The 71373-nt window shown below is 40.8% G+C and overlaps 1 protein-coding gene and 1 pseudogene across 1 annotated transcript; both read right to left on the bottom strand.

Annotated features, from left to right (window-relative positions):
* Positions 1 to 17188: 17188 nt before the first annotated feature.
* Positions 17189 to 42381, bottom strand: LOC122477073 (annotated as a pseudogene).
* Positions 42382 to 51712: 9331 nt separating this feature from the next.
* On the bottom strand, positions 51713 to 51981 carry LOC122477383 (60S ribosomal protein L37a-like). The gene is given in 2 exon segments (XM_043570328.1): positions 51713 to 51819; positions 51822 to 51981. Coding segments are annotated over 2 exon segments (267 nt in total).
* Positions 51982 to 71373: the final 19392 nt, after the last annotated feature.

The following is a 71373-nucleotide window of genomic DNA, read 5'->3' as shown; positions in this document are numbered from 1 at the left end:
TTGTGACTCCTTTCGGCTATTGGGCATGCTGTTCCCATTATCTAAAATACCTTTCCCCTTCTGCTTCCTCCTTCCCCCACTGCCCCTGTTTACCCGAAAAACTAGTAATTTTCTTTTAGTCTCAGTTCACCTTATCTGAGATGTCCTCCATGACTATAGCCACTTCTCCAGACTGGATTTTGTTCCCCTGTCCTAAGCTCCCACAGCTCCTTGAGCTTCTTTTTCTCTTTGAACTCAGACAGTGTTTGTAGGAGAAATTAAATATGATGCCTTCCAAAAGGACATATGGGCTTATGGGAGTCAAGAATATTGTTTGACAATGTTTTGTGACTCTGGAATGAAGGAGCTGGGCACCAAGGTGTGCTGAGTTTGAGTTTTAGCTCTGCCACTAGTGAGCTGCATTATCTTGTTATCTGTATTATCAGTTATTTTACCTCTCTAGGCTTCCATCACTCCATTTGATTGTGGTATAGGACTGAAAGATGTCAGTGGTCAATTCCAGCTCTGATATCCTAGAATTTTTTAAATGTAGAGAAAGAGATAAATTAACTCATGGAAGAGAAGAAAAGGATAAATGAGAGCCATTCTATCATCACAAGGCACATTACAGATTTAACTGTCAATAGTCCTGTGACCTTTCCAGCCTGGCAGGTACTGCTTATTATTTATAACATTCTGCCCAGTATTGTATGCATTGTTTTACAGATCACTGAGTTCTTTCACTTGCATTGTTTCATTTTATAGCAGCCAGTGAGAGAGGCATAACAAGCATTTAAAAGCTGTTGGTGTTCTTTAGAAGAGAAAACTAAGAGAGAGAAAGAAGTGGTTGTGCCAATCAGTGCTCAAATGACTTAAGGTTTAAATACTTGCAGTCACCCTTTGTAGAGTCACCAACCTTTCCAGTTTGCTAGGGATGTGAGACTTTCCGTTTTAAAATGAGAAAAGTCCAGGCAAACCAGAAAGTTTGGTTATCTATACAACTGACTAGCCCTCCTGCTCCTAATCACTCTTGAGGTAAGCAGATGTAGTTGGGGAGCAGTGGAGTAGTATCATCTCTCCCCTATGATCCTGCCCTACTGAGGACCAGGAGGCTAATCTAGCCGTGTTTGTTCTCCCCTAATCTGGATTACATCTGACTGGGCTTCTCACAGCTTAGTGGTTCACAGCATTGGTTGAATGTTAGAAAAACCTGGGGAGATTTGCAAAAAATTACTATGCCTGGACCCCAAGCCAGATCAATTAGAATCCTCTGGCTTGAATAAAGTCTGTTCACCAGTATTTTTATAAGCTCTCTGAGTGATTCTAATGTGAAGTCAAACCTAGGAAATACTGTGTCTAGCTGTTCTAAGTTTTAACCACAAAATAGATTAGGTCCTTGGATGGAAAAATTTCTCCCCAAAGGCCTTCTCCCCTCTTCTCCTTTCCTAGCCTTCCAACATACAAAATTTCCTCTAGACACTCACAAGAGGCCTTCTGCAGAATACAGAAGCCCTTCCCCATCCCTCTACTTTTCCTAGCAGTTTACGGTGGTCTCCTTCCTGAAATTATTGGCATTTTTGCAAAAGAATTTTGGAAAGCATTCAAGACTCAAAGAACAAAGCACTAATGGTGAAAAATTAGACACTGGGGAGGTCTCTTAAAACAGGGATTGATCTAGTAGCCTTGGAATCACACTACCTAGGTAACCTCTTGCCTATCAGCCTAATAATGGAGCTAATTTAAATTAGGACTCAGTAGGAGAAAGAGCTGTGGAAGTTCCAGTCTCCTTACTGGAAGCTCTGCAGTTCTCACAGGTCAGATGTTGTAGGAAAAGGAAGGGGCTGGTGGGGCAGGGAAGCCAGGCAAGGAAAAAAAAAGGATCTCTGCAAGGGTCTGGCTGGAAAGCCAGGGTGATTGTGTTTTTTGTTCTAACTCTGCAGGTCCCACTGCTAGGCCCCTGCCCTTGTCTTCCCCATCAGCCCCAGGCAGTGTAGGCCCACAGCATTTGTCAAGTCTGAGACTCACAAAAACTAGAAGAAAAGTGACTTGGAGGCCACCTGACTCTGTGACCCTCTCTTTACATACCTTCATTGGTGATAAACTCACTCCAATCCTTAGTTGGACAGTCTACTTGATCACAAGAGAGTTAGGACATTCAAAGAGCTTCTTTTATTTAAGCCAAAATTGGTTTCCCTGGAATTTTTAACCTCTGGCTCCAATTCCTTCAACTATTTCTCTGAGTTAGGTCCACTCCTTCTTAGCCCACTTACTTCATTCTTGGACCAGATCCAATTTGTCATTTGTCTGTGTGCCTGCTAACATGCCATGTCCAAAGCTGGACCTGGACTCTGCCTAATAAAGAGATGAACTTCTTCTAGAAATGATATTTCTATTAATATAGTCCACGGTATCACATACACACACAGACACACACACACACACACCATAATTTACATTCTACATATTGATATATAATCTGCTTTTTACACTCAACAGTATTTCATGGGCATCTGTGTATGTCAACTAAAATGAGTTTATTTTAACATTTTAAGTGGTGTCATTGAATGGATATACCATGGCCTATTTAACCATTCTGCTATCAAAGGACACTTGGACTGTTTCCTATTGTGTACTATCAAACAACATTATGCATGTATTTCTGCACACTGGTCCACATTTATTCCTCAGTTGGTCAAAGGGTAAGCAAATTTTAAATTTCAATAAAATAAATAAAATAAATTTCAATGTCACCAAACAATCCTTAGAGAAATTGTTCTGACTCTCATTTCCACAAACAGTGCATGCAAGTACTTTTACCTTGACATGCCAACAATACTGGGTATTAGTCATTTTAATATTTGCCAATATGCTAGAAGAAAAACAATCTCTTTCATCTTGATTTTCATTTATTTAATTACTAATGAAGTTGAACATCTTTTCATGTTAAGTTAGTGATTTATATTTCTTTTTTATAATTTATTCATATTATTTGTTCAACTTTTCCTGAGGTTTTATCTTTTAGTTATTGATTTATAAAATTTCTTTATATTTTAAGGATGTCAGCCCCTTTTATGTCAAATATCTTGCTGATTTGTCCCTAGTTTGTCCTTTGTGTTTTGATTTTAATTTTTGCAACACAATTTTCTTAATTTTTAGCTCACCAGCCTTTATCAATATTCATTTTGTTATTTATGTATTATACTACCAAGGTTATAAAAATATCAATCCATATTTACTTTTAATACATTCAGACCCTCATTCCAGCTACTATACTTTTCCTCCTCCCACCTCTGCCTTCCATCAGAACTCACCACCTGGAATCTACTCTCCTCTGCTTTCTGCTAGGTGACTGCTAGGTTAAAACTCATAGACTGAGATATGCTAATAGCTGCATATATGTTCTCAGGCTTGCAGGTATGTTTTCCGGACAGGTTGATAGGAAATTCTTGGAAGTAATTCTTGGAGGTATTCCCATAGGAATACCTCTCTAATGGTGTCATTCTAAGTACTAAGACAGATGGGTGAAGGAAATGATTTGGAGACAGCAGGTTCAGGGATGTAGGTGGTATAGTGGAAATAGTACCAGGTTTAAAGTTAGACAATTATGCATTTTGGATCCCAGCACTAGCTGTGTGTTGTGGCCAATTTATATTCCCTCTCTGAGACCGAATTTCTTCATCCATAAAATGATAAGGCTACTATGTGTTCTTTATAGTTATTACCTGTTTGTCATCTGTATCCTCCCCTTCCAGTCTCATTACCACTAAACTCCCAGCATCCAGTGCAGCACCTGACAGATAATAGGTGCACAGCAAATGTTCATTACTTGAATGAATGGATCCATGGAAAAGTGGCTGGCAAATAGTAGGTAATGTGTAGGTTTCTGTGTAGGTACTGTGTAGGTTCCTGTGGTTTCCTTCCCTCTCAGAATCCTCCCAGAGCAGGCCCAGGCTTTAGCTGCCCCTCATGGGAAAAAAACTCTCATAGTTCTACCCCCCTCCTATTTCAGACAGTAAAAAATGGCCTCCTTTTCCCTGATTAAGAAGATAGCCAAGAACACCTAAGCTAAGACAAACCTGGGGGCAAAAGGGGACCACTCTCTATTTGCCTCAGTGGGGAAAAGCATGCTGCCAAGGATGTGCCAGTCTTTTCTGAGGGCAGCACACCATATTTACATGCTTCCTTAGGATCCAGGAACCCTGGAGCCCATAACCTTCTTACTTCCCACACAGAGAGCAAGCTTCCAACCTGGGAGATTCATATGGAGGTCTTGGCTCTGCCACTTATTTATTCTTGGAAAATTCACTTCCACTTCTCAGGGTCTCTGGAAAATGGAGCTCATAATATTTTCCCTACTTCCCTCATAAAGAGCAAGTGAGTTAATGAGAGGTACACATATTTGTTACAGCACTTTATACATGCAGAGTTATTTCATTCCATCCTCACCACGACCCCATGTGGTATTAAGATGCCTATATTACAGGACATGAAACTGGGACTCAGCAGGGTTAAGTAAGTTCCCCAAGATCACACAGCAATAAATTGTCACAGTTGGATTTAAATTCAGATCTGATTACAGCTGCTCCTACTGAATGCCAGGCACTGTGCTAGGCACTAAAGATATCATTATCAAGCCGTAGTTCCTCAGGGAGCTTATAGTTTAGTAGGTGAGGCAGATATGTAAATAGATGACCAAGGTACAGCGTGACAAATAAAATGACAGAGAGATTATGGGATAATGGAGGAGGGGCATCTAATTCAGCCTTGCAGAAGCAGAAAAGTTTCACAAAAATGTGGAGCTTCAGCTGAGACTTGAAGAGTAAGCAGCAGTTCTCCACATAGACCAGGGAGAGGGAAGCTCATGCCAGGCAGAAGGAACAGCAAGTACACAAGTGAGAAGTGTGAAAGCATATATCAACCATAAAAACTGCAGTAATTAAAACACTTTGGTACCAAAGAAAGAACAAAAATTCAGTTGGTCAGCATAGAATTTATTCATAGTCTCAAATGCATAAGAGAATTTATGTTTATCACCTGTTGAATTTCATTCAATGAATATTTATTGAAAACCTATGATTTGGTACGTGCTCTATTAGGTACTGAGGATACAGCTGTGTAGAAAAATCATTGCCATCATGCCATTACATTCTAGTGGGAGAGACAGACAAATAAATAAATCAGTCTAATAGGTAGTAAATTAGATGGCAATAAGTACTAAATAATAAAGCAGGGGAGGAAATAAAGGATGTGAGGGCAGTACTAAATTTAGATAAAGAGGTCAGAGAAGGCCTCACTGAGATGGCCACAGTTAAGTAGCAACATGAAGGAACTGAAGGGACAAGCAAAATATCTGGGGAAAGAGCATTCCAGGCAGAGGCATTAGCAAGGGCAAAGGTCCTGAGGTGGTAGCTCATGTGTTTTAGAACAACAAGGAGGCCCTTATCACTGGATCAGAGAGGGATAGAATAACAAGGATTAGGTTGGAGAGATGGTTGCCTTTGGATGGCATTAGGGCATGGAAAGTTTGAGGGGTTTTACTTTTCATTTTACTATGCTGTTTGAATTTCTACATGTAGGCATGTGTTAACTATTGTGGATTGTTTTTTGCTTGTTTGTTTTTTGTTTGAGAGAGAAAGAGAGAGAATGTCAGGTCAGGAGAATGTGGAGAATGTCAGTTTTGAAGGTTGCAAAGGGAAACATTGCAAGTAAGGGAAGAATTTGGAAAGATAAGAGGGAACTAAATCACAATGAGGTTTAGACTTTTGTGTCAAGCTAAGAAGTTTGGGATTTTATCCAATATGTACTGGAGAGCTAGTGAACTCTTTAAGCAGAAGTGACACAGTCAGAGCTGGATTTCCACTCCTACCCCCACCCCTAAATATGAAAGTTTTCTCTGGCCAGTAGAGAAACTAGTAGAGACTAGATTTCCCAGGGAGAGTCCAGAATCCATGCCAGAAATACAAAACTAGGGTAGAGGTGAAGGAGATGGATCTAAGATATTCTTTCTTTCTCCCTTCCTTTTGAGAGATATTAATAGCACCCTCTTCAGCATTCCCCACATACACATATTGAGGGAGAAAGACCAACTGACCTCTAGGATCCCGCCCAACTGGGACACTTTGAGGTCTTGGAATGTGAGGTGCTTTATTCACCTCCTTCCTGCTTTCTGGCTGGCTCATCATCGGTTGCCACTTCTCCCCTCTCCCTCCATGTCCCACTCTGGGGAAGTATTACTATTGTTTTATCAGGGCTGGTAGGACCTGAGGAAGAATAGAAAGTAGACCTCAGTTCTTTTATCATGAATGAATCCTTTGGCATCTCAGGCTGAAGGGAGGGGTAGAAGCCTTCTGGGATATTTTGAAAGCATCTAAAAATAGCCTCAAGGCCTTAGTCAGAGAAGGCAGGACTAGGACACTAACTGAACATTGGAACTCACAGTCTTTGCCAAGTTCCCACCCTAGGCTCCATCCTCTTACTAAGTAAGTCAGTTTTCCCTCCTTCCTTAGCTGTCTCTTTGGAGGCTCCACCCAAGCCTAAAAAGTTCAAATTTAGCCCTAAGTCTCCATCCCTAACTGTCCTGGAAAGAAAGTTCAAAATACAGCAGCTTATGCTCTCTAGAAGTCCCTGTGGGTTCTGGGATAGGAAAGAAAATAAGACAGGGAAAAGACCAAACCAAGACACGTGCTCACAGAGGTCAGGAAACAAAGGAAGAGACACTGGGATATGAAAAAATAGAGAAGGAACGAGAATAAGGAGAGAAACAGAACGGATAGGATTAAAAAAGAAACAGAGTCTGAGATTGGGGTAGAGAAGGAGAAAGACTCAGAGATAGAAATAAATACAGAGGGCAAGAAAAAAGCAAAAAGAAAAAGTAAAACATATATAGAATCAGAAACAGGCAGAGAAAATGGGAGAGTAGGACCCAGACAAAAGAGAGGGATCCTCAGTTCCTTGTTTTGTCCTGAACCTTTGTATCAAGCCAACAGCCTGTGAATGAGGCCTGAATTGAGCCCTGGAGGTAGCCCCTATTGAAACCAATTCCTCAGGGGTGGGAGCTGGCAGGGCCCCCTGGAGGCCTGACTGACCGAGGACCAAGGTCAGTATGGCATTGAGCCCAAGCAACCCTCATATTTGCATGGTGCTGTCACCAGACACACACCCACCATGTACTGAAGATAGGCCAACAAATATTCACCCTCAAAGCAAGTGCTTAATGTTTATTTATTCTTAAACAGAGAGAGAGAGAGAGAGAGAGCGAGCAGGGGAGGGGCAGAGAGAGGGAGAGAGATAAAGAATCCCAAGCAGGTTCAGCACAGAGCCCAGTGCAGGGCTCCAACTGAAATCAAGAGTTGGATGCTTGAGTGAGCCATCTGGGCACCCTTATATTTGATATTTAAAAAGACTTCAGGGGCTCCTGGGTGGCTCAGTCAGTTAAGCATCCGACTTTTGATTTCCACTCAGGTTGTGATCTCATGGTTCAGTTTGTGGGTTCGAGCCCCCCCATGGGGCTCTGTGCTGGCAGCAAAAGGCCTCCTTGGAATTCTCTCTCTCCCTTTCTCTCTGCCCTCCCCCACTCATGCTCTCTCTCTCAAAAATAAACATAAAAATAAATAAATAACTTTAAATAAAAAGTTATATTAAGAGATACCAGAATATTAATGAACTTCTTTACACTGATTTCAATGGCTTATTATTTTTATTTTTAATTTCATAGGAGCAGGGACACTAGAACATGTTCATCATTTACAGCCTTGAAGGTCTTCACCTAACCTGCTACCATGGTTCTGGGTATTAGGGTAAGGTGGGATATGCTGCCCTTCTGGGCCTGTTTGAATGCCTCTCTGCCACTTCTCAGTCATCTTTGTCAGGGTCCCTGGACAAGAAGTAGAAACTTTTTTTAGCAAAACTTCTTTTGGGGTTTGTGAGGACCAGCTGGGAAGAAAGCAAATAGATTAGTCCAAGAAGGTGAATAAAGGGTGTCTGGTCTGGTGGTAATGCATTGGACCACATAGATTTAAGGCCCAATTCTGCCCCTGAAATGCCATGTGACCTTGGGTTCTGACTTCAACTTTCTGGAACTCAGCTTCCTTCTTAATAAAATGGAACTATTACCCATTGTACTGGAGTTCTCATGAGGTTTGCAGAAGAATAAGCTATTAGAAACTAAAAATGTGAGAATATTTCCTATTACTACAAATCGCTTTAAGAAATGTTGGGCCATTAAGGGGAACACGACTCCTGGTAGAAATGAGGCTCTATGAATTTCACTAGGGCAGGAATAAGAGGAGAGAGCAAGAAAGCCTCAGAGAAGCCTGGAGGAAAATGGGAAACTGAAGCAGAGAGTTAAAAATTGGAAATATGACTTTATTGTCTTAATAAGAACTGAGATGTAATTAATTTTTATGGCCTTATTGGGCTTTGTTTGGTGATGGGTTAGAGAGGAATTATAAATATATCTATATGTAAAAAGCTCTTTATAAAAGAAACCCTTAAAAAGGGAGCATGGCCAGCCTACCAGGGACCCAGGAAGTAGCCAGTCTTTGCTAGAAGCCTGAGCAGGAATCCCTGAGAGGTGGAGCACCATGAAATTCTCCAACCTGGCCAAATGTCACTCTTGGCGCTTACATGGCTCTCAGTGCCTATGAAGTTAATGCTAAACTCCTTTTTGTAGTATATAAGTCCTTGTTTCATCCCTTATCACACTCTCCCCAGACTCTGGCTTCTCTCCACCTCTATATCCCTGACCTACAGCCATATTAAAATTCTGGCCACCATAATCTGTATTTACTCTCTGCCTGAAATGCATCCATGTCACCCCTCTCTTTGCTTTGATTAGCTAAGCTAAGGGCTTTGCTAAAGAACACCTTTACTGGGAAATCTTCCTGACCATCTTCTGTCCCCAGTCTGGGATATCGTTCATGCCTCCTCCACTCAGCAATATAGATTGACATTAATTATTTGTTTTCATGATTATGTTCCCCATAGGATAATTAATATTTTGAGTGTGGGGACAATATCATCCCCATCTTTGTAATAATAATGGGAAGTGACTGATAAGATACACAGGGTTTATTTTTATGGTGATGAAAATGTTTTATTTTTTAAGTTTTTATTAAATTCAAGTTAACATACAGGTTAGTTTCAGGTATATAATTAGTGCAATATTAGGTTCAGGGGAACAATTTAGTGATTCAACACTTCCATCTATCACACAGTGCTCATCACAAGTGCCCTCCTTAATCCCCATCACCTATTTAACCTATCACCCCACTCGCCTCCCCTCTGATAACCATCATTTTGTTCTCTAAAGTTATGAGTTTGTTTCTTGGTTTGCTTCTCTCTCGCTCTTTTTTCCCTCTTTTGTCTGTTTAGTTTCTTAAATCCCACATATGAGTGAAACTATAAGGTACTTGTCTTTCTCTGACTGACTCATTTCATTTCACATAATACTGTCCAGCTCCATCCATGTTGTTGCAAATGGGAAAATTTGATTCTTTTTTATGCATGAGTATTATTCAATTTGGTATATATACCATATCTTCTTTATCCACTAATCAGTCAATAGACACATGGGCTGTTATATTATTTGGCTACAATAATGCCATAAACATCGGGATGCATATATCCTTTTGAATAAGTACTTTTGAATTCTTTCCGTAAATACCTACTAGTACAATTGCTGGATTGTAGGGTAGCTTTATTTTTAACTATTTGAGGAACATCCATATTGTTTTCCAGAGTGGCTTCACCAGTTTGCATTCCCACCAACAGTGCAAGAAGGTTCCCCTTTCTCCACCTCCTCACCAACACCTGTTGTTTCTTGTGTTGTTAATTTTAGCCATTCTGACTAGTGTGATATACTGTCTCATTGTAGTTTTGATTTGTATTTCCTTATTGATGAGTGATGTTGAGCATCTTTTCATGTGTCTGTTGGCCATCTGTATGTCATCTTTGGAAAAAAATGTCTATTCATGTCTTCTGCCCATTTTTTAACTGGATTATTTGCTTTTTTGAGTGTTGTGTTTTATAAATTACTTATTTTTTTGAATACTAACCCTTTATCAGATATACCATTTGCAAATATTCTTCTCTCATTCTGTCGGTATATTTTTTACTAAAGATTCAGTTTATTTGCTGGTTATTGGTATGTTCATTTTTTCTATTTCTTCCTGTTTCTTTTTGGTAGTTAATATGTTTCTAGTAATTCATCCATTTCTTCTAGGTTGTCCAATTTATTGACATATAGTTTTTTATAATATTCTCTTAAAACTGTTTGTATTTCTGAGTGTTGGTTGTTATTTCTCCTCTGTCATTTGTGATTCTACTTATTTGGGTCCTTTCTCTTTTCTTTTTGATAAGTTTGGCTAGAGGTTTACCAATTTTATTAATTTTTTTTCAAAGAAACAGCTCCTGCTTTCACTGATATGTTTTATTTGGGGTTTCTATTTGTTTCTATATAACTTACTTCTGTTGTGATTTTTATTATTTCCTTCCTTCTGCTAGCTTTAGGTTTTGTTTGTTGTTCTTTTTCTAGCTCCCTTAGGTATACCATCAGGTTGTTTATTTGAAATTTTTCTTGCTTTTTGGTATAGGCCTATATTGCTATATACTTCCCTCTTAGGACTGCATTCACTGCATTCCAAATGTTTCAGACCGTTTGGTTTTAATTTACATTTGCTTCCATATATTTTTTATTTCTTTTTTTAATATATATATTTTTAATTTTTATTTATTTTTGAGACAGAGAGAGACAGAGCATGAGTGGGGGAGGGGCAGAGAGAGTGGGAGACGCAGAATCCGAAGGAGGCTCCAGGCTCTGAGCTGTCAGCATAGAGCCTGATGCGGGGCTCAAACTCACAGACCGTGAGATCACAACCTGAGCTGAAGTCAGATGCTCAACTGACTGAGCCACCCAGGAGCCCTATATTTCTTATTTGATTTCCTGATTGACCTATTAATTGTTCAGTAGCATGTTGTTTTCCCTTCAAATATTTGTGGTCTTTCCAGAGTTTTTCTGTGGTTGACTTCTAGCTTCATAGTGTTTTAGTCAGAAAAGGTGCCTGGTATGATTTCAATCTTGTATTTGTTGAGTCCCGTTTTGTGACCATGTGCACTTGAAAATAATGTTTATTTTGCTGTTTAAGGATGGAATGTTCTTAATGTATTTGTTAAGTAAATTTGGTCCAGTGTGTCATTCAAAGCTATTATTTCCTTGATTATTTCTGTTTAAATGATCTATTGATGTAAGTGGGGATTTAAAGTTCTAACATTATTAATTAGTTCTTTTATATTTATTATTAATTGCTTTATGTATTTGGGTGCTACCATGTTGAGTGATTAAATAGTTACAATTGTTAATCTTTTGTTGGATTGTTCTTTTTATGATTATATAGTGTCCTTCTTTGTCTTCTGTTAGTCTTCGTTTTAAAGTCTATTTTGTCAGATATAAGTATTGCTACTCTGGCTTTCTTATGACATCCATTTGCATGATAAATGTTACACCATCCCATCACTTTAGGATTTAGGTCTCAAATGAGTCTCTTATAGACAGCATATACATGGGTCTTTTTTTTTTTTAATCCATTCTGACACTCTATGTCTTTTGATTGGAGCATTTTGCCCATTTACATTCAAAGTAATTATTGATAGATATGTGTTTATTGCTATTTTATTACCTGTTTTGCCATTGCTTCTGGAGATTTTCTCTGATCTTTTCTTGTTTTTGTCACTTTGGGTGTCTCCTTTGCATTCAAAGAGTCCCCTTTATATTAAAGGGGGACATATTTTATGTCTTGATGGGCTGGTTTGGTGGTTACAAGATCCTTTACTTTTTGCTTGCCTGGGAAACTCTTTATCTCTCCTTCTATTCTGAATGATGGCCATGCTGTATAGAATATCCTTGGTTGCAGATTTTTCTCATTCAGCACTTTGTATATATTATGATACTCCCTTCTGGTTTGCCAATTTTCTCCTTTGAGTCTTCCCTCATAAGTTAGGGACCTCTTTTTCTTGCTGCCTTTAAGGTTTTTTCTTTGTCACTGTATCTTGGAAATTTAATTAGAATATGACTTGGCCTGACTTTGTTGATTTTGATGGGAGTTCTCTGTGCCTCCTGGATCTGGATGTCTGTTTCCTTCCCCAGATTTGGGAAGTTTCCAGCTATTATTTCCTCAAGTAAATTTTCTTCCCCCTTTTCTCTGTTCTTCTTGAGACTCCTATAATCCAAATGTTACTACAATTGATGGTCACTGAGTTCCCTAAGTATATTCTCCTGTGCATAATTCTTTTTTCTCTCTTTTATTCAGCTGCATTTTTTCCCATTACTTTGTCTTCTGAGCCACTAATTTTTCCCTCTGCTTCTTCCAGCCTGATGTTCATTGCATTAAGCCTGTTTCTAATCTTGATTATTGCACTCTTCATGTGTAATTGATTCTTTTTTTAATTCTTTTAATCTATGTGGTAAGGGTTTCACTGATGTCTTCTATTCTTTTCTCAATCCCATTGAGTATCCTTAGGATTGTTCCTTTATATTCTCCATCAAGTGTGTTACTTATATTTGTTTCACTTAGATCTTTGGCCTAGACTTTATCTTGTTCTTTCATTTCAGATAAATTCCTCCATCTTCACATTTTGTCTAAGTCTCAACCTTTTTTCTCTGTATTAGAAAAGCCAGTTATGTCTCTTGCTTCTAAAACTAATGGCCTTATGCTAAGAGACACATGAAAAGATGCTCAATATCACTCATCATCAGGGAAATACAGATCAAAACCACAATGAGAAATCACCACACACCTGTCAGAATAGCTAAAATTAACAACTCAGGAAACAACAGACGTTAGTGAGGATACAGAGAAAGGGGAACCCTTTTGCACTGTCGGTCAGAATGCAAACTAGTGTGAACACTCTTGAAAACAATATGGAGGGTCCTCAAAAAGTAAAAAATAGAAATACCCTACAATCCAGGAATTGCACCGCTAGGTATTTATCCAAAGGATACAAAAGTGCTGATTCGAAGGAGCACATGCACTTCAATGTTTATAGCAGTGCCATCAACAATTGCCAAATAATGGAAAGAGCCCAAATGTCCATTGACTGAGAAATGGATAAAGAAGATGTGGTGCATATATACAGTGGAATATTACTCAGCCATATAAAGGAATATAATCTAGCCATTTGCTACAATGTGGATGGAACTAGAGGGTATTATCCTAAGCGAAATAAGTCAGAGAAAGGTAAATATCATGTTTTCATATGTAGAATTTAAGAAACAAAACAGATGAACATAGGGGAAGGGAAGAAAAAATAAGATAAAAGAGAGAGAGGCAAACCATATCAGACTCTTAAATACAAAGAATAAACTAAGGGTTGTTGGAGGAGGTGTGGGGGGGGTGGTTTAAATATTTGAAGGGATTTAAAGAGGACATTTTTGGGGGATGAGCACTGGGTGTCATATGTAAGAAATGATCACTGGTTTCTACTCCAGAAGCCAAGACTACACTTTATGTTAACTAACTTGAATTTAAATTAAAAAAAAAGCAATGGCATTATAAAGAAGAGATCATGTGGTATCCAGGGCCTGACATTTCATGGTGTGTCTCTGGTATGTGCTGTGTATGATCTGCTATTGTGTTTTGGCTTCTCTATCCTTCAGACCACTCACCCGCAGAGGCTCTCCTTGGTTTTTGTGGGCAGTGTGTGGTCCCAGGCCTGAATGTGTTGTTTTTTGTTTTTAATTTTTAATGTCTATTTATTTTTGAGAGAGATACAAAGACAGAGCACGAGTGGGGGAGGAGCAGTGAGAGAGGGAGACACAGAATCCAAAGCAGGATCCAGGCTCTGAGCTGTCAGCACAGAGCCCAATGCGGGGCTCGATCTCATGAACAGTGAGATCATGACCCAAGCTGAAGTCAGATGCTTAACTGACTGAGCCACCTAGGTGCCCCCTGAATGTGGTGAGTTTTAACTAGGTGTGCTCTGGTCAGCTTGTGAAATGAGACCTGACACCAACTCCAGCATAACTACCAAACTCTCTGTTTCAGAGATGTGATGTGTCCATGGGTTTGTGTTGATCTCCTAGGGGATAGGCTTTCTGCACTGGGACTGAGGCAAGCTTAACTGAGAAGCAGTCCTGCCAGAGCACTGGGGAATGGGGTATTGTGTAAGGAAGTTAGGCAGTGTCAGTGCTGCAATCCTTCCCACAAGTTGTTCTGTGTTTATGCTGAAGGTCATGGGAGGGAAAGGTTTCCAGCCAGCTCCTTTGTTCCCAGAGAGGTGTCTCCATGAATGCTGCCTCTCAGTGACATGCTCTGAGGAGAGCAAATAATCTCTCCACTCTGTGATCCAGGAACTTAAAATTGCTGTTTCCATACTGTCTGTTCCTGGCTTGTTTTCCTGCCTTCTCTCCACAAGCAGCACAGTGTCTTCCAGACTCTAACCCAGCCAAACCCACTGACCTTTACAACTCCAGGCTTTAAGCCCCACTGGTTGCAAGAACTCACAAAATTCTGCCCCTCTCATTTTCCAAGCCAATACTTTTGTGGAAACATTATCCTTGTACATTTCTCTGTGTGCTTCTCTCTCTCACACCATGACTTCTCTCTCTCTTCTCCATAACAATGGCTCCCTCCTCTCCACAGTACCCATGATCTGTTTCTCCCCTAAACCCCAACTACACACTTCCTACTTTCTTTGATGGAGCTTCTTCTCTCCCTTTAATTGTGGAGTTTGTTCTGTCAGTCTTCAGATTGATTTCTGGTGTATTTAGGATAATTTTTCATTATCCAGTTGTGTTCATGGGGGACCAGGCAAGCCTAAGGTCCTCATACTCCACTGCCATCTTCTCTCAATAACCAAACTTCTTTTAAGAACTACAGTGGATCACCAAGAGGAAGAAGCTGCAGAGCTCATCCCCTGCAAGTGTCCACACCCTGTATATGTCTGTTGTAAGTTCTCTGAGGGCTCCGTGAAGGACAAATGCATAACTTCTCTCTATTTTACCTCACTTACAACTCAGACCACTCTAAAGTTTCACCTCAGGCTCAGTGCAATCCTGGATAAGTGTTGGATTGGCCCATCACAGAGCCTATCTGCAAAGACTGGGAGACATGCTTTGTATTTTGTATTTTTTCTTGATAGAGGATGTTTTTATTTTGTTATTGTTGTTTGTTATTGTTTGTTTTTGTTTCCAGCTCCTGGCATTCAAAGAAATTCAAAACACTAGCCAAACATGAGCTTAAGAAATAGATACTTCAGAGACCATACATGACAAGGAATTCAGTCTTTCCAAAAATAGTTTGGAATACTCATTAAACATACATACTATAACCTTCAGCAATCAATAGAACAGCAAATCTTGGAAGAGTAAAAGAATTTGATTTCCAGAGTTACCACATTATAATATTCAAATGTCCAGTTTCCAACAACAAAAAAAAGTAAGATAAAAAAAGGAACATTATATTTAGAGTACTGGAAAAATAACTGCCAGTGAAGAATTTTGTATATGGAAAAACTCTTCTTCAAAAATGGGAAAATTGGGACATTTCCAGATAAACAATAGCTTAGGGAATATGTTAACACTAGACCTGGTCTACAAGAAATGTTAAAGGGAGTCTTTTAGGTTGAAATAAAAGGATATATGCAGTAACTATAAATCATGTGTAGAAATAAACTATGATAAAGGTCCATAAATGGGCAAACATAAAAGCCAATATTATTGTGCTTTTAGTTTTAAACTAGTTTTTATTTCTTACATTATTTAAAGACAAATGTATAAAAATAATTATAACTATATTATTGAGCATAAAACATAAAGCTATGATTTGTGAAAACCATAACATAAAGAGACAGAGCTGTATCTTAGCAGAGTCTTTGAATAATATTGAAGTTAAGTTGGTAACAATTTAAGTTAGATTGTGAAATCTAATCCCCATGGCAACCATAAAATAACATCTAATGCATATACACAGAAGCAAAAAAGAAGAGACTGAAGACAATTCTTCTCAAAAACCACTGAACATACAAGTAGCAAGTAATAGAGAAAATGAGGGACAAATAAAAATACAATAATTATATTAAACGTAAATGTATCAAACTACCCAATCAAAAGGCAGTGATTAATGAAATTGTTTCTGAACATGACCCAACTATATGCTGTTCACAAAAGATTCACTTTATTTTTTTTAATTTTTAATGTTTATTTTAGAGAGAGAGAGAGAGAGAGAGAGACAGATACAGATACAGAGAAAGAAACAGAGGTTGAGCAGGGGAGGGGCAGAGAGAGGGAGACACAGAGTCCAAAACAAGCTCCAGGCTCTGAGCTGTTGGGCACAGAGCCCAACATGGGACTCTATACACGAACTGTGAGATCATGACCCCAACCAAAGTCGGAACCTTAACCAACTGAGCCACCTAGGTGCCCCCAAAAGATTAACTTTATATCCAAAGACACAGATAAGTTGAAATTGAAAAGATGGGAAAATATTTTTCTTGAAAATAGCAACCAAAAGATAGCTGGGTATGAGTATCAGATAAAATAGACTTCAAGCTAAAACCTTTTACAAGGGACACTGAAGGGAGTGATATTCTGATAGTCAATTTATCAGAAACATAATAATTATAAACATATATGCACCAAACAATTGAGCCACCTAAATATAAAGCAAATATTGACAAAATTAAAGTGAGAAATAAACAATTGTACGATAAGAGTGAGAAACTTAATATCCCACTTTCGATCATAAATAGAACATTTAGACAGAAGATAAATAAAAAAATAAAAGACTTTCACAACACTGCAAACTAACTAAACTTAACAAATATAAATTACTCCTCCCAATGGGGTGTCTGGGTGGCTCAGTCAGTTAAGCATCCGACTTCGGCTCAGATCATGATCCCAGAGTCTGTGGCTTTGAAGCCTGCATCAGTGACTGACAGTGGTGAATAGGTGGTTGACAGTGGTGCCTTTCAAGTGGTGGAACTATTTTACATTAACCAATTTAGGACTACACAAGTACCATCCAGCATCAGGATATAGCTGCAGGGTTTTGTGAACCATTCCTATTTGTAACTTTAGGAAACTGATGCTTTTCCTAAGCCATTTTAATACTACTTGAGTAATAGATCAGATAATAAGGATGATATATACAACCTCCAGCTAAAATCCTGTTATAGTCTAGACAGTGAACTGGTACAACATAAGAAAACTTTAAAACTACAGTTCTTTTTGGATCCCCCAAAGTGTATCTGCACTATTCTTCAAATGGGCCTCTTCCTCAGGAGTCAGAGTCACCTTCACAACATCTGAGATTCCATTCTGTCCCAAGATGCAAAGAACACTAAGGTAAACAGCATCTTTTATTCCATAGAGACCCTTAGTCATGATGGAAATTGGATGCACCTGCCGATGATTCTTCATTATACTTTCTTCCAAATCTTCCACAAATAGCCCAATGGCTCAGGAAGTGTAGCCTTTTCAGTTTGATAACCTCATAGGCACTGTCAACCACCTATTTGTGAACCTCTTTCCATTGTTCCTTATCTGCATCAGTGCCTAAGTCAGGGTGAAGATTCTTAAGGAAGACGCCAGCAACATTTACTCCACTGCATAGAGGCACACTAGAATCTCCATGCTCCCCAGGGACCCACCTATGCCAGCTTAATGGGTGAACTCCCAGCCTTTCCCCAATTAAGTAATGGAACCAGAATGAACCCAGATTACAACCACTTCCAGTAACACGGTTTTTGGGAAAGCCACTTATCTTCCAAGCCACATAGGTCAAGATACCCATTGGATTGGAAACAACAAACAACTTGCAGTTTAGGCTGTATTTTACTATATTAAGAATGATTAATTTAAAATGTTCACGTTATGCTGGACCAAATTAAGAAGGTTTTTTCTCTGTGAAAATAACCAGCTTGGAGTTTGTAGTCACATTATAGTCTTTGCCAGAGACAAATTTTGGTGTTCTAAGGAAAAGCCTTCCATGCTGGAGATTCGTCATCTCTCGTTTCAATTTGTCTTCCACGACATCAACAAGAGCAAGTTCATTTGACAAGTCCTTCATTAAAATACAGATGGCCACAAGCCATGCTAACAACAGCAACCCTAACAACCGTAATCTTATCTGGGGGGTATAGTCTTAAGAATATTCTGAATCAACTGATCCTTGAGAGCTGCTGTATTTGACTTAGAACCAAAAATAATTGGGAGTGCATGTCGGGTGGGTGCACAGGCATTGACAGTGCACAAGGTTGGGTCCAGACTTGGTGGCAGCTGGTCCCCTAAACAGCATAATCTTAAAAATTAAATGGATCAAAGAATAAGAAAATCTATCAATGTAACATATCACAATAATAGAATGAAGGTAAAAATCACATAATCATTTCAAATGAGGCAGAAAAGGCATTTCACAAAATGCACACCCTTTAATGATAAAAAAAAGTCAGAAAGCAAGGAATCAAAGTGAATGTCCTCAACATGGGCAATTACATTTATGAAAAACCCAGCTAATATCATACTCAGTTGTAAGAGACTTGACAGCTTTATTCTTAAAATCTTGATCAAGACAAAAATGCCTACTTTTACCATTGCTATTAAACATTTTACTGGAAGTTCTAGCTAGAGCAATAAGACACACAAAGAAAGAAATAACAAGCACCCAATTGTAAAGAAAAAAAGTAGAATTATCTTTATTCACAAATAACATAATCCCATATATTGAAAAATCCCAAAGAATTCACTAAAAAAAATCTAGTAGTAGAGCTGATAAACAAATTCAGCCAAGTTTCAGAATGCAATATCAGCATACAAAATCATTTGTATTTGTATTCACCAGCAATGAGCAATCCAAAAAGAAAAAAGAAATTAAGAAAGCAATTACACTTAAAATCACATGTAAAAGAATTCAATACCTAGGAATAAATTTAACCAACAAGGTGAAATAAGTGTACACTGAAACTATAAGATATGCTGAAGAAAATTAATAAGATTTAAGTAAATGAAACACCCTATGCTAGTGGTATGAAGACTTACTATTGTTAAAGTATCAATATTACTACCCTAGCAATCTACAGATTCAATGTAATCCCTACCATATTCCAGCAGTCTTTTTTGAAAAATGGAAAAGCCAACCCTTAAATTCATATAGAGTTGTAAGCCAAAACATTCTTGAAAAAAAGTAGAAAGCCAGAATTCTGGAGGGATCTTTCCCCAATTTTAAAATTACTGTAAATATACAGTCATCAAAAAAGTGTGGTGACAGCATAAGTACAGACATATAGACCAATGGAATAGAATTGAAAGCCCAGAAATAAATACATACACCGATTTCCAATTGATTTTTGACAAGGGTACCAAGACCATTCAATGAGGAGAAAATAGTTTTTTTGTTTTTTTGTTTTTTTTTTTAATGTATATTCCTTTTTTTTTTTTTAATTTTTTTTTTCTGAAATTTATTGACAAATTGGTTTCCATACAACACCCAGTGCTCATCCCAAAAGGTGCCCTCCTCAATACCCATCACCAACCCTCTCCTCCCTCCCACCCCCCATCAACCCTCAGTTTGTTCTCAGTTTTTAACAGTCTCTTATGCTTTGGCTCTCTCCCATTCTAACCTCTTTTTTTTTTTTTTCCTTCCCCTCCCCCATGGGTTCCTGTTAAGTTTCTCAGGATCCACATAAGAGTGAGACCATATGGTATCTGTCTTTCTCTGTATGGCTTATTTCACTTAGCATCACACTCTCCAGTTCCATCCACGTTGCTACAAAAGGCCATATTTCATTTTTTCTCATTGCCATGTAATATTCCATTGTGTATATAAACCACAATTTCTTTATCCATTCATCAGTTGATGGACATTTAGGCTCTTTCCATAATTTGGCTATTGTTGAGAGTGCTGCTATGAACATTGGGGTACAAGTGGCCCTATGCATCAGTGCTCCTGTATCCCTTGGATAAATTCCTAGCAGTGCTATTGCTGGGTCATAGGGTAGGTCTATTTTTAATTTTCTGAGGAACCTCCACACTGCTTTCCAGAGCAGCTGCACCAATTTGCATTCCCACCAACAGTGCAAGAGGGTTCCCGTTTCTCCACATCCTCTCCAGCATCTATAGTCTCCTGATTTGTTCATTTTGGCCACTCTGACTGGCGTGAGGTGATACCTGAGTGTGGTTTTGATTTGTATTTCCCTGATAAGGAGCGACGCTGAACATCTTTTCATGTGTCTGTTGGCCATCCGGATGTCTTCTTTAGAGAAGTGTCTATTCATGTTTTCTGCCCATTTCTTCACTGGGTTATTTGTTTTTCGGGTGTGGAGTTTGGTGAGCTCTTTATAGATTTTGGATACTAGCCCTTTGTCCGATATGTCATTTGCAAATATCTTTTCCCATTCCGTTGGTTGCCTTTTAGTTTTGTTGGTTGTTTCCTTTGCTGTGCAGAAGCTTTTTATCTTCATAAGGTCCCAGTAATTCACTTTTGCTTTTAATTCCCTTGCCTTTGGGGATGTGTCGAGTAAGAGATTGCTACGGCTGAGGTCAGAGAGGTCTTTTCCTGCTTTCTCCTCTAAGGTTTTGATGGTTTCCTGTCTCACATTTAGGTCCTTTATCCATTTTGAGTTTATTTTTGTGAATGGTGTGAGAAAGTGGTCTAGTTTCAACCTTCTGCATGTTGCTGTCCAGTTCTCCCAGCACCATTTGTTAAAGAGACTGCCTATTTTCCATTGGATGTTCTTTCCTGCTTTGTCAAAGATGATTTGGCCATACGTTTGTGGGTCTAGTTCTGGGGTTTGTATTCTATTCCATTGGTCTATGTGTCTGTTTTGGTGCCAATACCATGCTGTCTTGATGATGACAGCTTTGTAGTAGAGGCTAAAGTCTGGGATTGTGATGCCTCCTGCTTTGGTCTTCTTCTTCAAAATTCCTTTGGCTATTCGGGGCCTTTTGTGGTTCCATATGAATTTTAGGATTGCTTGTTCTAGTTTCGAGAAGAATGCTGGTGCAATTTTGATTGGGATTGCATTGAATGTGTAGATAGCTTTGGGGAGTATTGACATTTTGACAATATTTATTTTTCCAATCCATGAGCAGGGAATGTCTTTCCATTTCTTTAAATCTTCTTCAATTTCCTTCAGAAGCTTTCTATAGTTTTCAGCATACAGATCCTTTACATCTTTGGTTAGATTTATTCCTAGGTATTTTATGCTTCTTGGTGCAATTGTGAATGGGATCAGTTTCTTTATTTGTCTTTCTGTTGCTTCATTGTTAGTGTATAAGAATGCAACTGATTTCTGTACATTGATTTTGTATCCTGCAACTTTGCTGAATTCCTGTATCAGTTCTAGCAGACTTTTGGTGGAGTCTATCGGATTTTCCATGTATAATATCATGTCATCTGCAAAAAGCGAAAGCTTGACTTCATCTTTGCCAATTTTGATGCCTTTGATTTCCTTTTGTTGTCTGATTGCTGATGCTAGAACTTCCAGCACTATGTTAAACAGCAGCGGTGAGAGTGGGCATCCTTGTCGTGTTCCTGATCTCAGGGAAAAAGCTTTCAGTTTTTCCCCGTTGAGGATGATGTTAGCTGTGGGCTTTTCATAAATGGCTTTTATGATCTTTAAGTATGTTCCTTCTATCCCGACTTTCTCAAGGGTTTTTATTAAGAAAGGGTGCTGGATTTTGTCGAAGACCTTTTCTGCATCGATTGACAGGATCATATGGTTCTTCTCTCTTTTTTTGTTAATGTGATGTATCACGTTGATTGATTTGCGAATGTTGAACCAGCCCTGCATCCCAGGAATCAATCCCACTTGATCATGGTGAATAATTCTTTTTATATGCCGTTGAATTCGATTTGCTAGTATCTTATTGAGAATTTTTGCATCCATATTCATCAGGGATATTGGCCTGTAGTTCTCTTTTTTTACTGGGTCTCTGTCTGGTTTAGGAATCAAAGTAATACTGGCTTCATAGAATGAGTCTGGAAGTTTTCCTTCCCTTTCTATTTCTTGGAATAGCTTGAGAATGATAGGTATTATCTCTGCTTTAAACGTCTGGTAGAACTCCCCTGGGAAGCCATCTGGTCCTGGACTCTTATTTGTTGGGAGATTTTTGATAACCGATTCAATTTCTTCGCTGGTTATGGGTCTGTTCAAGCTTTCTATTTCCTCCTGATTGAGTTTTGGAAGCGTGTGGGTGTTCAGGAATTTGTCCATTTCTTCCAGGTTGTCCAATTTGTTGGCATATAAGTTTTCATAGTATTCCCTGATAATTGTTTGTATCTCTGAGGGATTGGTTGTAATCATTCCATTTTCATTCATGATTTTATCTATTTGGGTCATCTCCCTTTTCTTTTTGAGAAGCCTGGCTAGAGGTTTGTCAATTTTGTTTATTTTTTCAAAAAACCAACTCTTGGTTTCGTTGATCTGCTCTACAGTTTTTTTAGTTTCTATATTGTTTATTTCTGCTCTGATCTTTATTATTTCTCTTCTTCTGCTGGGCTTAGGCTGCCTTTGCTGTTCTGCTTCTAGTTCCTTTAGGTGTGCTGTTAGATTTTGTATTTGGGATTTTTCTTGTTTCTTGAGATAGGCCTGGATTGCAATGTATTTTCCTCTCAGGACTGCCTTTGCTGCGTCCCAAAGCGTTTGGATTGTTGTATTTTCATTTTCGTTTGTTTCCATATATTTTTTAATTTCTTCTCTAATTGCCTGGTTGACCCACTCATTCGTTAGTAGGGTGTTCTTTAACCTCCATGCTTTTGGAGGTTTTCCAGACTTTTTCCTGTGGTTGATTTCAAGCTTCATGGCATTGTGGTCTGAAAGTAAGCATGGTGTAATTTCAATTCTTGTAAACTTATGAAGGGCTGTTTTGTGACCCAGTATATGATCTATCTTGGAGAATGTTCCATGTGCACTCGAGAAGAAAGTATATTCTGTTGCTTTGGGATGCAGAGTTCTAAATATATCTGTCAAGTCCATCTCATCCAATGTCTCATTCAGGGCCCTTGTTTCTTTATTGACCGTGTGTCTAGTTGATCTATCCATTTCTGTAAGTGGTGTATTAAAGTCCCCTGCAATTACCACATTCTTGTCAATAAGTTTGCTTATGTTTATGAGTAATTGTTTTATATATTTGGGGGCTCCGGTATTCGGTGCATAGACATTGATAATTGTTAGCTCTTCCTGATGGATAGACCCTGTAACTATTATATAATGTCCTTCTTCATCTCTTGTTACAGCCTTTAATTTAAAGTCTAGTTTGTCTGATATAAGTATGGCTACTCCAGCTTTCTTTTGGCTTCCAGTCGCATGATAAATAGTTCTCCATCCCCTCACTCTCAATCTAAAGGTGTCCTCAGGTCTAAAATGAGTCTCTTGTAGACAGCAAATAGATGGGTCTTGTTTTTTTATCCATTCTGATACCCTATGTCTTTTGGTTGGCGCATTTAATCCATTTACATTCAGTGTTATTATAGAAAGATACGGGTTTAGAGTCATTGTGATGTCTGTATGTTTTATGCTTATAGTGATGTCTCTGGGACTTTGTCTCACAGGGTCCCCCTTAGGATTTCTTGTAGGGCTGGTTTAGTGGTGACAAATTCCTTCAGTTTTTGTTTGTTTGGGAAGACCTTTATCTCTCCTTCTATTCTAAATGACAGACTTGCTGGATAAAGGATTCTTGGCTGCATATTTTTTCTGTCTAGCACCCTGAAAATCTCGTTCCAATTCTTTCTGGCCTGCCAAGTTTCAAAAGAGAGATCAGTCACGAGTCTTATAGGTCTCCCTTTATATGTGAGGGCACGTTTACCCCTTGCTGCTTTCAGAATTTTCTCTTTATCCTTGTATTTTGCCAGTTTCACTATGATATGTCGTGCAGAAGATCGATTCAAGTTACGTCTGAAGGGAGTTCTCTGTGCCTCTTGGATTTCAATGCCTTTTTCCTTCCCCAGTTCAGGGAAGTTCTCAGCTATGATTTCTTCAAGTACCCCTTCAGCACCTTTCCCTCTCTCTTCCTCCTCTGGGATACCAATTATGCGTATATTATTTCTTTTTAGTGTATCACTTAATTCTCTAATTTTCCCCTCATACTCCTGGATTTTTTTATCTCTCTTTTTCTCAGCTTCCTCTTTTTCCATAACTTTATCTTCTAGTTCACCTATTCTCTCCTCTGCCTCTTCAAGCCGAGCTGTGGTGGTTTCCATTTTGTTATGCATTTCGTTTAAAGCGTTTTTCAGCTCCTCGTGACTGTTCCTTAGTCCCTTGATCTCTGTAGCAAGAGATTCTCTGCTGTCCTGTATACTGTTTTGAAGCCCAGCGATTAATTTTATGACTATTATTCTAAATTCACTTTCTGTTATATTATTTAAATCCTTTTTGATCAGCTCATTAGCTGTTGTTATTTCCTGGAGATTCTTCTGAGGGGAGTTCTTCCGCTTGGTCATTTTGGATAGTCCCTGGCGTGGTGAGGACCTGCAGGGCACTTCCCCTGTGCTGTGGTGTATACCTGGAGTTGGTGGGCGGGGCCGCAGTCAGACCTGATGTCTGCCCCCAGCCCACCGCTGTGGCCACAGTCAGACTGGTGTGTGCCTTCTCTTCCCCTCTCCTAGGGGCGGGATTCACTGTGGGGTGGTGTGGCTCGTCTGGGCTACTTGCACCCTGCCAGGCTTGTGATGCTGGGGATCTGGCGTATTAGCTGGGGTGGGTAGGCAAGGTGCTCGGGGGCAGGAGGGGCAGGCTTAGATCGCTTCTCCTTAGGTGATCTGCTTCAGGAGGGGCCCTGTGGCAGCGGGAGGGAGTCAGATCCGCTACCGGAGGTTTGGCTCCGCAGAAGCGCAGAGTTGGGTGTTTGCGCGGAGCGAGCAAGTTCCCTGGCAGGAACCGGTTCCCTTTGGGATTTCGGCTGGGGGATGGGCGGGGGAAATGGCGCTGGCGAGCGCCTTTGTTCCCCACCAAACTGAGCTCTGTTGTCAGGGGGCTCAGCAGCTCTCCCTCCCTTTGTCCTCCAGCCTTCCCGCTTTCCGAGCAGAGCTGTTAATTTCTGACCTCCCAGACGCTAAGTCGCGCTTGCTGTCGGAACACAGTCCGCCCGGCCCCTCCGCTTTTGCAAGCCCGACTCGGGGGCTCTGCTTGGCCGGCGAGCCGCCCCTCCGCCCTGGCTCCCTCCCGCCAGTCCGTGGAGCGCGCACCGCCTCGCCGCCCTTCCTACCCTCTTCCGTGGGCCTCTCGTCTGCGTTTGGCTCCGGCGACTCTGTTCTGCTAATCCTCTGGCGGTTTTCTGGGTTATTTAGGCAGGTGTAGATGGAATCTAAGTGATCAGCAGGACGTGCGGTGAGCCCAGCGTCCTCCTAAGCCGCCATCTTGCCCTGATTCTAAGAAAATAGTTTTTTCAATGGATGATGCTGGAACAATTGGACTTCCACATGAAAAATAATGAAATTGGACTCTGGCCTCATACCATATACAAAAATAAAGTCAATAGCAATGATAAAGAATGAAATATGGCCATTTTCAGCAATGTGGATGGAACTGGAGGGTATTATGCTAAGTGAAATGTCAGTCAGAGAAAGACCGATACCATATGTTTCACTCATATGTGGATCTCGAAAAACTTAACAGAAGGCCATGGGGGAGGGAAGGGAAAAAAAGTTATAAACAGAGAGGAAGGGAGGCAAACCATAAGAGACTCTTGAATACTGAGAACAAACTGAGGGTTGATGGGGGGTAGAGAGAGGGGAAAGTGGGTGATGGGCACTGAGGAGGGCACTTGTTTGGATGAGCACTGGGTGTTGTATGGAAACCAATTTGACAATAAATTATACTTTAAAAAATCAAGTCAAAATCCATCAGTGGCCTAAATATAAAAGCTAAAACCATAGGGCACCTGGGCGGCTCACTCAGTTAAGTGTCCGACTTAGGCTCAGGTCATGATCTCACGGTTCATGAGTTTGGGCGCCATCTCATGCTCTCTGCTGTCAGCTCAGAGCTCACTTCAGATCCTCTGTCCCACTCTTTCTTTGTCCCTACCCCGCTTGTGCTCTCTCTCTCTCAAAAATAAACATTTAAGAAAAAGCTATAACTATAAAACCTTTATAAAAAACATAGATGTGAATCTTCATGATCTTGGATTTGGCATTCTTAGCTATGACACCAAAGGAACAAAACTTAAAGTAGATAAATTGGACTTTATCAAAATTAAAATCTTTTGTGTATTGAAGGACATTATCAAGAAACTGAAAAGAAAACCTACATAATGACAGAAAACATTTACAAATCATATATGTGATAAGAGTTTAATATTCAGAATATATAAAGAACTCTTACAACTCACCAAAAAAAAAACAAAAAAGTAAAAAAAGATTAGGCAAAAGAATTTGTGACGACATGTATGGAGCTACAAAGTATAACGCTAAGCAAAATAAGTCAGTCAGAGAAAGACATGATTTCACTCATATGTGGAATTTAAGAAACAAAAAAGAAAGGGAAAAAATAAGAAGGAGAGATTGAAATTAAGAAAAAAGACTCTTAAATATAGAGATCAAACTGATGGTTACCAAAGGGGAGGTGGTTGGGGGGATGGAATAAATAAGTGACGGATATTAAAGAGTGCACTTGTGATGAGCAAAGCATGATGTATGGAAGTGTTGAATTACTATATTTTACATCCGAAACTAATATAACACTGTATTTTCATTCACTGGAATTAAAATTAATACATACATACATACATACATACCTAAATAAATAAATAAATGTTGAGGCACTGGGACAAATAAGCAAAAGATTTGAATAGCCATTTCTCCAGGAAGATATAAAATGTCAAATAAACACATGAAAATATGCTGAACATCATATTCATTAGGGAAATGTTCACCAAAACCACAATGAGATATCACTTAGCCATTAAGATAACTATAATATGAAAAGAATGGAGTGTGGTGAGGATGTGGGGACATTAATATACTTGTGCCCTGTTGATGGGAATTTAAACTGGTATAGTTGCTATGGAAAACAGTATGACAGTTCCTCAAAAAATTGAAAATAAAATTACTATATGATCCAGCAATTCCACTTCTGGGTATATCAGTCAGAGAAAGAGAGATATATGATTTCACTCATATTTAGAATTTGATAGGGGAAGAGAAGGAAAAATAAGACAAAAGCAGAGAGGTAGGCAAACCATAAAACTCTTAAATAGAAAAATCTGAGGGTTGCTGGGGAGGTTATGGGTTAAATGGGTGATGGACATTAAGGAGGGGACTTTTTGGGATTAGCACTGGGTGTCATATGTAAGAGATGAATAACTGGGTTCTACTCCTGAAATCAAGACTACACTATATGTTATCTAACTTGAATTAAAAAAATAGTTTTAAAAAAATGAAGTAGAATCTTGACACCCATGTTCACAGCAGCATTGTTAACAATAGCCAAAATGTGGAAGCAACCCAAGTGCCCATCATCGGATGAATGGATAAGCAAAATGTGGTATGTGCACATGATGAAATATTATTTAACCTTTTAAATAATGGAAATGCTGACACAGGCTACAACATGGATGAATCTTGAGGACATTATGCTAAGTGAAATAAACCAGTAACCAAAAGGCAAATCCTGTATGACTCCATGTATATGAGGTATCCAGAGTAAAATTGAGACAGAAGGTAGAATGGTAGTTGCCAGGAAAAAAGACAAATAGGAAATTGTGTAATGGATATAGAGCTTCAGTTTTATAAGATGAAAAGAGTTCTGGATATTGTTTGCACTACAATGTGAATGTGATAACAATACTGAACTGTGCACTTTAAAATAATTAAGATGAATTTTTATTGAAATAGGCAGAGAAAGATACCATATGTTTTCACCGTTATGTGTATCTTGAGAAACTTAATAGAGGACCAGAGGGGAGGGGAAGGGGGAAAAAAGTTACAGAGAGGGAAGGAGGCAAACCATGAGAACAAACTGAAGGTTGATGGGGAGTGGGGGATAGGGCATAGTGTGTGATGGGCACTGAGGAGGGCACTTGGGATGAGCACTGGGTGTTGTATGGAAACCAATTTGACAATAAATTATATATATATATATGCACACACACACATATATATAATAATATTTTTTAATGTTTATTTATTTATTTTTGAGAGAGAGAACAAGCAGGAGAGGGGCAGAGAGAAGGAGACACAGAATCTGAAGCAGGTCCCAGGCTCTGAGCTATCAGCACAGAGCCTGATGTATGGCTTGAACTCATGAACTGTGAGATCATGACCTGAGGTGAAGTCGGATGCTTAACTGACTGAGCCACCCAAGCACCCCAAGATGGTAAATTTTATGTTATATATATTTTATCACAATTCTAAATAATAAATAAATAAATAAATAAATATCAAAAGCTTAAAAATGAAAAGTGTTGGCAAAGTTATAGAGAAATTCAAACCCTCATATACTTCCGATGGAAATGTTAAATGAATAGTGCAGTCACTATGGAAAACAATTTGACAGTTCCTCAAAAAGCCAAACATGGAATTATATATGACCTAAGCAATTCCATATATATATGTATATATACCCAAAAGAATTGAAAATACAGACTCAAACTGATACTTATATCTCAATTTCATTCCAGCATTATGCACAGTGGCCACAATTGGGAAGCAACCCAAGTGTCCATAAACAAATGAATGGATAAATAAAATGGATATATATATATATATATATAATGGAATATTATTCAACCACCAAAAGAAATGACATTCTCAGAGAGGTTGCTGCTTGTTTTATCCTGTAGGGTTTTGATATTTTCGTGTCTCACATTTAGGTCTTTGATACATTTTGAATTTATTTATGTGTATGATGCAAGAAAGAGGTCCAATTTCATTCTTCTGCATGTCGTTCTGCACTTCTCCCAGCACCATTTGCTAAAGAGACTTTTTGTCCATTAGATACTCTTCCCTGCTTTGCCAAAGATGAGTTGGCCACATATTTGTGAATCCATTTCTGGGTGTTCTATTCTATTCCACTGATCCATGTGTCTGTTTTTGTGCCAGTACCATCCATCTTGATGATTACAGCTTTGTAATACACCTTGAAGCCTGGAATTGTGATGCCTCCCGCTTTGGTTTTCTTTTTTAATGTTACTTTGGCTATTTCAAGTCTTTTGTGGTCCCACACAAATTTTAGGATTGCTTTTTCTAGCTCTGTGAAGAATACTGGTGCTATTTTGATAGGGATTGCATTGAATTGTAGATTGCTTTGGATAGTATTGACATTTTAACAATATTTGTTCTTCCACTTCATGAGCAATGGAAGATTTTTCAATTTTTTGTGCATTCTTCAATTGCTTTCATAAGCTATCTATAGATTTCATGTATAGATTTTTCACCTCTTTGGTTAGGTTTATTCCCAGGTGTCTTAGGGGTTTTGGTGCAATTGTAAATGGGATCGATTATTGATATCTCTTTCTGCTGCTTTATTACTGGTGTATAGAAATGCAACTGATTTCTGTACTTTGATTTTATATCCTGTGATATTGTTGAATTCTTGTATCAGCTCTAGTAGTATTTTGGTGGAGTCTTTCAGGTTCTCCATGTAGAGTATCATATCATCTGCAAAGAGTAAATGGATGCTTGATATGGATGCTTCCTCGCTGATATGGATACTTTTTATTTCTTTTTGTTTTCTGATTGCTGAGGCTAGGACATCCAGTACTCCATTGAACACCAGTGGTGAGAGTGGACATCCCTGTTGTGTTCACAACTTCTCTCTTGACGTGACTTCAGAGGCAAGGTAAATATAAGCAAAAATGAACTATTGGGACCTCATCAAGATAAAAAAGCTTCTGCACAGCAAAGAAAAACATCAATAAGACTAAAGAGCAACTGACAGAATGGAAGAAGATATTTGCAAATGACATCAGATAAAGGATTAGTATCCACAATCTATAAAGAACTTATCGATGAAATTTTGGAAAGATGGTGGCGTAGGAGGACGCAGGGCTCACCGCGCCTACTGCTGATCAGTTAGATTCCACCTACACCTGCCTGAATAACCCAGAAAACCACCAGAAGACTAGCAGAATGGAGCCTCTGGAGCCAAGCGCAGACGAGAGGCCCACTGAAGAGGGTAGGAAGGGCGGAGAGGCAGTGCGCACTGCATGGACTGGCAGGAGGGAGCCGGGGCAGAGGGGCAGCCTGCCGGCCAAGCAGAGCCCCCGAGTCTGGCTTGCAAAAGGGGAGGGGCCAGACGGAGTGTGTTCCCACAGCAAGCGTGACTTAGCATCTGGGAGGTCCTTAGTTAACAGCTCTGCTCAGAAAGCAGGAAGGCTGGAGGACAAAGGGAGGGAGAGATGCTGAGCCCTGGGACAACAGAGCTCAGTTTGGCAGGGAACAAAGATGCTCACCAGTGCCATCTCCCTCGCCCATCCCCCAGCCAAAATCCCAGAGGGAACCAGTTCCTGCCAGGGAAATTGCTTGCTCCTCGCAAACACCCAAAGCTGTGCTTCTGCGGATCCATCCCTCTGGCAGCGGGTCTGACTCCTTCCTGTTGCCAAAGGGCCCCTCCTGAAGTGGATCACCTAAGGAGAAGCGAGCTAAGCCTGCCCCTCCTGCCCCCGTGCACCTTGCCTACCCACCCCAGCTAATACGCCAGATCCCCGGCATCACAAGCCTGGCAGTGTGCAAGTAGCCCAGATGGGCCATGCCACCCCGCAGTGAATCCCGCTCCTAGGAGAGGGGAAGAGAAGGCACACACCAGTCTGTCTGTGGCCCCAGCGGTGGGCTGGGGGCAGACATCAGGTCTGACTGCGGCCCCACCCACCAACTCCAGTTATACACCACAGCACAGGGGAAGTGCCCTGCAGGACCCCACCACTCCAGGGACTATCCAAAATGACCAAATGGAAGAATTCCGCTCAAAAGATTCTCCAGGAAAAAACAACAGCTAATGAGCTGATCAAAAAGGATTTAAATAATATAACAGAAAGTGAATTTAGAATAATAGTCATGGGGGCGCCTGGGTGGCTCAGTCGGTTAAGCATCCGACTTAGGCTCAGGTCATGATCTCAAGGACCATGAGTTCGAGCCCTGCATCAGGCTTTGTGCTGGCAGCTCAGAGCCTGGAGACTGCTTCAGATTCTGTGTCTCCCTCTCTCTCTGACCCTCCCCTGTTCATGCTCTCTCTCTGTCACAAAAATAATAAACATTAAAATTTTTTTTTTAAAAAGTATACTAGTCATAAAATTAATCGCTGGGATTGAAAACAGTACAGAGGACAGAAGAGAATCTATTGCTACAGAGATCAAGGGACTAAGGAACAGTCAGGAGGAGCTGAAACCCGCTTTAAACGAGATGCAAAATAAAATGGTAATGACCATGGCTCTGACTGAAGAGGCGGAGGAGAGAATAGGTGAACTAGAAGATAAAATTATGGAAAAAGAGGAAGCTGAGAAAAAGAGAGATAAAAAAATCCAGGAGTATGAGGGGAAAATTAGAGAAATAAGTGATACACTAAAAAGAAATAATATATGCATAATTGGTATCCCAGAGGAGGAAGAGAGAGAGAAAGGTGCTGAAGGGGTACTTGAAGAAATAATAGCTAAGAACTTCCTTGAACTTGGGAAGGAAAAAGGCATTGAAATCCAAGAGGCACAGAGAACTCCCTTCAGACATAACTTGAATCGATCTTCTGCACGACATATCATAGTGAAACTGGCAAAATACAAGGATAAAGAGAAAATTCTGAAAGCAGCAAGGGATAAGCATGCCCTAACATATAAAGGGAGACCTATAAGACTCGTGACTGATCTCTCTTTTGAAACTTGGCAGGCCAGAAAGGATTGGCACGAGATTTTCAGGGTGCTAGACAGAAAAAATATGCAGCCAAGAATCCTTTATCCAGCAAGTCTGTCATTTAGAATAGAAGGAGAGATAAAGGTTTTCCCAAGCAAACAAAAACTGAAGGAATTCGTCACCACTAAACCAGCCCTACAAGAGATCCTAAGGGGGATCCTGTGAGACAAAGACCAGAGACATCACTACAAGCATAAATCATAGAGACATCACAATGACTCTAAACCCGTATCTTTCTATAATAACACTGAATATAAATGAATTAAATGCGCCAACCAAAAGACATAGGGTATCAGAATGGATAAAAAAACAAGACCCATCTATTTGCTGTCTACAAGACTCATTTTAGATCTGAAGACACCTTTAGATTGAGAGTGAGGGGATGGAGAACTATTTATCATGCTACTGGAAGCCAGAAGAAAGCTGGAGTAGCCATACTTATATCAAACAAAATAGACTTTAAAATAAAGGCTGTAACAAGAGATGAAGAAGGGCATTATATAATAATCACAGGGTCTATTCATCAGGAAGAGCTACCAATTATAAATGTCTATGCGCTGAATACCGGAGCCCCCAAATATATAAAAAAATTACTCATAAACATAAGCAACCTTATTGATAAGAATATGGTAATTGCAGGGGACTTTAACACTAAACTTACAGAAATGGATAGATCATCTAGACACACGGTCAATAAAGAAACAAAGACCTTGAATGATATATTGGGTCAGATGGACTTGACAGATCTATTTATAACTCTGCATCCCAAAGCAACAGAATATACTTTTTTCTCGAGTTCACATGGAACATTCTCCAAGATAGATCACATACTGGGTCACAAAACAGCCCTTCATAAGTATACAAGAATTGAAACCATACCATGCATACTTTCAGAACACAATGCTATGAAGCTTGAAATCAACCACAGGAAAAAGTCTGGAAAAGCTCCAAAAGCATGGAGGTTAAAGAACACCCTATTAACGAATGAGTGGGTCAACCAGGCAATTAGAGAAGAAGTTTAAAAATATATGGAAACAAACGAAAATGAAAATACAACAATCCACACGCTTTGGGATGCAGCGAAGGCAGTCCTGAGAGGAAAATACATTGCAATCCAGGCCTATCTCAAGAAACAAGAAAAATCCCAAATACAAAATCTAACAGCACACCTAAAGGAACTAGAAGCAGAACAGCAAAGGCAGCCTAAACCCAGCAGAAGAAGAGAAATAATAAAGATCAGAGCAGAAATAAACAATATAGAATCTAAAAAAACTGTAGAGCAGATCAACGAAACCAAGAGTTGGTTTTTTGAAAAAATAAACAAAATTGACAAACCTCTAGCCAGGCTTCTCAAAAAGAAAAGGGAGATGACCCAAATAGATAAAATCATGAATGAAAATGGAATTATTAAAACCAATCCCTCAGAGATGAAACAATTATCAGGGAATACTATGAAAAATTATATGCCAACCAATTGGACAACCTGGAAGAAATGGACAAATTCCTGAACACCCACATTCTTCCAAAACTCAATCAGGAGAAAATAGAAAGCTTGAACAGACCCATAACCAGCGAAGAAATTGAATCGGTTATCAAAAATCTCCCAATAAATAACAGTCCAGGACCAGATGGCTTCCCAGGGGAGTTCTACCAGACATTTAAAGCAGAGATAATACCTATCATTCTCAAGCTATTCCAAGAAATAGAAGGGGAAGGAAAACTTCCAGACTCATTCTATGAAGCCAGTATTACTTTGATTCCTAAACCAGAGACCCAGTAAAAAAAGAGAACTACAGGCCAATATCCCTGATGAATATGGATGCAAAAATTCTCAATAAGATACTAGCAAATCGAATTCAACGGCATATAAAAAGAATTATTCACCATGATCAAGTGGGATTCATTCCTGGGATGCAGGGCTGGTTCAACATTCGCAAATCAATCAACGTGATACACCACATAAACAACAAAAAAGAGAAGAACCATATGATCCTGTCAATCGATGCAGAAAAGGCCTTTGAGATGTTCAGCGTCGCTCCTTATCAGGGAAATACAAATCAAAACCACACTCAGGTATCACCTCACGCCAGTCAGAGTGGCCAAAATGAACAAATCAGGAGACTATAGATGCTGGAGAGGATGTGGAGAAACGGGAACCCTCTTGCACTGTGGGTGGGAATGCAAATTGGTGCAGCTGCTCTGGAAAGCAGTGTGGAGGTTCCTCAAAAAATTAAAAATAGACCTACCCTATGACCCAGTAATAGCACTGCTAGGAATTTATCCAAGGGATACAGGAGCACTGATGCATTGGGCCTCTTGTACCCCAATGTTGATAGCAGCACTCTCAACAATAGCCAAATTATGGAAAGAGCCTAAATGTCCATCAACTGATGAATGGATAAAGAAATTGTGGTTTATATACACAATGGAATATTACGTGGCAATGAGAAAAAATGAAATATGGCCTTTTGTAGCAACGTGGATGGAACTGGAGAGTGTGATGCTAAGTGAAATAAGCCATACAGAGAAAGACAGATACCATATGGTTTCACTCTTATGTGGATCCTGAGAAACTTAACAGGAACCCATGGGGGAGGGGAAGAAAAAAAAAAAGAGGTTAGAATGGGAGAGAGCCAAAGCATAAGAGACTGTTAAAAACTGAGAACAAGCTGAGGGTTGATGGGGGGTGGGAGGGAGGAGAGGGTGGGTGATGGGTATTGAGGAGGGCACCTTTTGGGATGAGCACTGGGTGTTGTATGGAAACCAATTTGTCAATAAATTTCATAAAAAAAAAAAAAGAAAGAAAAGGCCTTTGACAAAATCCAGCACCCTTTCTTAATAAAAACCCTTGAGAAAGTCGGGATAGAAGGAACATACTTAAAGATCATCAAAGCCATTTATGAAAAGCCCACAGCTAACATCATCCTCAACGGGGAAAAACTGAGAGCTTTTTCCCTGAGATCAGGAACACGACAAGGATGCCCACTCTCACCGCTGCTGTTTAACATAGTGCTGGAAGTTCTAGCATCAGCAATCAGACAACAAAAGGAAATCAAAGGCATCAAAATTGGCAAAGATGAAGTCAAGCTTTCGCTTTTTGCAGATGACATGATATTATACATGGAAAATCCGATAGACTCCACCAAAAGTCTGCTAGAACTGATACAGGAATTCAGCAAAGTTGCAGGATACAAAATCAATGTACAGAAATCAGTTGCATTCTTATACACTAACAATGAAGCAACAGAAAGACAAATAAAGAAACTGATCCCATTCACAATTGCACCAAGAAGCATAAAATACCTAGGAATAAATCTAACCAAAGATGTAAAGGATCTGTATGCTGAAAACTATAGAAAGCTTATGAAGGAAATTGAAGAAGATTTAAAGAAATGGAAAGACATTCCCTGCTCATGGATTGGAAAAATATATATTGTCAAAATGTCAATACTACCCAAAGCTATGTACACATTCAATGCAATCCCAATCAAAATTGCACCAGCATTCTTCTCGAAACTAGAACAAGCAATCCTAAAATTCATATGGAACCACAAAAGGCCCCGAATAGCCAAAGGAATTTTGAAGAAGAAGACCAAAGCAGGAGGCATCACAATCCCAGACTTTAGCCTCTACTACAAAGCTGTCATCATCAAGACAGCATGGGAGTGGCACCAAAACAGACACATAGACCAATGGAATAGAATAGAAACCCCAGAACTAGACTCACAAAAGCATGGCCAACTCATCTTTGACAAAGCAGGAAAGAACATCCAATGGAAAAAAGACAGCCTCTTTAACAAATGGTGCTGGGAGAACTGGACAGCAACATGCAGAAGGTTGAAACTAGACCATTTTCTCACACCATTCACAAAAATAAACTCAAAATGGATAAAGGACCTGAATGGAGACAGGAAACCATCAAAACCTTAGAGGAGAAAGCAGGAAAAGGCTTCTCTGACCTCAGCCGTAGCAATGTCTTACTCGACACATCCCCAAAGGCAAGGGAATTAAAAGCAAAAATGAATTACTGGGACCTTATGAAGATAAAAAGCTTCTGCACAGCAAAGGAAACAACCAACAAAACTAAAAGGCAACCAACGGAATGGGAAAAGATATTCGCAAATGATATATCGGACAAAGGGCTAGTATCCAAAATCTAAAAAGAGCTCACCAAACTCCACACCCGAAAAACAAATAACCCAGTGAAGAAATGGGCAGAAAACATGAATAGCCACTTCTCTAAAGAAGACATCCGGATGGCCAACAGGCACATGAAAAGATGTTCAGCGTCGCTCCTCATCAGGGAAATACAAATCAAAACCACACTCAGGTATCACCTCACGCCAGTCAGAGTGGCCAAAATGAACAAATCAGGAGACTATAGATGCTGGAGAGGATGTGGAGAAACGGGAACCCTCTTGCACTGTGGGTGGGAATGCAAATTGGTGCAGCCGCTCTGGAAAGCAGTGTGGAGGTTCCTCAGAAAATTAAAAATAGACCTACCCTATGACCCAGCAACAGCACTGCTAGGAATTTATCCAAGGGATACAGGAGTACTGATGCATAGGGCCACTTGTACCCCAATGTTCATAGCAGCACTCTCAACAATAGCCAAATGATGGAAAGAGCCTAAATGTCCATCAACTGATGAATGGTTAAAGAAATTGTGTTTTATATACACAATGGAATACTACGTGGCAATGAGAAAAAATGACATATGGCCTTTTGTAGCAACGTGGATGGAACTGGAGAGTGTGATGCTAAGTGAAATAAGCCATACAGAGAAAGACAGATACCATATGGTTTCACTCTTATGTGGATCCTGAGAAACTTAACAGGAACCCATGGGGGAGGGGAAGGAAAAAAAAAAGAGGTTGGAATGGGAGAGAGCCAAAGCATAAGAGACTGTTGAAAACTGAGAACAAGCTGAGGGTTGATGGGGGGTGGGAGGGAGGGGGGGGTGGGTGATGGGTATTGAGGAGGGCACCTTTGGGGATGAGCACTGGGTGTTGTATGGAAACCAATTTGTCAATAAATTTCATAAAAAAAAAGAAAAGATGCTCAACATTACTCATCATCAGAGAAGTACAAATCAAAACCACAATGAGATACCACCTCACATCTGTCAGAATGACTAAAATAAACAACTCAGGAAACAAATGTTGGCAATGATGCAGAGAAAGGGGAACCATTTTTCACTGTTGGTGGGAATGCAAGCTAGTGTAGTCACTCTCGAAAACAGTATGGAGATTCATTAAAAGAACGGTAGAACTACCCTACAACCCAGCAATTGCACTACTAGGAATTTATCCAAAGGATACAAAAATGCCGATTCAAAAGGGCACGTGCCTCCCAATGTTTATAGTGGTGCTATCCACAATTGCCAAATTATGGACAGAGCCCAAATATCCATTGACTGATGAGTGGATAAAGTAGATGTGGTATATATATGTAATGGAATACTATTCATTGATGAAAAAGAATGAAATATTGCCATTTGCAACAATGTGGATGGAACTAGAGGTTATTATGCTAAGCGAAATAAGTCAGAGAATGACAGATATCATTATTTCACTCATATGTGGAATTTGAGAAATTCAACAATGAACATATGTTAAGGGAAGGAAAAATAAGATAAAAGCAGAGACGGAGGCAAATTATAAGAGATTCTTAAATACAAAGAACAAACTGAGGGTTACTGGTGGGGGTGGTTGAGGAATGGGTTAATGGGTGATGTGCACTAAGGAGAACACTTTTTGGGATGATCACTGGGTGTCGTATGTAAGAGATGAATTACTTGCCAAGACTACATTGTATGTTAACTAACATGAATTTAAATACATAAAAAAATAAAGAAATGACATTCTCATATGTGGCATAACATGGATGAACCTTGAAAACATTATACTTGGTGAAATAAGCCAGAAACTAAAGGTCAAATATGGTATGCTTCCACTTAGATGAAATATCCAGAATAGGCAAATTCATTGACACAGAAAGTAGATTAGGGGTTACCAGTGGTTGGGGGAGTGGAACAATTCAGAGTTATTGCTTAATGGCTGCATATTTTCTGTTTGGGATGACAGAATTGTTTAAGAAATAAGTGATGATGATTGCACAACAATGAATGTAAATAATGCCACTGAGTTCTACACTTAAAAATGGTTAAATTGGCAAATTTTATGTTATATACATTTTATCGCAATAAAATATATAAAAAAGAGAAAACGTGATAATAACAGCTATACATACTACTCTTACTGCTGTGTTCTAGTATAACCATTTGTGAAGTACCTACTTTGTGCCAGGTACTATTTTAGGTACTGGGGAAATGGTTGTAAAGAACACTCTAGTCAGAGTAGACAGACAATATACAAAGAAATGAGTAATAATCAGGAAACCTAATTTATACTCAAGACTTTGTGGCCCTGGAACTCTATGACTTCTATTATTCATGACCATTTGATGAGTCCCTTCCTGTGCCAGGCCCTGGAGACCTAGGTTGTAGAACTGCCTTGGAATAGAGCTCAGTCCAGGCATGGAGAATTGAGTTGTTTCTTATCCTTCACAATATTTCCTTGGGTTCTGGCACCTCACTGCCCTCACCTCACTTTGACTCAGTTCCTTGAGTGCCTAGAGAGCTCCTGGTACTATCCTTCCCCTTCTTTTTGTCCAGGCTTGACTGGTTGGCTTTTACACCATCCCCTCCCATCCCACCTTACCTCCTGTGGAATATGAAATTTCAGGGCTCCCACTTGAGGATTTTCTTTTTTTTATTTTTTTAACGTTTATTTATTTTTGAGACAGAGAGAGACAGACCATGAACGGGGGAGGGTCAGAGAGAGAGGGAGACACAGACTCTGAAACAGACTCCAGGCTCTGAGCTGTCAGCACAGAGCCTGACGTGGGGTTCGAACTCACGGACCGCGAGATCATGAATGGATTTTCAACATAGACAAAATAATGGGCCAATTCAAGACCCAGTTTAGTTATCAACTGAGTATCAAACAGGTAAAAACAAACCAAGCAAGTCATTCATTCTTCAATCTGGCAAACATTTTAATGAGCCGCTGCTCTGACCCAGATGTCAGCCACTTTACTTCACAGTCATAATAATGGTAGAAATAATACCTTGAGCACCTATTGTGTGTAGGACACTTCCCATGGATTAACTCACTGAATTTTCATACAATCTTGTGTAGAGGTAGAGCTTATCCACATTTTTCAGCTGAAAAGCTGAGGTTCAGAGAGATGTGGTTAATGTTAGTGGGGGGCCCAATGCACCTGACCATTCCACAGCTCATGTATTCACCACACAGCCAGAGCACTATGCCCTCTGCCAACACCTCACTTTAGTGTATTCCCCACAGTCCATAGCATACACCACACACTTCACCCATGTTTCACTTGCACATCTCACATACAACATCTTCCTTAGACATACTTCCTATATCTAGTGTTCTTGAATACCACACAGAAACTGGCATGCACAACCAGACATACAGACATTACAAAGACACTGTCACAACTATTCTTCCCCAACACTTTACACACATACACATATGTCTGCACAGGCCATGCATATGATAAGCCATGTCTCCCACGCAAGTATAAATACTTATTTCAGAAATATGCAGTCACACTATGTTTTGGCAACAAAACGAGGCAAAGAGACTCTTTACTCACTCTGCGACATTCCTTTCAGTATCTCCTCCCCTCCTAGACCTGCCCAGGCTTCATGCCATGCTATCTTCATTTCACTCACATATAGACCCCATACATAGTTTCATAGTAATATACAGGCCCAGCCCAGGCCACATCTAGGAACTGCCAACTCCTCCCCCACCCTTTCCTTGCCTGGCTCTCCTCACACTGTGGCATTTGGAGTCACTTCGCAGAAGGTGGCTATGCAGACAGAGCTCTGCCCTGAACCTCAGGAAAGGACAGTCTGGTGGGTCTATTTCCCCTTCCACCTGTCCTTGAACCTTGCCTCACTTTTGGTTTTCGAACCTTTTCCATATGTCTACCTTATGGTTGGAGAGGGTGAACCACGGAACTATATTCACTGCCTCTTGTCTTCCAGATGCTTGGCCCAAGGAGGAGTTGGGGTTTAGGTTTCCTATAATAGCATGGGGGTAGGGTCTTCCTCAGGAATCCAGGCTTTAAGTATTTGTTCTATAGCTACTGCTGCTCTACCAATTCCTGGAGTTAAACATAGGATAGGCCTATCCTATCACTATGAGAAATGGAGAGTGCAAGAAGATGCCTAAGAGACCTGGTCTAGGCTGGGAGTTTTCTGCATGGCTGTATTTTCTCAAGGTCTCCTTCTGGATCAGGTGCCCTACAGGGGTTCCCATGTATCATTTTAAGCACAGAATGGACATATCAAAAGCAGTGTGTTGTACTCTAATGAGTAAGCTGGCAGGTATTGTGAGTAAACTACTTGCACTTGACTCCTTACTAGTTGTGTGATCTAAGGTAAGTTGCTAAATCTCTCTGACATCAGGTGGTCTATTCTATAAATGGGGTTAATGATGGTATCTCTTTTACAGGATTGTTTCAAGGATTAAATGGGAGGATTAAAAAGTGACTGGTACATATAAAATACTTAATAGGTGTTTATTCAATAAATAAACTAATATAGCTCCACTCAGGATCACAGACACAAAAAATATCCAATAAAATCACTGCCATTCACTGTGTGTCTCAATGGAATGTAAGCTCCACAAGGGCAAGGGCTTTATGTAAATTTTTAAACAAGCTTCTAGAACAGTGTCTGGAAAATATTAAGTGCTTGATAAATATTTCTTGAATGAATGAATTAACGAGCAGCTAAGTGAATAATATATTCCAGAAATGGTGTTAGACATGTGGGATAGAATTCTAATATAGACAACACCTGTCCACACGTAGCTAACAATCTATTCATTAAACTAGTAATTACACCAATAATTGAACCTGGGGTGAATGCTGTGAAAGAAGAAAGGAGGGTGCTGTAAGAGTGAAACATAAAAATAATTTGCTATTCTCAGAGGTAAAAGGGAGTCTCCCAGAGCCAGTGATGCCTGAGCCTAAAAAAGGATCAGGTGGCAAGAGAACTTCAAATCCACATGGCCAACCATCTAGCTGATATCTTCTGGATATCCCACAGGAACAACAACCCTGCCATGAACCAAACTGAAATCTTCATATTGCTCCCTGTACATCTGTTCCTCTGACTCAGTTTTTCCTGCTTGCATGAATGTCCTAATGTATAACCAGAGTTCCCTGACCAGGAAACTCATAAGTCATCTTTGACTGCTCCAAGTCCCCATATCTAACCCAACATTGAGTCCCATAAATGCTACCTCTGTAAAGTATATAGTAGTGGTTAAGAGATTGGATTCTAAAGTCAGCTTTCCCTGGCTTATATCCTAGCTCTGCAACTTACTAGTTACTTATACTTTCTGTGCCTCAGAGCCCTCACCTGAAAAAATGTGTGATAATATTTCATAAGATTATTGTGAGGATCAAATGAATTAATCTAGCTAGAGTACTTAAATCAGTTGCCTAGCACATAGTAAGTACTTAATATCTGTTAACTATCTATGATAATGGTGATGATAATGGTCTCTCAAATATGTACTTCTGTCCCTCTTGACTGTGACTATCATGGTGTAGACTCTCATTTTGCTTAAATCACAAGATCTTAAATCACTGTAACCAGGGAGACCCATTAAGAGACTGTTACATGTAGGTTGGAAATGATGGGGATCCTGAACTGGGGCAACAACCTTGGAGATGAAGAGAATGGAATAGATGAAAGACATCCCACTGCCATTAAGTCTATTGTCAATTCATTGAGGGTATGAACTGTTGTTGTTTTATCTTTGTATCCCACCACTGCCTGTGAGGCACACTGACACAGACACACAAATACAGCATAATACAACACTTCACATACAAATTACTATTGATTATATGGATTTGATTAAATTGAGTTTACAAGACTAGGTGACTGATTTGATCTTAGGAGAAGTCCAAGATGGTTTAGAACCTGAATTGAATCTTAGGGAGAATTATGAAATTTCTTTCCATAGAGTTGTATAACACTCAGAGTATGTCCCAAGTACCTTGCTTTCCCTACCCTAATGTCAGTTATTGGCAGGGCCCCAGCTAGAGTAAAGCCCTTTGGGCTGAGGAGGGGGTTGTTTCTCTTGGGGGCCTCCCTTCCGCTTTCTCTGCCCTGGGCAGTGAGTCCTTCTTCATAGTATTTGAATTAGAGGAAACAGATAGACTGAGGAAGTGAAGAAAAAACAGGCTGCCTGTGCTCTGTAAGCCAATGTAAACACTTGGTGGTTTCCTGTTGTTGCAGCCCAAAGTGTCCCATGACATCATTCCTGGCCTTTCCAGAATACACTGGCTTGGCTAAGCCTGCTTACCTGTCCAAGGCTGAGTGGCAGTCACCCCTCTTTCTCACCAGGGTTAGATCCTCTGGAACTAGAAAACTTCTCTGGGCCAACCATTCACCACCTTCCCAGGTGGTCACATAGGCCTTTCTAGCCCTATAAGGCATTGGAGGCTCTGGGCTGGACATGCATTCCCACTTCCCAGAGACCCAGTGGCTTATGGGTCAGAGCAAGATTTCCCAAGCCATAAAAGTTATTTTCCTTCTTTTAGTGGAGATTTGGATTCAGAAGAGAGGGAGGAGGGTGTGACACACAGACTCTAAAATAGGCCATAACTGCTTCCTCCTCTTTCTATCTTACCCAAGGGCATACAGGCTTATTCTCTCAATGTTGGTCACAAATTCCTAGGAACAAAACTATACGGACTCTTTCAAACCTTGTAGTCTAATCTTCCCATAATGCAGATGAGAACACTGGGACCCAAAGAAAGGAAAAAAAAACTGGTCCCAGTCACAAGTTTGTCGGTGCAGCATAAGCCATCCACTGCCAGATGTCTGAACCTAAACTATCTTTAGACAGGACTATATAACTGCAAGAGCTCTTGACAGGAAATTCAGAAACCAGGATAGAAGGTCTAATTCCTCTTTGGGAGCTTGGATAAATTCCTCTTTTTTTGGGGCCTTGGCTTAGCTATAATTCAGTTCAAGGTAACAAATATTTATTGAGAACCTACTGTGTTTGGTAGAGCTGGTAGTTCCTGGAAATGAGAAAAAAAAACAAGATGAGAACACTTGCCATTTCAAAGGTTGGAATGAAAAGAGAATGAAAGAGATGGTCTGAATTTTATAAGAGATCTAAAGCTTATGTGGACTCCACAGCCCTGTTTCTAGGCAGAATCAAACCATAATCAGGGGTCTAGTGTCCTTTAGGGCTGCATTTCCCTCCCCACTCACTTCATAAGGCAGCAGAGAACTCTCACTGGGCCAGAGTATTGTTTCCAAAAAAGTTTACCAGTTCTAGTCCAATTCAGCTGGATAGATTTGCATAGAGATGTGACAAAGTCCTAAATTACTGTCTCCAAAATGAAGCCAAATGACTTATGGTAAATCCTATATCCAGCAGTAATTGGATTTCAATCCCTAGCTATGCCATGGAGCACAAACAATTGAAACAGCTTTTTTAACCAATCAAATTCATCACAGCCTAGATTTCAAGTGGAATTCAGAGGCGCCTTTAGGGAAAAGAATTCCTACTCCTTCACCCAAATATTAACAAGGCTATGCCAAGTCATTCCATTAGTCGATCAATTTAACTGCAGCATGGATTAGATGAAACATAGAGGATGCAAAAGCCTACACAGATGTAGGAGGCTGCAGAGGCACATTGGGAGACACAAAGTAACACACATAGACACAAGGTAATGCACATACACACACTCTCAGAGCAGCACACACACACACACACACACACAAAGACACACACACAAAGACACACACAATTCAACCAGAAATTAGGAAAAGATAACTAGCTGTCTGAGAGTACTGGGTGCCCATTTTGTGACCAACTGCTTATCTTTCTCTCTTTTCTCCCTCTACAACCATTCTAACTCAAATAAAATATTGTACTTTTTTCTACATTAGAAAAGCATTAGAAAGTCACCCCTACCCTACCACATCCATACCCACTCCCACTCAACCACATCAGGCTTTTACTACCTGTTTGTCTCCTGGACTACAGCAAAGATCTATTACGGTTCCCTAATGTCATATTTCCACTAACCCATTTTCCATGAGGCTGTCTGTCTCTGAGAATCTTTGTAGAATTAAGCCCTGTTTTTGCCTTATTTCTGCTAAAAATTATTCCTTTCCTTTCCACCATCAGTACAAGCCAACTCAGATGCCTGACATTCATGGATTGATGAAAACCTGGGGCTCCTTGCCCATGTTCATACCATCTGCCCTTCAGAAAGCACAAGGCAACTTCCCAGCTCCCTATCTACACCTATTTTAAACTCTTCTGTGATATTACTTTGAGCTAGAACTGCCCCCTTCTTCACCTATCAAAATCCTACACACATTAGCCAGATGGATGTGACAGATATATTCAGAACATTCCACCCTAAACAGCACAGTTTTTTAAAAGTGCACATGGAGCATTCTCCAGAAGAGATCACATATTAGGTCACAAAACAGGTCTCAGCAAATTCAAAAATATTGAAGTCATACTATGAAGCTTTTCTGACCAGAATGTTTTGAAACTATAAATCAACCACAAGAAAAAATCTGAAAAGAGCACAAATGCATGGAGGTTAAATAACATGTAACTAAACAATGAATGGGTAAACAAAGACATCAAAAAGGAAACAAAAAAAAATACATGGAGACAAATGAAAATGAAAACACAGTAATCCAAGATCTTTCAGATGCAGCAAAAGCTGTTCTAACAAGTAGGTTTATAACAACAGAGACTTAACTCTGCAAGAAAAACAACAAATAAACAACCTAACCTTACACCTAAATGAGCTAGAAAAAGATGAACAAACAAAACACAAAACCAGAAAAAGGAAGTAAGTAATAAAGATTAGAAAAGAAATAAATAAAATAGGAAATAAAAAAAATACACCACATCATTGAAACCAAGAGCTGTTTCTTTGAAATGATCAACAAATTGATAAATCCTTAGCCAGGCTTATAAAAAAAAAAGATAGAGAGGACTCAAGTAAACAAAATCAGAATTTAAAGAGAAAAAACAACCAACACCACAGAAAAACAGAGGATTGTAAGAGAATATTATAAAAAAATTACATGCCAAAAAATTGGACAAACTCAAAGAAGTGAATAAATTCCTGGAAACATATAACCTCCCAAAATCGAATCAGGAAGAAATAGAAAATTTTAACAGACCAATTACCAGCAACAAAATTGAAGCAGTAATCAGAAAACTCCCACAGAACAAAAGTAAAAACCAGATGGCTTCACAGGTGAAATCTACCAAACATTTAAAGAACAGTTTATACCTATTCTTTTCAAACTATTCCAAAATATAGAAGATGAGGCGCTCTACCTGTGACCTCAGGCAGTGCTCAGATTCCTCCAGCACAGGAAAAGAGTGTCTTGGTGATTTTCTTATGGTGGGTAAGCTTGCACTTTATGTATTGGTGAACTGACTAGAGTCTAGAGAAGAGGAAATGAGTGGACATGGAGCCTGGGGATTATGGAAGAGAGAGAGAGAGAAGGATGTGGTACTTAGAAGACCTAAAAGAGAACAGTTGGTGGAGTTTGAACTTTAAGAAAGATGGCAGTATAGGAGGATGCTGGGCTCACCTTGTCCTGCTGATAACTGAGATTCCACCCACATCTGCCTAAATAACCCAGAAAACCACCAGAAGACTAGCAGAACGGACTCTCCAGAGCCAAGCGTAGACAAGAGGCCCACAGAAGAAAGTAGGAAGGGCAGAGAGGCGGTGCACGGTACATGGACTTGCAGGAGGGAGCCACGGTGGTGGAGGGGCAGCCTGCCAGGTGAGGCAGAGCCCCAGAGTCTAGCTGTCAAAAGCAGAGGGGCTGGACTGCATGAGTTCTGACAGCCAGGGGGACTTAACATCTAGAAAGTTATAAGTCAACAGCTCTGCTCTCAGAGAGTGGGGAGGGTGAGAGGGCACCAGGAGGGAGATTTGTTGAGCCCCAGAACACAGAGCTCAGCTCAGTGGGGAACAAAGGTGCTGGCAAGCGCCATATCCCTCTCCCATCCCCCAGAAAAAATCCAAAAGGGAACCACTTCCTGTCACCAAACTTGCTTACACCCCGCAAACACCCAATGCTGTGCTTCTTTGGATCCATCCCTCCATGGGTCGGCCTCCCTCCCAGTGCTGCAGGGCCCCTCCCACAGGGACCACCAATGACAAAGCAAGCTAAGCCTGCCCCTTCTTCCCCTGTGCACCTTGTGGATCCACCCCGCCTAATATGCCAGATCCCAGTGAAGCAGCACCACAAGCCTGGTAGTGTGCAAGTAGCCCAGACAGGGGCCACACCACTCCACAGTGAGCCCTGCCCCTGGGAGAGGGAAAGATAAGGTACACACCAATCTGACTGTGGCCCCAGCGGTGGGCTGGGGAAGACATCTGGTCTGACTGTGGCTCTGCCCACCAACACAAGTTACTCTGGACAGCACAGGGGAAGTGCTCTGCAGTTAGGAGCCACTGCAGGGACTACCCAAAATGACGAAACAGAAGAATTCTCCCCAAAAGAAACTCCAGGAAGTAGTGACAGCTAACAAACTGATCAAAAACGATTTAAGCAATATAATGGAACAAGAATTTACAATAATAGTCATAAAATTAATCGCTGGGCTTGAAAACAGCATAGAGGACAGCAGAGAATCTACTGCTACAAAGATATAAACAGTCAGGAGGAGGTAAAAAATGCTATAAATGAGGTGCAAAATAAAACAGACACGGCCATAGCACAGATTGAAGACACATAGGAGAGAATAGGTGAATTAGAAGATAAAATTATGGAAAAAGAGGAAGCTGAGGAAAGACAGATAAAAAAATCCAGGAGTGTGAGGGGAGAATTAGAGAACTAAGTGATGCTATGAAACGTAGTAATATATGCATAATTGGGATTCCAGAGGAGGAAGAGAAAGAGAGAAAGGGGCTGAAGGTGTACTTGAAGAAATCATAGCTGAGAAATTCCCTGATCTGGGGAAGGAAAAAGACATTGGAATGAAAGAGAACTCTCTTCAGACGTAACTTGAATCAATCTTCTGCACGACATATCATAGTGAGACTGGCAAAAGACAAGGATAAAGAGAAAATTCTGAAAGCAGCTAGGGATAGACGGGCCCTAACATACAAAGGTAGACACATAAGGGTAGTAGCAGACCTATCTACCGAAACTTGGCAGGCCAGAAAGGAATGGCAGGAAATCTTCAATGTGATGAACAGAAAAAATATGCAGCCTAGAATCCTTTATACAGCAAGTCTGTCATTCAGAATAGAAGGAGATATAAAGGTTTTCCCAAACAAACAAAACCTGAAGGAATTTATCACCACTAAACCAGCCCTACAAGAGATCCTAAGGGGGACACTGTGAGTGAAATGTTGCAGGGACCACAAAGTACCAGAGACATCACTACAAGCATGAAAACTACAGACATCACAATGACTCTAAACCCATCTTTCAATAATAACACTGAATGTAAATAGACTAAATGCTCCAACAAAAAGACATAGGGTATGAGAATGGATAAAAACAAACAAACAAGACCCATCTATTTGCTGTCTACATGAGACTCATTTTACACCTGAGGACACCTTCAGATTGAAAGTGAGGGGATGGAGAAGTATCTATCTTGGTACTGGAAGTCAAAAGAAAGCTGGAGTAGCCTTACTTATATCAGAGAAACTAGATTTTAAATTAAAGGCTGTAACAAGAGATGAAGAAGGGCATTATATAATAATCACAGGATCTATCCATCAGGAAGAGCTAACAATTATATATGTCTATGTGCCAAATACAGGAGCCCCCAAATACATGAAACTATCACAAATATAAGCAACCTTATTGATAAGAATACGGTATTTGCAGGGGACGTTAATACCCCACTTACAACAATGGATAGATCATCTATACACAGGATAAGTAAAGAAACAAGGGCCCCGAATGATACATTGGATCAGATGGACTTGACAGATCTATTTAGAACTCTGCATCCCAAAGCAACAGACTATACTTTCTTCTCGAGTGCACATGGAACGTTTTCCAAGATAGATCACATACTGGGTCACAAAACAGCCCTTCATAAGTATACAAGAATTGAGATCATACAATGCACACTTCCAGACCACAATGGTATGAATCTTGAAATCAACCACAGGAAAAAGTCTGGAAAACCTCCAAAAGCATGGAGGTTAAAGAACACCCTACTAAAGAATGAATGCATCAACCAGGCAATTAGAGAAGAAATTAAAAAATATATGGAAACAAACGAAAATAAAAATACAACAATCCAAACGCTTTGGGATGCAGCGAAGGCAGTCCTGAGAGGAAAATACATTGCAATCCAGGCCTATCTCAAGAAACAGGAATAATCCCAAATACAAAATCTAACAGAAGACCTAAAGGAAATAGAAGCAGAACAGCAAAGACATCCTAAACCCATCAGAAGAAGAGAAATAATAAAGACCAGAGCAGAAATAAACAATATAGAATCTAAAAAAAAAATCTGTAGAGCATATCAATGAAACCAAGAGTTGGTTTTTTTTTGGAAAAATAAACAAAATTGAAAACCTCTAGCTATGCTTCTCAAAAAGAAAAGGGAAAGGATTCAAATAGATAAAATCATGAATTAAAATGGAATTATGATAACCCATCCCTCAGAAATACAAGAAATTATCAGGGAATAAATAATTATATGCCAACAAACTGGAAAACATGGAAGAAATGGACAAATTCCTAAGCACCCACACGCTTGTAAAACTCAAACAGGAAGAAATAGAAAGCTTGAACAGACCCATAACCAGCAAAGAAATTGAATCAGTTATCAAAAATCTCGCCACAGGTAAGAGTCCAGGACCAGATGGCTTCCTGGGGGCATTCTACCAGACATGTAAAGCAGAGATAATACCTATCCTTCTCAAGCTGTTCCAAAAAATAGAAAGGAAAGGAAAACTTCCAGACCATTCTATGAAGCGAGCATAGAATATTGATTGCTAAAAATTCTTTGATTCCTAAACAAGACAGAGACCCAGCAAAAAAAAGACAACTAGAGGCCAACATCCCTGATGAATATGGATGCAAAATTTTTCAATAAGATACTAGCAAATCTAATTCAACAACATATAAAAAGAATTGTTCACTATGACCAAGTGGGATTCATTCCTGGTCTGCAGTGCTGGTTCACCATTCGCAAATCAATCAATGTGATACATCACATTAATAAAAGAAAAGATGGGGCGCCTGGGTGGCGCAGTCGGTTAAGCGTCCGACTTCAGCCAGGTCACGATCTCGCGGCCCGTGGGTTTGAGCCCCGCGTCAGGCTCTGGGCTGATGGCTCAGAGCCTGGAGCCTGTTTCCGATTCTGTGTCTCCCTCTCTCTCTGCCCTTCCCCTGTTCATGCTCTGTCTCTCTCTGTCCCAAAAATAAATAAATGTTGAAAAAAAAAATAAAAGAAAAGATAAGAACCATATGATCCTGCCAATCGATGCAGAAAAAGCATTTGAAAAAAATTCAGCATCCTTTCTTAATAAACACCCTTGAGAAAGTCAGGATAGAAGGAACATACTTAAACATCATAAAAGCCATTTACAAAAAGCCCACAGCTAACATCATCCTTAATGGGGAAAAACAAAAACTGAGAGCTTTCCCCCTGAGATCCAGAACACGACAGGGATGTCCATTCTCACCGCTGTTTTTTAACAGTGTTGGAAGTGCTAGCATCAGCAATCAGACAACAAAAGGAAATCCAAGGCATCAAAATTGGCAAAGATGAAGTCAAGCTTTCATTTTTTGCAGATGATATGATTTATACATGAAAAACCCGATAGACTCCACCAAATGTTTACTAGAACTGATACATGAATTCAGCAAAGGACAGAAAATCAATGTACAGAAATCAGTTGCATTCTTACACACCAATAATGAAGTAACAGAAAGACAAATAAAGAAACTGATGCCATTTACAATTGCACCAAGAAGCATAAAATATCTAGGAATAAACCAAATCAAAGATGTAAAAGATCTGTATGCTAAAAACTATAGAAAGCTTATGAAGGAAATTGAAGAAGACATAAAGAAATGGAAAAACATTCCGTGCTCATGGATTGGAAGAATAAATATTGTTCAAATTTCAATATTACCCATAGCTATCTACACATTCAATGCAATCCCAATCAAAATGGCATCAGCATTCTTCTCAAAGCTAGAAGAAGCAATCCTAAATTTTGTATGGAACCACAAAAGACCCCAAATAGCCAAAGTAATTTTGAAGACAAAGACCACAGCGGGAGGCATCACAATCCCATATGTTAGCCTCTACTACAAATCTATAATCATCAATACAGCATGGTATTGGCACAAACAGACACATACACCAATGGGTAGAATACAGCCTCCAGAACTAGACCCACAAAAGTATGGCCAACTAATCTTTGACAAAGCAGGAAAGAATGTCCAATGGAAAAAAGATAGTCGCTTTAACAAATGGTGCTGGGAGAACTGGGCAGTAACATGCAGAAGCATGAAACTAGGCCACTTTCTTACACCATTCACAAAAATAAACTCAAAATGGATAAAGGACCTGAATGTGAGACAGGAAACCATCAAAACCTTAGAGGAGAAAGCAGGCAAAAACCTCCCTGACCTCAGCAGCAGCAATTTCTTACTTGACATATCCCCAAAGGCAAGGGAATTAAAAGCAAAAATGAACTATTAGGACCTCATAAAGATAAAAACCTTCTGCACTGCAAAGGAAACAATCAACAAAACTAAAAGGCAACCAACGGAATGGGAAAAGATATTTGCAAATGACATATTGGACAAAGGGCTAGTATCCAAAATCTATAAAGAGCTCACCGATCTCCACACCCAAAAAACAAATAATCCAGTGAAGACATGGGCAGAAGACGTGAATAGACACTTCTCTACAGAAGACATCCAGATGGCCAACAGGCACATGAAAAGATGCTCAATATCCCTCCTCATCAGCTAAATACAAATCAAAACCACACTCAGATACCACCTCACGCCAGTCAGAATGGCTAAAATGAACAAATCAGGAGACTATAGATGCTGGAGAGGATGTGGAGAAACGGGAACCCTCTTGCACTGTTGGTGGGAATGCAAATTGGTGCAGCCGCTCTGGAAAACAGTGTGGTGGTTCCTCAAAAAATTAAAAATATACCTACCCTATGACCCAACAGTAGCACTGCTAGGAGCTTACCCAAGGGATACAGGAGTGCTGATGCACAGGGGCACTTGTACCCCAATGTTTATAGCAGCACTTTCAACAATAGCCAAAGTATGGAAGAAGCCTAAATGTCCATCAAGTGACGAATGGATAAAGAAATTGTGGTTTATATACACAATGGAATACTATGTGGCAATGAGAAAGAATGAAATATGGCCTTTAGTAGCAACGTGGATGGAACTGAAGAGTTTTATGCTAAGTGAAATAAGTCATACAAAGACAGTTACCATATGTTTTCACTCTTATGTGGATCCTGAGAAACTTAACAGAAGTCCATGGGGGAGGGGAAGAAAAAAAAAAGAGGTTAGAGAGGGAGAGAACCAAAGCATAAGAGACTCTTCAAAACTGAGAACAAACTGAGGGTTGATGGGGTGAGGGAGGGAGGGGAGGGTGGTTGATGGGTATTGAGGAGGGCTGCTTTTGGGATGACCACTTGGTGTTTAATGGAAACGAATTGACAATAAATTTCATATAAAAATGAAAAAAACTAAACACTAAAAAATAAACTAACTCATTTATTATCGGCTGGCAAAGTTTCAAATGGTGGAGCTTCTACTGGTCTTTCAACTCCTTCATTCTTCCAATGACTATGACAGCAGAAGTGGTATTGTAGGTCCAGGTACCACCGGCTATGGTTTTCATGCAGGAACTACAATGCTAGTCCCCACAGCTCATCGTTTCATCTTGGTTTTGCCCCAGAAGATGCAAGTGTAGTTGGCATGCTGGCTTATTTCAATCTTCTTCATCATTTTTCTGAGGAAAGCATCATAATAGGTCCCGTATTTACTGATGATTCTGATCTTCTTGGTGCACTTAACCATGTCGATGCAAACTAGGTCTGAGTCCAGAGAACCAAACTAAAATTATTTTTTAAAAATCTTACCAGGGCGCCTGGGTGGTTCAATCACTTAAGCGTCCAACTCTTGATTTGGGCCCAGGTCATGAGCTCATGGTTCATGATTTTGAGCCCCACATTGGGCTCTGTGCTGACTGTGTGGAACCTCTTGGGATTCTCTGTCTCCCTCTCTTTTTTGTCCCTCCCCTTCTCTCTCTCTCTCTCTCTCTCTCTCTCTCAAAATAAAGAAAGAAACATTAAAAAAAAGTCTTACCCACATTAAAATTTTCTGGGTTCTTTGAAATTTTTAGAAGATTGACTATATCTTTTCCATTATTTTTTTTTATATTTTCATCCTTCAAGTCCCCACCCTAAAGTTATCTCCTACATTAAGTCTTCTTGCAATCTCCCAAAAGCATTGTAGTTTAAAATGAAACAACCCCATTCATCCTTCACAGGTATGTGTGTCTAGGTCCTCAGAGAAGAGCTGGTGGAAGAAAAATATAGAACTCCCTGATTCTAGTGCTTCTTTGGGGGCAGACAATGTGGTGGCACTCTACTTGTGCTACTGTATTGCCCACAAGTATGTAAAGACAGACTGACAAAGCCCAAGCCTCTGGACTCTCTTTTGAGCTATCCTACTTTAGTCAAGGGTTTGAATCCTGGCACTGCCACTAACTTGCTGTGTGACTATGAGAAATTCTCAATCCCTCTCTGTTCTTAACTTTTGAAAGATCCTTCCAGTTATGTATTCTATTACTACAAGATGCATGATTTTATGCAGCTTCTCTCATGAGGGCTTCAGAGACTAGGTAGGTCCACTATCATTCCCATTCTCTCTCATCTCTTCCATTTCCTTCTTTCTTCTGTCTCACCCTCTTTCTATCTCTTCTCTGTCTCTTCTTGTCTCTATATATATGTTTTATATTTTTGTTTCTCTCTTTGTCCCTCTTTCTCTTTTCTCCCCATCTTCTCCCTCTCTGGCATTCTCTCTTCCTCCCTCTTTGTTTCTCTTTTTTTCTGCATCTCTCTGTCTCTGATTCTTTCACTCTCTCTGCCCCACCCCCACCCCCAGGAAGTTAATCTGGCTGAATAGCTCACAACTCAAAATAGCTTTTATGCTTCATGAGTGCTGCTGGTGAGTAGAAGTAAAAAATGAGGTTCCTATGAAGGCCTCGGGAAGATCAAATCCCCCACACAGTCCCTAGGGAAGGGCTCACAGAGCTAAGGAGGAAGGCAGCAGGATGAAGCATCTCATAGCAGGGCCAGCTGGCTTTTACCCTCTAGCTTTCACCCAAAGACAGAGCATTGCTCACAGATCACAAAGGATCTTCATCTCCTAGATGATCTGAGCCAGAGGTTCTTAACAACCATATACTCCCTCTTCCATCTCCTGTGCCCCATAATTTTACAAAGGTGAAAACTGAGGACCACAGACATGAAAGGAATGGGCCACTGCTCCACAGTGAAGTAATACAAGACCTGGAAACAGAATGTTGGTGTCCTGATTCCTAATCAAGTGCTCCGAAAAAAAAAATTATGAGTGAGTCAACACCATCAGTTTAAAGACACTTTTCAGAGTATTTTTCTGAGAGAAAGAATGTTGAGTATAGTAATAGGTGGGTGTAAACTCAATAGATATACAGATTGTGAACATTTGAGGAGAGGGTCCAGGTCTCTTTTGTCTCCAATGAAAGCCTAATACAGTGTCCCAAAGTCAGTGAAAAATAAATGAGGGAGGGAGCTGACATCAGGGCACTTAAGGGACACTGCTGACTCCTCTGGGGCTCTGGATATATATGTAGAACACTCTAGAAACTTGAAAATAAATGGGTCAAGACACTGATTGCCCAGTCAAAACTCTCCCTTTACCAACTCCCATAAATCAGTTTCTTCTTTATAAAAGGAGTAATAGTATCTTTCTCATCTGGCTCCCTGGGGCTTGGAGCAGTAGTAATTTTTTTTAAAAGAAAAGATAAGAAAGAGCTTTGACAAAAACATGACAGTGCTCTGCAAATGTGATAGTTGGGTGTTATAGTGATGTTCCAGCTAGCAATTATGTTCTCAGCAGCAACTATGAATCATATTTTCACTCTCCAAACTGGGGACCTTGAAAGGGGAGAAATGAGTTGAACCTTTTGTTATGTGATTTTTCTGTGAAGGGGCACCAGAACAGGGGTGAACAGAGACCCCAAATATACACTGTGTCTAGATTCTAGCTTCCTAGACACTAGTCAGCTTAAGCAAGGACAGCATTCTCTACTCTCGTATTTAATTCTGAGATACCAAGTCCTCAAGCCACTGAGGTTTCTGAGGGACTAGAAGTCAGAATCCCCAATTTCTGTTCAGTCTCAGTTTTATAGCCAGATATGGGCTCTAGCTTTGACTGTAACTAATTTACTCTGTGATTTCAGTCAAATTGCATTCCCTCTGTGAGCCTTTCCTGTTTGTAATATACAGAATGATTTAGATGTATAAAATTATCTTTCAAGAGTCCTGGACTAGGATTTAGACTACCTGGATTCAAATCCTAGCTTTGTTACAATAACTGCATGACCTCAGACAAGTTCTTCACTGGGCCTCAGTTTTGGCAACTATAAAATGAAGTATTTGGATTTCAAGAATTCTGAGATTCAGGAAATCTGAATTCTAGCTCTAATTGGCATAGAGTGAATCATTTTCTCAGTTTAGACTGGTCTTATAAATTCTCTGGGCTTCAATTTCCCCATTTGTATCATGAGGGAGTTCAAATATTTACACACATCCTCTGATTCTAATAGCCTGTAGTTCTAACATGTTACAAGCACTGAAAATTAAGTGAAGAGGGTAGGAGGCCATGTCCAGAATTTCTCATAAATTAGCAGTGGCTGCCCTCTATAGATCTGACCTGAAACTGCAGAACCAACTAGGCTTGATTTGCTGAGGCAGGAGTGGAAAGCAGAAGACAACTGGGTGCTTCACGAGATATGGTCAAATACATAAACTAGGGTTGGGCTACAAACCCCCTGGCCACTTCTTAATAAGAGGGATACAGAGAGAAGTATGTTCTGGGAGAGTACACCTTCCTTACCAGCCACTAATAACAAGAGGATTTCCAGGTCTGCACAGAGAGCATGGTCAGTGGGGTATCTGTCATGGGTAAAGTAGGTATACTTGGGGAGATGTGGATGAAGTTTTGAGAGTACAATATGGCTGTGCTGTGAGGGTGGGTGTGAGAATGAGTTAGTTCCATGGATGAGAATTTTCACATGTGAGGAAAAGAATTGTTCTTAAATATGGAAAGAACTTCTCAAATTAAAGTGTTTTCCAGCGTCCATGTGTACCCCCTGCCCTCCTCAGAGTAGAGAAATTCATGCCTGGGTAGATGACCCAGTATGACCTTAGTGTGGAAGAACCCAAATCAAGAAAAGGATAATAAGTACTGGGGAGTGCTCTCTATTCAGGAGAGACCCTGAATGTCTAGAGAATTTGTAGGCTCAGTCTTGTGGTATCACTAAATTTGGGACTGTCCGTGGACTCATTCTTTTTCTAAATTATTTTTTATTTTTTATTTTTTTTAAATTTTTTTTCAACATTTTTAAATTTTATTTTTGGGACAGAGAGAGACAGAGCATGAATGGGGGAGGGGCAGAGAGAGAGGGAGACACAGAATCGGAAACAGGCTCCAGGCTCTGAGCCATCAGCCCAGAGCCCGACGCGGGGCTCGAACTCACGGACCGCGAGATCGTGACCTGGCTGAAGTCGGACGCTTAACCGACTGCGCCACCCAGGCGCCCCTCTAAATTATTTTTTAAACATTTATTTATTTTTGAGAGACCGGGCCTGTGAAGGGGAGGGGAAGAAAGAGGAGACACAGAACCAGAAGCAGGCTCCAGGCTCTGAGCTGTCAGCACAGAGCTGGACGCAAACCCACAAACTGCCAGATCATGACCTGAGCTGAAGTGGACGCTTAACCAACTGAGCCACCCAGGCGCCCCTCTGTGGACTCATTCTTGCAGGGCATCCTGTGCTGGAGGATGAGGACAGATTCAGATATAGGGCTCTGCTACAAAAAAAGACACATACTAAACCATTTCATCACTGTCATTCTATAATGTTTTATCATTAAATACTATTATTAAATACTAGGCAGGTCATGAAACTCTATACTCTCCTCCCCCTTCTCTTATTTTTGGTTGAAAGGTTTGACCATCCAACCCAGATACAAGGAGTGAGACATAGTAAGGTAGTGTTTCTTCTTGTGTGATAGACATGGTTGTAGCTCTACTCCTGCTCCTGACTTACTATATAACTCAGGTCAAGTCCCAGCCTCTCTCTGGGCCTCAGTTTTCCCACCTGAAATGGAAGGGTGTTGGACTTAGTGAGTTCCCAGGCTTATCCTAGCCCTAACATTCTACATGATTCTTTTTATAATGTTCTGTGACATTCTTCACTTACACAAAGAGAGCCCAGCCATTCCCTAAGGTTCTTTCAACTCTAAGGTCCTACCCTAGTCATTCAAGCTTCCAAGACTCTCTAAAGTGTCACAGCCCCACCAACCATCCCTTCATTCCACTGCCACCACCACTGTTGCTTGCAATGAGGGACGGTCTTCTTGAATTTTGGTTGGAAATTCTAATAATCTATTTCTGATGCTGCTGAGTTAACAAAGATTTATACAGTATTCCTCTGAAGTCACAGAACTCCCAGCTCTTCCACTACTTCAGCATGACCTTAGGAAAATCCCCTCCCTTTGCTACAACTTATTTTTCCCATTTTTAACATAAAAGTAGTGGACTAGATCAGTCTCTGAAAGCACTAAATTGTTCCAGTATCTTCTAGGCATGAGAAGGTAGAGATTGTCTTTGGTGTTTTGCCATAATCTTGATCTTCTTTCAGTGCTTCCATTTAAATGGAAACCTTTTTCCCTTCAACCTGCCATCCCTGAGAAGGGTCCAGGAGTTCCATCACTATGCCCTAAACAGGAGAGCCAGCCTTCAATTCCTCTTCAACTCTTGGACTTGTCTCCTTCCCCTCACCACCCTATCCCCACCACAAACAAAAGGTTCTTTACTAGTCAAGGTGTTTGTGAATGATAATAGTTTATTGTGATGAGCATATACAATAAATATATCAAATCACTTTTTACTTTATCAAATTATTTGCCCACACATCTTGCCATTAGTTTAATATATCACCCCATCCTTGCTTATGCCCATTAACCTCTCCCGGAAAAAAACACAGACAGACCCTAGAATGGACTTCAAAGTTTATTTTATTTAAAAGTTTTGTAAACAGAATTATGCTCACAGTTCAGTTCAACTTCCCAGCGCAGTCTCAGTGTCCCAGGCACTTCTTCCTCTTTTTTTTTTTTTTTTGTCTTTCTTAAAAGTTTTTTTTTTTTTTAACATTTGTTCATTTTTGAGAGACAGAGAATGGGGGCAGGCAGTGCATAGAGAGAGGGAGACACAGAATTTGAAGCAGGCTCCAGGCTCTGAGCTGCTAGAGCCTGACGCGGGGCTCAAACTCACAGACCGTGAGATCATGACCTGAACTGAAGTCGGACACTTAACCGACTGAGCCACCCAGGCACCCCTTTCTTAAAAGCTTTTATTTAAATTCCAGTTAGTTAACATACACCATAATCTTAGTTTCAGATGGACATGATAGTGATCCAACACTTTTTTACAACACCCAGTGCTTATTACCAGTGCACTCTTTAATCTCCATTACCTGTTAAACAGATCCCCCCTCCTACCTCCCCTCTGGTTTGTTCTCTGTAGTTAAAAGTTTGTTTATTGGCTTTTCTCTTTCTTCCCCCTAAGTTCATTTGTTTTGTTTCTTAAATTCCATGTATGAGTGAAATCATGGTATTTGTCTTTCTCTGAGTGACTCGTGTGGCTTACCATAATATTCTCTAGTTACATCCACGTCATTGCAAATGACAAGATTTCATTCTTTTTATGGATGAGTAATATTCCACTGTATGTATATACCAACTCTTCTTTATCCATTCATCAGTTGATTGACATTTGGGCTCTTTACATACTTTGGCTATTTTTGGTAATGCTTCTATAAACATAGGGGTGCATGTATTCATTTGAATCAATATTTTTTAACCTTTGGGTAAATACCTAGTAGTTGAAATGCTGGATCATAGGAAATTCTATTTTTAACTTTTTGAGGAATTTCCATAGTTTTTTCTAAAGTAGCTGCACCAGTTTGCATTCCCCTTTCAATGCAAGACTGTTCCCCTTTCTCCAAAACCTTACAAACACCTGTGGTTGCATATGTTGTTAATTTTAGCCATTCTGACAGGTGTGAGGTGATATCTCATTGTAGCTTTGATTTATATTTCCTTGATTATGATTTTGAGCATTTTTAATGTGTCTGTTGGCCATCTGGATGTCTTCTTTTAAAACAATGTATTTTTGAAAATTCTGCCCTTTTTCATTTTCAATTTGTTTATTTAAATTCAGGTTGGTTAATATACAGTGTAGTATTGGTTTCAGGGCACTTCTTCAAATACCTCAGTGGCTTGACTTGAAGTCACACCTTTTTTCCTTCCAAGGAGCCAGTTCCAAGAGAGGTGCATGATGGTGGGCATCACAGAAAAAGCCAGGATGGAAGGGCATGGAGTTAGTAGAAGAAGGAGGAAGAAGAGGAGAAAAAGAAGAAGAGGATGTGAGAAGGTGGGAATATTCAACAGCAGCAAGGGTAAGCAGTAGACCCATTGTAGGTACTGAAAAATGTTGGGCAAATTAAAAAAATAATAATTATAAATGAGTAAAATTAAAAAAAATGTTTTAAAAATTCTAGAAGAGGAAGTCACTTGCTTATTCTTGCCAACAAATACAATTTCCTCATTCCTGTCTATGCAATGTGTGACGATAACATTTCATGACTATTAGTGACTATGTATTGTTATTGTAGCTGGATGGTGTGGCTAATATTGACTAATATATTGTGATGATGGTTAATACTACATCTAAAATATTAGAGAAAAATCAGAGATGGGAAGTAAGGGGGAGAAGTGAATGAAAAAAATGGGATGAGGAGGAGGTCATTGAGTTAGAAATGCTTCTCTGGGTTCAGAACTGGCTGACCAGCCCCTGTTTGGATTATCATAGCATCTTCGAAGACCTCCTTATGGCTCTAAGAAGCATTTGTCCCAGAAGCAGTATGAAGAGCAATGCTGATAACCAGATAAATCTGGTTATCCCTGGGCACTGCTGGTACCAAATGTCACCAATACCCATAAAAAATTTCTGTCATACATACACAAATAATTGCTATTGATATCCACAGCCAATCACTATTGATATCTATAGGTGATTGATGTTGGTACCCTGTTGCTACCATCACTCTAAAGTCCTCCCCCTAGGCTATGGTCTTATTAGGAAACAGGAATGAGAGAATGAGAAGGGAGAACTTGTTGAGAGGGAGATATAACACCATCCAGGAAGAACTACCCTCTATCCTTTTTGGTCACTAGAGGATTAAGAGAAGGGCCTATAATATGGCAAGGGGAATCTGAGGTTTAGCTAGCCTTCCCACTAAGCCCCTTCTTCAGGTGGCTGATGGGGAAGAGTCTAACCTTCAGACCATGGTTAGCTGATCCTGACTAGCAGGGATTGCCATCACCTGGGACTACTCTTGGAAGAATATTTGCAAAATCCAAACCCAGAAATCCTTATCTGTAACCAAAAACTGACAAAAGGAAAGAAACGAGGCTAGAGTCTACATTCTTACCTTCTTGACTCACTAAAAGATCCCACTGGGCCTTAGTTTCTGGTAAGCCAGGGCTATAGCATAATAGTGCTGGAAGTGGACCAGGAGAATGGGCACCAAAAAGACAATGGTGCCTATGCCCACAGTGGCTGTGACAACAGCAGTAAGCTGGCCCAGAGCAGAGATGGGGTAGTAATCTTCATAGCCAACAGTAGTGAGTTATGACAGTCTACCAGAGATATATAAAGATGTCTCCAAAGTGAGACTCATCCTGACCTGGGATGGACATACCCAAAAGTTCCCCATAGATGAAGGGCAAGCCAAAGAATGAGATCTCAGCCACCCAAATCATGAGAAAGGGACATACTTCCTTCCAGGAGGAATGGAAGGTATGAACCAGACTTCTTATGGTCAGGACTTTTCAAGGAAGCCTAGGATATGAACCAGCTTGAGGATATAAAGGGAACAAATGGTCCAAAGCATTAGGCTGGGACAAGGTTGCCATTCAACGAATCACCCACAACCAATTCCACCAGCACAGGGAATAAATACATACTGACTAGGTTGAGAAGGCTACACAGGAAGTACAGCTAATTAGAGCAGGAAATGGCCCAAAGAGTTCTTTATTTTTTTAATGTTTATTTATTTTTGAGAGAGACAGAGACAGAGACAGAGATTGAGCAAGGGAAGGGGAGAGAGAGAGAGAGAGAGAGAGGCACAGAATCTGAAGCAAGCTTCAGGCTCTGAGCTGTCAGCACAGAGCCTGATGCGGGGCTCAAACCCACAGACCATGAGATCATGATCTGAGCCAAAGTTGCATGCTCAACTGACTTAGCCTCCAAGGAGCCCCAAGAGCTCAGTTCTAAACCAAAGGGCACAGAGCATTCCAGGTATAACAGGTGGGAAGCATTGTGGTAAATGAGACTACTGTTTGGCTGCTGCTGCTGCTGCTGCTGCTACTGGCTTCCCCCCCCCACACCCTCATGTCCCATAGGAGTGAGGTTGGCAAACAAGTAATCTAGTTTGACCTTAATCTCCTGGAAGAATATGACCATAGCACACACAACAAAAATTGTGGAGATCAGGGAAAGACAATGGGGTGGGGGTGAGGGGGCAAAGAGGCATGTCAGAAGTATCCCCATCTACCAGCCATCCCAAACTGTCTAAACTAGAATCCCACCATTCTTGCCTCCTTTTTGGGGGGGATCCACTCAAATTGTCCTGGATGTATATAGATTCAGGAACCAAGCACCATACCAAATATGTGGTTACTGTGACAACTTGGCAGGGCCCTTTAGAAATAAGAATGTCTAGCATGGTGCCACACACTATTCCCTTGGCCCCTACAGAAGATCAGGGTTGGTCAAGAAGCACCCAGGTCCTTGGTTTCCAAGCATTCAGCAGTCCCTGGTCCTTGATGGGGTTCAGCATAAGGTACTCATCCATGTGGGCATTCTTACAGGTCTCCTAAGACAGAAAGCTCTGAGTTTCGGTCTCCTTGCCACTCAGTTTGAGCCATTAACAAGGTGTCACAGTGCTTCCTCCAGGTCCCAAAAGTCAATTCCTCTTCTAGGACATCCTGACAAATATTGTCAGGACAATGTAGCTTCCAAGTTCAGTAGCAGCACATAGCCAAATTATTTGGGATTGAAGTCAAAGAAAAACTCTTCAGCTGGTGGACACTGAAAAACTGTGATGCCTGGTTGGGATGGTTTCATCAGCTTGTAGAGGCAGGTTCCTGGAGAGGCGTGCATAGTGCTGATGTAGGTCTCATGACACATGTCCCCCAGATTCAGGATAAGTTTATCATCTAGGCCCTCCATGAAAAACAGTGAGCCTGCTTCTCAGCTGGCTTTGACCCACTGGCAAGAAGAGGGATGACAGGGGCTAGGATTGGGTCCTCTTGCCTTCTTCTCCCCTCCCAGGCTTGGCCAGGTCAGGGAGGGGGCTGAGGACCACAAAAGTGATGTGGAAGCCCAGACACACCAAAAGGACAATACCCCAGGAAAGAAACTGAATATATTCCCCCACCCCGGATCTTTGTGAATCAGGACAACAGCCAGATCTCTGATGTGGTCACAATGACTAGCCAGAGTCTCTCTGGGGGCACAAATTGCAGGACAAAAAAAACAGCCTAGCTTGGAAACAGGTATCTTTCAGGGGATCTTGGGAGATGCCTGGAGACTCTGAGAGAACAACTGTGCCACATTATACAGCAGGGGAAGTCACAGATAGGCAACCGAAGACTAAATGGTCAAGATGGGGACATTTATTAATTTTCTGTTATCATGTAGAAAACTTGAGGCAGAAGTGGAATAGGCTGGGGAATGGGGTAAAAGAAGAGCCACCAAAAGAAGCTAAGTTCAGGGGACGACAAGTGAATATGGTGGTGACAGGAGAAGCTGTAAGGCTTTATAGATCCCTAGGCCTCCATAGGGAGTAGAAGGTGCCTAACTTGAGAAACCGACTGGAGGGTTGGCAGACCTGACAGTGACGGTTTTTTACTCCAACTCCCCTGACATTAGGTCCCGGGCACTCATCAGCAGTACCAAGATCACCAGCTGCAGCATGAGCAGCTATTGCTGCTGCCTCTGTGGGTGTCTCTATTTAGTGTCCTAAAATCGCTTTGGGTTTAATTAGTTCCTTGCCTGGGAACAGAAAGGGGCAAGAACAGAGTAGGTATACAGAGGAGAGAGAAGGTGGGAGGAACACAGAAAGGCAAATTCGTGGGTCAAAATACCTATCCAGATCAACATTTCAATGTCCTCTACTCCCTGACAGCTTGCTGGAGGTACCTTCCATGTTTGTCTTTGAGGGAAGAAAAGGATGAGGGCACAACCAGCCAGCTCCAATCTGGAAAACTCACATCCTCTACCCCCCAAAACCCCCACTTTTTGGTCAGCTTTTGCTCACTCGATTGTTTTGCATGGTCCACAAACATTGGCAGTGAAGGGAGCAACAGATGGCTGGGCAGCAGGGCAGGTGGTGCAGCCAGAATTGCCACCACCTACAGAGTTCATGATTGCTCCTGCATAGAGAGATCTCAGGCCCCAGGACCAAGGTGTGCTCATGGAACAGCTGGCAAGGAGCTTGGGTTTTCTAAGAGTGTCTTATTCCAGCTGTGGCCAGAGGAGGAAGTGCTGAGAGGCAACACTTTGACTCAAAACTATATGCATTCCCCCTAGGAAGGCTGTCCTGGCCCCAAGCCTACAGGGAACCAGACAAAAGGCCCTGGCCAACTTTGCTGCTCCTCTTTCCTTCCCCGGGCTCAGTTCCAGTCCAGAGCAAAGGGAGGGGAAGAGGCAGTTGGAGGAAAAACAAGAAGTTAAGTGGTCAAGTTCCAGCCAAGAGGCCACCTCACAAGACCAGTTAATATTTTGAACAACTTTCTTCCTGCACCCTACCCCAACCAGCCTCAACTCTGATTCCCCAGCCTCCCCCCCATTCCATTACAGTCCTCCTATCAGAAGACTGAAAAAGAGTAAGGGATGTACAGGGAGGTGGAAGTGAGAAACATAAGACAGCCTAAGAAGCCAGATGTGCTCCTGACTGTATCCAGCTGCTTTCTCCCCACTTTTTTTCTTTCCTTTTTTCCAGAGTCCCTGGTGCCAAGGATAGGGGTAGGAATGGGAAAGGGGAGGAGCAGGGGAACAAGCCTCCTCAGGGAGAAGCCTTCTTCCTTGTGGCCTGTGCCAGGATTGGCAGAGACCCTAGCCCATTGAGACAAGCCACAACCCTTCTTTCCCTTTTTTCCAAAACCTCTGCCCCTAGTACTCCCCCTGGGTATTGAGCTAGTCTTCTATTCTGTTACTGATGAGAGTTTGCCAGTGGAGCACCCAGATGGTCCTAAATTCCAAAATGGCCCCCACCCTCATCCCTTGGTCCAGGCCCAATGCCTCTCTCCCATTACCAGGCCACAAGTTTATAGGAGGAACAAAGATTGCTACTACAATTCAACACCCTCCCCAGCTCTTTCTTTTTAGCCCAACCCTCACATCCAGGGCCAAGTTGAATTAAGAGTCCCAAGGCATGCAATCTCGCTCCTGGCTCCTCTCTTTACTCTTCATTACTGCCTTGCTGTAGGGCTGGTGCTAGGGATGGTCCTCTCAGTAGACTTCATGGTGAGAATGGGGGGAGGAGGCATAGTGACAAACACAGCTGTAGCAGGCTGTAGCTCTACAAAGCCATATTCTTGCCTCAGCCAAGTTGGGCAGACAATAACTTGGGCACTTCAGCATTTTCCCAGTGAGAAGGATAGAGGTAGCAGCTTCTCTCACTCCTCATTCCCTCACATGTCCAACCTCTCATCCACAATATCCCATTTGTTTCATTATTTCCTAAACAAGCCAGTCTCTTTTATGACTGTCCTATCCCCTTCAGCAACCTATCAACCCTTCCACATCCATCACCAATGCCACACCTTTTTTGGGGAGACATCCCTGAATCCTTATCTCCAAGACAAAGTCCTGACATCTGAATTTTCACAATATGCTTTGGGATTTTTTCTAGAGCACTCTTCATGCCAGAACATTATTGTGTTTGTTTTCATCGATCCATTGTATGAGTTACTGTAACAAATTGTCACACACTTAGTGGCTTAAAACAATATAAATGTATTATCTTTTTGTTCTGTAGGTTGGAAGTTTGACATGGGTCTCACTGGGCTAAACTCAAAGTGTTGGCAGGACTCCATTCTTTTCGGGAGGTTCTAAGGGAGATTCTGTTTCCTTGAGTTTTCCACCTTCTAAAGGCCAATTATATTCTTTGGTTCTTAGCTCTGTTCCTCATCTTCAAGGCTAGTGACAGTGAGTTGAGTCCTTTTCATACCTCAACACTCCAACCTCCTCTTCTATCTTCCTCTTCAACTTATAAAAACTCTTATGATGAATTGGGCCCATCTGGATAATCGAGGAAAACCTTCCTATTTTAGGATCATCTGACTAGAAACATTTATTTCCCTTTTCCACGTGATATAACATATTTGTAGATCCTGGAGTTTAGGATATGAAAATCCTTGGTGGTGGCATTATTCTACCTACTGTGCCTATCTCAAATGTGAATTCTCCAAAGGCCAAGACATGTCTAATTTATCTTTCCAACCTCCCACCCTGCACTTCTCCCCTCCAGCCATGTATCTGGCACTAAGTGGTAACTCATCAGTGATTGAACAAATACATGTTATTACCTCTCATAGTTACCAGGTGTTTCTTTTTTTTTATATGAAATTTATTGTCAAATTGATTTCCATACAACACCCAGTGCTCATCCCAAAAGGTGCCCTCCTCAATACCCATCACCCACCCTCTCCTCCCTCCCACCCCCCATCAACCCTCAGTTTGTTCTCAGTTTTTAACAGTCTCTTATGCTTGGCTGTCTCCCACTCTAACCTCTTTTTTTTTTTCCTTCCCCTCCCCCATGGGTTCCTGTTAAGTTTCTCAGGATCCACATAAGAGTGAAACCATATGGTATCTGTCTTTCTCTGTATGGCTTATTTCACTTAGCATCACACTCTCCAGTTCCATCCATGTTGCTACAAAAGGCCATATTTCATTTTTTCTCATTGCCACATAGTACTCCATTGTGTATATAAACCACAATTTCTTTATCCATTCATCAGTTGATGGACATTTAGGCTCTTTCCATAATTTGGCTATTGTTGAGAGTGCTGCTATGAACATTGGGGTACAAGTGGCCCTATGCATCAGTACTCCTGTATCCCTTGGGTAAATTCCTAGCAGTGCTATTGCTGGGTCATAAGGTAGGTCTATTTTTAATTTTCTGAGGAACCTCCACACTGCTTTCCAGAGTGGCTGCACCAGTTTGCATTCCCACCAACAGTGCAAGAGGGTTCCCGTTTCTCCACATCCTCGCCAGCATCTATAGTCTCCTGATTTGTTCATTTTGGCCACTCTGACTGGCATGAGGTGATACCTGAGTGTGGTTTTGATTTGTATTTCCCTGATAAGGAGCGACGCTGAACATCTTTTCCTGTGCCTGTTGGCCATCTGGATGTCTTCTTTAGAGAAATGTCTATTCATGTTTTCTGCCCATTTCTTCACTGGGTTATTTGTTTTTCGGGTGTGGAGTTTGGTGAGCTCTTTATAGATTTTGGATACTAGCCCTTTGTCCGATATGTCATTTGCGAATATCTTTTCCCATTCCGTTGGTTGCCTTTTAGTTTTGTTGATTGTTTCCTTTGCTGTGCAGAAGCTTTTATCTTCATAAGGTCCCAGTAATTCACTTTTGCTCTTAATTCCCTTGCCTTTGGGGATGTGTCGAGTAAGAGATTGCTACGGCTGAGGTCAGAGAGGTCTTTTCCTGCTTTCTCCTCTAAGGTTTTGATGGTTTCCTGTCTCCATTCAGGTCCTTTATCCATTTTGAGTTTATTTTTGTGAATGGTGTGAGAAAGTGGTCTAGTTTCAACCTTCTGCATGTTGCTGTCCAGTTCTCCCAGCACTATTTGTTAAAGAGGCTGTCTTTTTTCCATTGGATGTTCTTTCCTGCTTTGTCAAAGATGAGTTGGCCATACGTTTGTGGGTCTAGTTCTGGGGTTTCTATTCTATTCCCTTGGTCTATGTGTCTGTTTTTGAGCCAATACCATGCTGTCTTGATGATGACAGCTTTGTAGTAGAGGCTAAAGTCTGGGATTGTGATGCCTCCTGCTTTGGTCTTCTTCTTCAAAATTCCTTTGGCTATTCGGGGCCTTTTGTGGTTCCATATGAATTTTAGGATTGCTTGTTCTAGTTTCGAGAAGAATGCTGGTGCAATTTTGATTGGGATTGCATTGAATGTGTAGATAGCTTTGGGTAGTATTGACATTTTGACAATATTTATTTTTCCAATCCATGAGCAGGGAATGTCTTTCCATTTCTTTAAATCTTCTTCAATTACCATCATAAGCTTTCTATAGTTTTCAGCATACAGATCCTTTACATCTTTGGTTAGATTTATTCCTAGGTATTTTATGCTTCTTGGTGCAATTGTGAATGGGATCATTGACTTTATTTGTCTTTCTGTTGCTTCATTGTTAGTGTATAAGAATGCAACTGATTTCTGTACATTGATTTTGTATCCTGCAACTTTGCTGAATTCATGTATCAGTTCTAGCAGACTTTTGGTGGAGTCTATCGGATTTTCCATGTATAATATCATGTCATCTGCAAAAAGCGAAAGCTTGACTTCATCTTTGCCAATTTTGATGCCTTTGATTTCCTTTTGTTGTCTGATTGCTGATGCTAGAACTTCCAGCACTATGTTAAACAGCAGCGGTGAGAGTGGGCATCCTTGTCGTGTTCCTGATCTCAGGGAAAAAGCTCTCAGTTTTTCCCCGTTGAGGATGATGTTAGCTGTGGGCTTTTCATAAATGGCTTTGATGATCTTTAAGTATGTTCCTTCTATCCCGACTTTCTCAAGGGTTTTTATTAAGAAAGGGTGCTGGATTTTGTCAAAGGCCTTTTCTGCATCGATTGACTGGATCATAAGGTTCTTCTCTCTTTTTTTTTTTGTTAATGTGATGTATCACGTTGATTGATTTGCGAATGTTGAACCAGCCCTGCATCCCAGGAATGAATCCCACTTGATCATGGTGAATCATTCTTTTTATATGCCATTGAAATCGATTTGCTGGTATCTTATTGAGAATTTTTGCATCCATATTCATCAGGGATATTGGCCTGTAGTTCTCTTTTTTTACTGGCTCTCTGGTTTAGGAATCAAAGGAAGGCTGGCTTCATAGAATGAGTCTGGAAGTTTTCCTTCCCTTTCTATTTTTTGGAATAGCTTGAGAAGGATAGGTAGTATCTCTGCTTTAAACGTCTGGTAGAACTCCCCTGGGAAGCCATCTGGTCCTGGACTCTTATTTGTTGGGAGACTTTTGATAACCGATTCAATTTCTTCACTGGTTATGGGTCTGTTCAAGCTTTCTATTTCCTCCTGATTGAGTTTTGGAAGAGTGTGGGTGTTCAGGAATTTGTCCATTTCTTCCAGGTTTTCCAGTTTGTTGGCATATAATTTTTCATAGTATTCCCTGATAATTGTTTGTATCTCTGAGAGATTGGTTGTAATAATTCCATTTTCATTCATGATTTTATCTATTTGGGTCATCTCCCTTTTCTTTTTGAGAAGCCTGGCTAGAGGTTTGTCAATTTTGTTTATTTTTTCAAAAAACCAACTCTTGGTTTCGTTGATCTGCTCTACAGTTTTTTTAGATTCTATATTGTTTATTTCTGCTCTGATCTTTATTATTTCTCTTCTTCTGCTGGGTTTAGGCTGCCTTTGCTGTTCTGCTTCTAGTTCCTTTAGGTGTGCTGTTAGATTTTGTATTTGGGATTTTTCTTGTTTCTTGAGATAGGCCTGGATTGCAATGTATTTTCCTCTCAGCACTGCCTTCGCTGCGTCCCAAAGCGTTTGGATTGTTGTATTTTCATTTTCATTTGTTTCCATATATTTTTTAATTTCTTCTCTAATTGCCTGGTTGATCCACTCATTCCTTAGGAGGGTGTTCTTTAACCTCCATGCTTTTGGAGGTTTTCCAGACTTTTTCCTGTGGTTGATTTCAAGCTTCATAGCATTGTGGTCTGAAAGTATGCATGGTTTAATTTCGATTCTGGTAAACTTATGAAGGGCTGTTTTGTGACCCAGTATGTGATCTATCTTGGAGAATGTTCCATGTGCACTCGAGAAGAAAGCATATTCTGTTGCTTTGGGATGCAGAGTTCTAAATAGATCTGTCAAGTCCATCTGATCCAATGTCTCATTCAGGGCCCTTGTTTCTTTATTGACCGTGTGTCTAGATGATCTATCCATTTCTGTAAGTGGTGTATTAAAGTCCCCTGCAATTACCACATTCTTATCAATAAGGTTGCTTATGTTTATGAGTAATTGTTTTATATATTTGGGGGCTCCGGTATTCGGTGCATAGACATTTATAATTGTTAGCTCTTCCTGATGGATAGACCCTATAACTATTATATAATGTCCTTCTTCATCTCTTGTTACAGCCTTTAATTTAAAGTCTAGTTTGTCTGATATAAGTATGGCTACTCCAGCTTTCTTTTGGCTTCCAGTCGCATGATAAATAGATCTCCATCTCCTCACTCTCAATCTAAAGGTGTCCTCAGGTCTAAAATGAGTCTCTTGTAGACAGCAAATAGATGGGTCTTGTTTTTTTATCCATTCGGATACCCTATGTCTTTTGGTTGGCGCATTTAATCCATTTACATTCAGTGTTATTATAGAAAGATACGGGTTTAGAGTCATTGTGATGTCTGTATGTTTTATGCTTATAGTGATGTCTCTGGGACTTTGTCTCACAGGGTCCCCCTTAGGATCTCTTGTAGGGCTGGTTTAGTGGTGACAAATTCCTTCAGTTTTTGTTAGTTTGGGAAGACCTTTATCTCTCCTTCTATTCTAAATGACAGACTTGCTGGATAAAGGATTCTTGGCTGCATATTTTTTCTGTCTAGCACCCTGAAAATCTCGTTCCAATTGTTTCTGGCCTGCCAAGTTTCAAAAGAGAGATCAGTCACGAGTCTTATAGGTTTCCCTTTATATGTGAGGGCACGTTTACCCCTTGCTGCTTTCAGAATTTTCTCTTTATCCTTGTATTTTGCCAGTTTCACTATGATATGTCGTGCAGAAGATCGATTCAAGTTACGTCTGAAGGGAGTTCTCTGTGCCTCTTGGATTTCAATGCCTTTTTCCTTCCCCAGTTCAGGGAAGTTCTCAGCTATGATTTCTTCAAGTACCCCTTCAGCACCTTTCCCTCTCTCTTCCTCCTCTGGGATACCAATTATGCGTATATTATTTCTTTTTAGTGTATCACTTATTTCTCTAATTTTCCCCTCATACTCCTGGATTTTTTTATCTCTCTTTTTCTCAGCTTCCTCTTTTTCCATAACTTTATCTTCTAGTTCACCTATTCTCTCCTCTGCCTCTTCAAGCCGAGCTGTGGTGGTTTCCATTTTGTTATGCATTTCGTTTAAAGCGTTTTTCAGCTCCTCGTGACTGTTCCTTAGTCCCTTGATCTCTGTAGCAAGAGATTCTCTGCTGTCCTGTATACTGTTTTCAAGCCCAGCGATTAATTTTATGACTATTATTCTAAATTCACTTTCTGTTATGTTATTTAAGTCCTTTTTGATCAGCTCATTAGCTGTTGTTATTTCCTGGAGATTCTTCTGAGGGAATTCTTCCGCTTGGTCATTTTGGATAGTCCCTGGCGTGGTGAGGACCTGCAGGGCACTTCCCCTGTGCTGTGGTGTATAACTGGAGTTGGTGGGTGGGGCCGCAGTCAGACCTGATGTCTGCCCCCAGCCCACCACTGGGGCCACAGTCAGACTGGTGTGTGCCTTCTCTTCCCCTCTCCTAGGGGCGGGATTCACTGTGGGGTGGTGTGGCTCGTCTGGGCTACTTGCACCCTGCCAGGCTTGTGATGCTGGGGATCTGGCGTATTAGCTGGGGTGGGTAGGCAAGGTGCTCGGGGGCAGGAGGGGCAGGCTTAGATCGCTTCTCCTTAGGTGATCCACTTCAGGAGGGGCCCTGTGGCAGTGGGAGGGAGTCAGATCTGCTGCCGGAGGTTTGGCTCCGCAGAAGCACAGAGTTGGGTGTTTGCGCGGAGCGAGCAAGTTCCCTGGCAGGAACCGGTTCCCTTTGGGATTTCGGCTGGGGGATGGGCGGGGGAGATGGCGCTGGCGAGCGCCTTTGTTCCCCACCAAACTGAGCTCTGTTGTCAGGGGGCTCAGCAGCTCTCCCTCCCTTTGTCCTCCAGCCTTTCCGCTTTCCGAGCAGAGCTGTTAACTTATGACCTCCCAGACGCAAAGTCGCGCTTGCTGTCGGAACACAGTCCGTCAGGCCCCTCCGCTTTTGCAAGCCAGACTCGGGGGCTCTGCTTGGCCGGCGAGCCGCCCCTCCGCCCCGGCTCCCTCCAGCCAGTCCGTGGAGCGCACACCGCCTCGCCGCCCTTCCTACCCTCTTCCGTGGGCCTGTCGTCTGCGTTTGGCTCCGGCGACTCCGTTCTGCTAATCCTCTGGCGGTTTTCTGGGTTATTTAGGCAGATGTAGATGGAATCTAAGTGATCAGCAGGACGTGCGGTGAGCCCAGCGTCCTCCTAAGCCGCCATCTTGCTGCAACCCCCGATGGTTGTCCCATTCTTGAGACAGGGCTTCTTCCTGCTCTTCATAGGTCGTATTTTTAAGGCCTTTACCACCTGGGTTGCTGGAGAAAGTAGAAGAGTGAATAACCCTTGCAGGAAGACCACCCTCCTTCAGGGTGCCTTGCAAAATCCTCTTCCTTTGATCTAGTCAGGAATGCTTGCCCCATTCACCTTAACTGCTCTTTGTTAGCCTTCTATATGTGTGAGGGAGTGGGTTTTGCCTCCCCAACCTGGAGAACTAGAACCCTATCCATATCTGAAGAGCATTCCCTATATGCTGTACAGAACTGGACATGTGAAGAGGGCTCCCTAAACCCATAATCTGGCCCCAAACCATTTTTGAAAACTCTTCTACTCCATTTCTCCTGCCATCTGAAACAACTTCTTATTTCCCCCAAACAGCATAAATGAACCTCTCCCCCTTTCTTTAAGCTATTCCTTATGCCTAAGAATGCCTGCCTTTTATTCCTCCTCCTGTTCTCTCTTTCTACAAACCACACACACACTCACACACCCCAC

Source organism: Prionailurus bengalensis, chromosome X (genome assembly GCF_016509475.1).
Source record: "Prionailurus bengalensis isolate Pbe53 chromosome X, Fcat_Pben_1.1_paternal_pri, whole genome shotgun sequence".
Taxonomy (NCBI): domain Eukaryota; kingdom Metazoa; phylum Chordata; class Mammalia; order Carnivora; family Felidae; genus Prionailurus; species Prionailurus bengalensis.
This window is presented reverse-complemented; position numbering and strand designations above follow the sequence as displayed.